At 37.5% G+C, this 72,089-nt stretch overlaps 2 protein-coding genes across 4 annotated transcripts; one reads left to right on the top strand and one right to left on the bottom strand.

Moving 5' to 3' along the window:
• Window positions 1-23,697: 23,697 nt before the first annotated feature.
• LOC129738779 (prion-like-(Q/N-rich) domain-bearing protein 25) lies at window positions 23,698-49,430 on the top strand. Of its 3 annotated transcripts, none has more exons than XM_055730072.1 (5): window positions 23,698-23,931; window positions 25,112-25,258; window positions 43,390-43,785; window positions 43,910-44,055; window positions 45,086-49,430. In XM_055730072.1, exons 1-5 carry the CDS (start codon window positions 23,781-23,783, stop codon window positions 45,302-45,304), a joined length of 1,059 nt encoding a protein of 352 aa, XP_055586047.1. In that variant the 5' UTR covers window positions 23,698-23,780; the 3' UTR covers window positions 45,305-49,430. The 3 variants fall into 3 exon arrangements, with proteins under 3 accessions (XP_055586047.1, XP_055586046.1, XP_055586048.1); XM_055730071.1 differs by having other exon boundaries at window positions 45,083-49,430; XM_055730073.1 differs by lacking the exon at window positions 25,112-25,258 and having other exon boundaries at window positions 45,083-49,430.
• A 1,759-nt stretch (window positions 49,431-51,189) lies between these two features.
• LOC129739527 (major facilitator superfamily domain-containing protein 10) lies at window positions 51,190-71,620 on the bottom strand. The gene is made up of 6 exons (XM_055731007.1): window positions 71,458-71,620; window positions 71,301-71,393; window positions 64,082-64,572; window positions 63,423-64,014; window positions 54,417-54,584; window positions 51,190-51,589 (listed from the first exon to the last, which is right to left on the bottom strand). The coding sequence occupies exons 3-6, from the start codon at window positions 64,541-64,543 to the stop codon at window positions 51,357-51,359; spliced, it is 1,455 nt and encodes a 484-aa protein (XP_055586982.1). The 5' UTR covers window positions 64,544-64,572; window positions 71,301-71,393; window positions 71,458-71,620; the 3' UTR covers window positions 51,190-51,356.
• Between the last annotated feature and the right edge of the window lie 469 nt (window positions 71,621-72,089).

Here is a 72,089-nt window from a genome sequence, read left to right as displayed (position 1 = left end):
TAAGCACCAGTGAATAGAAATTTGTTGACATTATTTTGAGTCTTAATTTGCATATTTCTTACGAACGGATACGTGTAGGTTAGACCGCTGCAAAAAATGTCTTTTTGACTTTTTCGGTGCCGTTTGGGCCACCAAGCATCAGTGTAAAATTTGAGATGATTTGGTTGATTCCTGAGAAATTTTTGCCCATTAAATCATCCAGAAAATTCAAATAAACTTTAAATGGAGTTGGTCTTTCATTTTTGGTTTTGATTATTCTCAAGCTTCATTTTTTGCTAATATGACAAGCAGCTAAACATTTCATGAAAAAAGTTGTAACCATTTCAAAATAAAAAAAACCAGAATCAATTGAAATTAATTTAAAAATGGCAGATTTTGTTTGCTAGAGCTTTTAATAATTCCATGAAATGTGTTTTCAAAAGTTTTATAAATCAATAAGTTTAAAAGCTATGCAAAGCAATTTTTTAAGATTTTTTATTCTCATCCTACAGTTTCATAGCTTTCGAATAAGCAGTCAAAAACGCTAAAATAAAAAAAAAATTTTTTTGAAAACAAAAATTTTATATAACATCGAATATCTTTTCTGGAGTACAAGTTAGGTTTGAGCTTTGTTCACATGAAATGTACTGCAAGAATCAAGGAGTATTTTTCATCCAAAGTGATATTTTTTTTGAACTTCCAGAATATCTCTGGAGAGTTATGAATGAAAAAAATTGTTTTCCCATACAAATTTCCATACAAAATTAAAACTCGTTGCGCTAATTCAGGACTGGATGGATCCCTTCACAAATTTTAATTGCTCTTTCTGGCAGCAAAAACAATCAATAAAAGTTTTGGGAAGTGTAAAAATTAAAGAATTTGAAATTTCTATACGAAGCTTGCAGCGGTCTAGTGTAGGTATGTATAAGTAAAACAATAATTGATCCTACAAAAGGAAAAGTAATTTAGATTAAAGTTAGTCAAACATGTGAAAAGTGCTTATCAAAACACATTAATTTCAAAGTAAAAAGGCTATTTTGCAAAAATGAAAAGATTTATGATATACATTAGGGCACTTTTCTTAAAAGATAACTGAATAAGAAAATAAGAGCAATTTGGTTTCGAAATTAACAAAACTTGATTATTTTTTACCACTAAAAACGTTTTCACTGGAATATTTGCTGGCAAAATCTGACAAAAACGAAGCAAAACCATCATGAGATCGAACTTCATGTATAATCGGTTAGTTAAGATCATAGGTTGCGAAATATACATACAAGAGCACTTTTTTAAACTTTTGAAAACAGCGAAAACCAAAGTTTTTTATTTAAAAATTGTGATTTTCTTCACAGGAGCAAAATCTTGCAAAATCAGTATCTTTTTTTACAAAACAACCAACGAATTCATACTTCAATCTGCAAGAGACCTTGTCACGATCAGAAATTTTATAGGATTCAACCGCTGGAATTTGTTTTTAATAGGGTTTTTCATAAGTTTTGTCGTCCATCAGAAAACACCTGTCTCAGTGCCTTTACACAATTCACAAAGTGAAGTTATAAGGAGAGTATCGAAAATAAGTTTTAAACACATTTTTTTTATTGTATTGATTTCATTGATAATTCAAACAAAGAAACAGTTAGGAAATGTTTTAAAAAGCTTATTCTTACAGTTTATAAAGAAATACAAGTAAAAATGTAATTATTGGTAATATTATCGGACTTTCGACTTGACGCGTTTCATTAGGTTTTGTACAGCTGATTGATCACACTTCTTGGCCGCAGTATTCCAATTTTTCTTGAAAAACGGCATGGTCCTGTAAGTTGGCCTTACCATCCTTCTTGAAAACTCTCTTGACCATAGCCCAATATCGATCTATGGGGCGAAGCTGGGGCAGTTTGGTGGGTTAATATCTTTCTCAACGAAATCTACATCGTTATCCTCAAACCATCTAAGAGTGGATTTAGCGTAGTGGCACTCGTGGTCACTCACATTCTCCCCAATAGCTGCAGTGCAGTATTGTGGTCCCGGAAGAGTACTGGAATCCTCTTTTACATAAGTTTTATCGTCCATGAGAATGCGCTCATCTGGCTTCTGCAAAATCCGATGATACAGCTTCCGGGCTCTGGTTTTGGCACTTGATTTTTGTTCAGCCGTTTGAAAGTGTCCACTTCTGCTTCTTGTATGTCTTCAGGTTGTTCCGCTTCTTGATCCGCTGTACCAGTCCGATCGATGTCCCAGGTTTTTTCGCCAAATCCCGTATGGACATCGATCGATTCCTGTTGATGAGGTTGATTACCTTACGGTCCAGATTTGGGTCAGATGGTCCTGGTTTTTTGCCTCTCCCTGGCAAATCATCAAACGTATAGTGTTCCCCGAACTTATGTATGATGGATTTTACGCTCGCCGGATGAATGCCGAAACGTTTCGCCACTTCATTCATCGAGATGCTCTTCTCACGCATCCGAGTGTTCAACACACGAATTTTAACATCTTTTTTAATTCGCGGCATTTTGGAAGAAACGAATGTTTCAAACGTAAACAAAGCGCTGGTTCACTCTTGACAGATCAAGATGCAACCTTAGACTGAGTCGATTAGGGGTTATTTTTGAATTTCTCAAACCCTGGAGTCTTTAAAGTTTCGTTTCGGTCCAAAACTCATCCATGAATTTTTGCAGAATTTTCAACGCACGTTTACATAAGTAAATTTGAGCTTCGTTTTGGTCCAAAACTCATCCATGATTTTTTTTCAGAATTTTTAACGCATGTTTACATGAGTAAATTTGAACTTGTAGGTTTGTATGGGAAAATCGAATATTTTGTACTGAAAAATCAACATAATTTTTGTTTCTTCTGTGGAATCAAGCCTGCTTATAGTTTTCGTGCCAATTAATAAATTCTTTAAAGGAAATTTTCCGCTGAAAAACTTTGTCGAATCTCATAACTTTGTATCTTTTTATACAAAAAAGTTATTAGGTATTTAACATGTGTAAAAAGATACGAAGTTATGATATTCGATAAAATTGTTCAGCGAAAAATTTCCTTTAAAGAATTTATAAATTGGCACGAAAACTATAAGCAGGCTTGATTCCACAGAAGAAACAAAAATGATGTTGATTTTTCAGTACAAAATATTCGATTTTCCCATACAAACCTACAAGTTCAAATTTACTCATGTAAACATGCGTTAAAAATTCTGAAAAAAATCATGGATGAGTTTTGGACCAAAACGAAGCTTTTAAGACCCCAGGGTTTGAGAAATTCAAAAATGACCCCAAATCGACTCAGTCTAATGCTACATACAGGTGAGTACAGTTGTGCGCGTTCAGGCGTTAGTAAGTAGAAGGCCCAAATATGTTTATAGTTGATTTTCGATCCGCTCCTTAGACGTAACAATGAACAAAACACAATTAAAAAAGGCATTTCAAAATAACTTCATACAATAAAAAAAACAATAGCTTACATTAGTTTTAACCCTTTAATGCATAGTGTTGTTTTAAAATAACACTAATCAAAATCCAAATATCTCCAAAACGCATGAATGATGAAATCACAAAAATATTCTAGAGATTAAAAGAAATTGCATAAATCAAATTTATTTATATTTTTTTAAAAGTAGTTTTTTGGAAAATCGCTGTTATCTCTTCAGATTGGCAAATTCGAACAAATTTTTCAATACAATCAATCACAAACACCTTCCTGCACCAAATGATCAAAGGTTTTGAAGAAATTAGAAGAACCGTATTGAAATGAACTAAGAATTTCAAAAATTATTTTTCAACTTTGATGTGCCATTACTTTTATAATACTCAAAATAACGACTTCAAACCTGTTGAGTTTTGTTATTCGACTTAAAATGTTATTATTTCATTGAATCAATAAACAATTATCATTTGAAAAAAAGTCATGCATTAAAGTGTTAAGTAGTTTTTAGAATTGTAGTCGTCTAAGTTTGACTTAATAAATGAATAAATATACAGCTATACAGGCTATACAGCTTACGAGCTCTGGAACTGGCAAAAAAATTGTTGTTTGGGGTTAGGTTTTAATGCTGTCATAATTTTGAATGTCCGATAACTAGTAAATGAGTTATTAGCAAAAGAAGTGTCGCATTTCTAAATGAACTTAGCTTTACAATATTATAAAGAATCATATTTTAATCGATAAAAATAAAGAAATTATACTATTATATTTCTTTTGTGTTGATAACATATTAAAAAGGATGTTAATGCAGAAAAAAAAATGTCTGACTTAAACATTTTGTTAAAATCTGACACTGACCAAATTCAAATTTTCTCAGAAAAGTGCCAATAATTTGAAGGCATTTATTCACAATAGTTGTGCTTGAGATTGAAAGGCTTTGGTTTTGCTTATGGGTTTTTGTACAACTGTTATAAACATGATAATTGTAAAAAAATTTAGAAAATTACAAAAATTTGGAAATCTTTTTTTTCTAAAAAAAAAAAAAAGTTTTTGGAACATCGCTGTTTTATATATAATTTGAGGATTCTAACAAAAATTTGCCTCAAATATCAAATCGATTTTATCCCAATTTTTTTTTTCAAGATAACACCAGATCTTAACACATGCATTTATGCATTTTTAAGTCATTCGGCATGGAAATTAAAATTTCGATTTAGATGATTTTTGAGACTCAAATAATCAAAACTTTGAGCTCCCTGAGGCCCCTCTAAATCAAGTCCGATTGAACTAAAATTTGCAATAGGTCAATAATTTGATGCTGTCTACAAAGTGTGTACTCCGTTTTCGAAATTCGGTGGTGAAATTTTTCCTATATGTACGCACATCCATTTCCAACTAATCCATCCAAAAACGCCTTCAAGTAGGCAACGAATTAGAAGCGAAATAAATTTATACCTACGATAGTTTCTTTGGTACCGTCAACTGGGGCATCATGCAACACTTTTCAACTTCAATGGCTTCTAAAAACTAATGTCCACATATACCGCTTGTACATCACAAGTTTTAAGGCTGATGGGACATCAAATTGACGTAGTAAGAAAAATTTAGGTTTCATCAGTTATTTTTTAAAATTTACAAAAACATGTGATTTTCATCCTACTGAGAAAAAAGGGTAAGTTACAACAAACTTTGTATTTGTATTATATGAAAAAGTTTGAAATCATATAGTTTTTTTAATATGTGTGTGATGTAAAATTGTAGTATTTTTTTCATTTGTTCGAATAAACTTTACATTTTTTCTGTCAAAAATGTTTTTAAAGAAAAAGCATAAAGGTACTGCTTACATTAAGGGGTAAAAAATCTACAAATAATGCTACTAGCTGAAATCATAAAAATCAATGCTTGAATTGATGAAATTTTGAGGTTAACCATCATATTCCAGCATATGGAAACGAGATTTAAAAGGAGAATCTTTGATTTGTAATTTAATGCTTTTTAGCCCAGCCCTGGTAAATAAATTATAAAAATAGTCCGAGAAAAAAAATAATTTACGCCAACAGTGTTGGTATGGGATAATAAAAGCAATATAAGGTTTGTAGATGATGTCATCAAGCCAACCTATTACATTTAGTTGGATAAGACTCTTTTTACCGCATCTAACACCAGCTATTTACTAAAAGTCTAGTATTCGGCCGATTGAAAGGTATGCGACTCTTTGACTTTGAACGGAATAACAGTTATCAAAGGAAAAGAAGCTCCGATCCGATGTGCTGCCGTTCAACGTACTTCACTGGGGTGTATTTTGTTTGAATGATACCAATCGGAAAGTAATTCATCACCAATTCATCACCCATCAATCGGGTAATACAGACTTGTTTGCAAAGTAATCTAGGCCTGACAAGTGAGCAGAATAGGTCGCTATGATGATAAGATCCAGTCCCATATTCATACAAACAGTGCACCGATCCATCCATCCATCCATCGTACCTGGGACAGGTTGTCCCGTGAAATCTCCCAGGGAACCGGTCAATTTGGAATTCGAATCTATTCCCAATCAAACTTTAGCGAATGAAAAGATAGAAGACCACCATTATACGTTGAAAAACGTTCCGACATGCGCTATCGATCGGTTGGTCTATATATTTAGCAATTTATCAATCAACTTGGGCAACGAAGTTTCTAAGATAGAAATGATAGTTTCTTTTATATCTGTGTAAGTTTAAAATTGCGATATCTGATTTGCTTTAAGTTAAGCTGGTTACTAAAAAATTAAATCAAGCAATTGAATTTAAATATATTGTACACTCATACATCGTCATACGACCGAAAGACGTTCCAAAAAAAACATGGCCGAAACGCTGTATAACGAATCACTAATTTTCTTACAAATCCATATAAATGCCATAGGATCGGTTCCAAATTCGTACAGTTAGTAATCAGTAGTTTTTCATATTACGTCGTTTTTTTGCAGTTAAATCGAATATATAATCATACCAATTACATTTGTTTGTACATAAAATAATAAAAGACTTCGAAGAAAATAAAACACTCCAAAATCAAAAGTATCCCTAAAATCCTTACTTACTTACTTACTTAATGATCCCGCGCCGATCCACCGGTGCATAGGGCCGTGGTAAAAGACCTCCACTGTTGACGATCCGGAGCCAGCGTCTTCACCTGGTCCCAGTCAAGATTCTCGTCGACAGTTCGGATTTCAGCGGCTAGGCTTCGCCGCCACGAGTTTCTGGGCCTGCCTCTTCTTCGATGACCTTCTGGATTCCAGTCAAGCGCCTCTCTGCAAATCTCGTTTTCATCTTTTCGCAGCGTGTGCCCAATCCATCTCCACTTACGTTCCCGAATCTCGATTTCTAGCGCCCTTTGATGACACCGGCGATGTAGTTCCTCATTCGAGATCCAGTTGCCAGGCCACCAAGCGCGGATGATGTTCCGCAGGCAGCGGTTTACAAATACTTGTAGTTTTCGCGTCATCACCGCATATGTGCACCAAGTTTCACACCCGTACAGCAATACGGATTTGACGTTTGAGTTAAAGATTCGGATTTTTGTTCGTAGAGAGATCTGGCGTGACCGCCAGATGTTTCGGAGACTCGCAAACGCAAATCGGGCCTTTTTGATCCGGGTTTCGATGTCTTTCCTGGTACCACCATCAGGCGTTATCTGGCTACCAAGATACTGGAAGCACTCCACTTTCTCAACTTGTTGCCCAGCTACCATGAAACTGGAGGGATTTCCTGTGTTGATCTCCATCGACTTGGTCTTTCCGACATTGAGTTTGAGACCTGCTGCCTTGGAACTTTCGGTGAGGTCGTCGAGTTTGCTCTGCATGTCCGGTTGTGTTTGGGCGAGCAAAACAATATCGTCAGCCAGGTCAAGGTCGTTCAGTTGCTCCATTGTTAAAGGATTCCACGGCAATCCTCGGTTCGGTGCACAGTCGATCGATCCAGTCAGAATCTCATCCATTACGATGAGGAAAAGTAGCGGTGATAAGATACATCCTTGTCTCACTCCAGCAGTTACCGGGATTGGTTCGGACAAGACACCATCGTGCAAGACCTTGCACGAAAATGCCTCGTATTGTGCTTCGATGAGATGGACTAGTTTCTCTGGGACCCCTCGTCGCCTTAGAGCCGCCCAGATGTTTTCATGATTAAGTCGGTCGAATGCTTTTTCGAAATCAACGAACACCAGCAGAAGAGAGTCCTGGAATTCGTCGATTTGTTCCAGTATGATTCGTAGCGTTGTGATGTGGTCCACACATGATCGTCCGGATCGGAATCCAGCTTGTTGCCGTCGGAGTGTAGCGTCGATTTTCTCCTGGATCCTGTTCAGGATCACTTTGCAGAGTACTTTGAGGGTTGTACAGATCAACGTTATGCCTCGCCAGTTACCGCACTCTGTCAGGTCTCCTTTCTTCGGGACCTTTACGAGGATACCCTGCATCCAGTCGGCCGGGAATGTTGCAGTATCCCAGATGTCAGCGAAAAGACGGTGCAACATTTGTGCTGACAGGGCAGGGTCGGCTTTCAGCATTTCAGCAGGGATGCAATCGATCCCAGGTGCTTAAAGGTAAAATCCTTACTTCATTCCTTATTGACTACAACGATAAAACAAGTCGAACAAAGCTAGTCTTAAGAATTTTTTAATTTGTAGCGTTAATCCTTTGTAAATTTTAGTTAAGATGTAGAATGTTTTAAAATTTTTTTTGTATAATTGAAAGTGAATCTCTTAAAAGGAAATCTCTTTCCATTGAGATTTATAGTTGTAAGTTAGTTAAATTAGTATCGTCACATTTCCTCGCACTAGATTATTACCATTTTGAGTTCTCAGCATGAGTAAAATTTTGCTCGCGATTTTAGTTTAATATTTATTTGTCCAATTGCTGCCAGACGTGCTGAGAACAGTAGCGTCCATTACCAGGGGGCTCAATCGAGCCCCCACCACTCGAGGAGTGTGGTGGGTCGCTACAAAAAAAATTAAAAAAAAGGACGTGGCTGGGGCCGTTATTGACTCTTTTCAAAGGGAGAGCATGAGCTTTGTACATTGTGAATGAACTGCTGTCCCAAGCACCATCCTTTTGGCCCTTGCTCAAAACTGATGGCCTCGATCAATCACGGAGTACCAACCATTGCATGGCGCGGTCCTAGAGTTGGCTCTTGAGGTGGGTGATTTTCCAAATTTTCAAAAATCAGTCAATATAAAGGAACGTTAATATCTGAATCTATAATATTCAATGCAAAAAAAAAATGTTGACAAAATGAAAATTGTCGTAATTTGTATACCTGGTAGGTAGTTCAGAGTTGTCACTTGAAAAGCTCTTTAAAAAATTTCTCGTTAAAAATGTCATTTGCCACACTTTGTTGAAAGGTGAAAATGTAGATTAAATTCCAAGATAAGTGTTAGTAAATTATTGCTATGAATTTCAAACTGATTAACGGTAATTCAATTTTTCATTGGAATACTTTACTGAATCGTGATTTGGAGTTTTCGTATATTATTTTCAATTTTGAAATACAATTCTCGTTCTAAATGATGGTTTTGATTTTTCAAATTCTAATCATAATGCTAAATCAGCTGTCGGAGAACCTTTTTAATCATTATCCCAAAATATTTTTGTGTAGGTTGATTTTACCCATAGCGTAGAGCAAAAACAAATATTTAAAACCTTCTTCCTGGAGGTTATTGGACGAATGATGTTGTTGCATTTTCTGTAGAATTGCTTCAAAATTGGGACTTTTTTTTATGATGGAGCGAATTTGATACAGTCTTTGGCGTTAAATCGAGTTCTGTTCTTCGTTTTTATGTGCATTGAACGCAAAAGCCTTGTTGCACAAATATGCTGTTCAATGGCAGCAATTTTCAAACCGTCTCTTCATGTGTAATTTTGAAAGCCTCTGCAGCTTTGGAAATCGAAAATTACGACAGATTTGGTTCACTCTCGAACCGAATACGTGTTTCCATTTTATTTTATTTACATATTATTATATCTCATGACATAACATGACGAACATAATTCCTAAAATTCACTCGGTCCATGGCAACCGTTCTCAAATTTTTTCGGACACCCCACGTTCGCCAGATCACGCTCCACTTGGTCTAACCACCTCGCTCGTTGCGCCCCCGCTCGTCTTGTTCCTACCGGATTCGTAGCGAACATACGCGAACAATACGTGTTTCCAGAAACAAGGAAAAGAACCGCCTCAAGGGGTTTTGATGATTCAATTTTTTTTAATAAAGTGGTTAGCAAAATACATGTGTATTTCCTTAAGAACACTGCTTAAAGTGTCTGCTTTACATTTTTTCTTAAGTGTTTAGATTTCTTAGATGAAAATATTGGTTGAGTTGAGTTGAGGGCATAAAAGTTTAATTTTGATAGAATTTGTAACGTTTTGGAGTGGCTAAAAGAAAGAAGATTTACATGGTCCTATAAAATGTTGACTTTAGCGCCAAACTTCCTAAGAAATTTGCCAACACTCATGTTAGTTTTGCCCGGAAGCTAGCGGGAATTCGTGAATCCGTAGCTTGTCTGAAGGACGCAAGTTCAAATCACATTTAGGCACCTTTTAGAAAGAAAGTATAACCTACTGGTCCAACACTCCCGGAAAACTAGCTCAGCAGCAGGAGACCCCTGAACTTTGTCTCAGGGTCGGACTACAACTGGGTACCCGGAGGGAACGCGGAACAAAATTTAAGGAGCTTACTGTGGTGTTTCTTGCTAAATCAATAAAAGTTTAATTTGAATTGAAACTGAGAGATTTTATTCTTTAGAAAATTCTGAGGTTTTATTTTTCTTTTCGAGAAGTGTGGGTGTGGGTGTGTGGTGTGGTTCAGGGGTACTTCACGAGATTTTATGGGGTTCAATAGTACCTACCGTCGACGGTTTTCTACGTTGGCGCGCTTACCGGATTCTGGCTGTAGCTCTGCTCTCGATGATTTTCGGGTTCTGGATGGGTGGGAACGTGGCTGATTTGAGCACAACTTGGAGGATGTTGTGCTCTGAGGATGGTTGGCAATGGCGTCTTCCCTCTTTGATGCAATCGGCGGACCACAGCAAGGCCGTATTGGTCGCGCCGAGAGGGGTCTCCTTAGGAATTAAGGCAATTGTGCCTGAGACAACTCTCCTTTGCGTTGATGGTTCCTCGGAACCAGAGAGTGCGAGTCTTTTACGGTTTAGGCGTAACCAGTACAAGACTGATTAGGCCGACTCGTGTGTAGTGTGAGGGTTCTCGGGTGAAACTTGATCCAAGATCAAAAAGTCCTGAATGATCCAAAAGATCGACACTAAAGGCCACATACAAAAAAAACGAACTTATTTTTGAACACTCACAACATTAACACACGAACGCCAAGATGGAAATGACTCATAACGGAAGCTGAGCCATTTTCCCCTTCTTTCTTCTTATGCCAACCTCCGATTATGCCACCCAAGATGGAGAACCACCTCTCCCTGTTCGTGGTACTATGAACGCCTTATTTTGAAGCCCGCCTGCTTAAATCTAACAAATTCTGTTTTTGTATATTTTGTTTTTAAATTTTAAAACTAACTAATACAATCAAAAATCCCTATTTCCCTAAACAATTAACAAAATACACTACAGTTTACATCAAACATTAAGCAACACTGAAAAAACATCTAAAAAACATCAAAATACACTACAGTTTACATCAAACATTAAGCAACACTGAAAAAACATGTAACAACGGTTACACTATCCCTCCACCACGAAAAAATAAGCAATCGGGATAAATTGCTTATTTTATCTACAAAAAGTATTCACAAATAAACTAAGACTATTATACATTTGCAGTGTATATGATTTCATAGCAACTTCTTTCAAAGTTGGATAAAATTCAATAAAAGTATCAAAAAATGAAATAGGGGAGAGTGGGGTATCGTGGGCCATGGGGAAACGTGGGCCGCTTTCAAAAATCTCAAACCAACTGTCATCGTCGTCGCTTTGCGTGAGCATGTATTCCTACATGTTGTTGACTGAAATACGCTTCATATGCTTCTTTTATTTATCAATCTAAAAAAAGTCAGAAAAATTTACTTACATAATTAAAAAAACACCCGCTAATTTCATCGATGGGGAACCTAAAGTGCATAACAAAAATATGCTTATACGCTTATAATCTTAGTTTTGTCATGATCTTTCACGTGGAAAAGGAATTTTTGATGAAACATCAATAAGTCACACAAACGCAACCAATTTGCAAATCATAGCGTGGGCCACACATCTTGAACCACCTATATTTTCATGTTTTTATACACATTCAGAACTTAAAATACGTTTTTCCTATCTGTAAAGTTTTCTTATGCCAAATAAGAGTTATGATAAATATTTTGTCAATCCTATATAAGAAATTTTGCCAAAACGTTCGCGAGTCAGATTTTGGAATGTATGCGATCCTACACAGCTCTCTTTTTTATTTCATCATCTGAAATTGCTTTAAAATAACGAAATAAATTATTAAATCACAGTTTTGGGTCAACTCATAAACTTTGCATGTTATTTGGTCAATTTGGATTTGGTGGCCCACGATTCCCCACCATTTTTTAAAATCCAAAAAATATTGCTTTTTTTCAAACAGTCAGAATTTGGGGAAAATAACTTATTAAAAAAATTTAAAAAATACCTTATGATAGCTTGAAAATGTAGAAAACCATACCATTTTTTATTTTCATTTTATCTTTTATAACAAAGAAGTTATAGAACAACGAAAAAAAGTGGCCCATGATTCCCCACTCTCCCATACCATTTAAAATCTTGTGGCAACTATTGGTCAATTTACCCTAAAGGAAAATTGCCATAATCCAACAGATTTGATCTAATTCCTGTTGATATACCTTTTTGATTATACGAGCATTGGTGATCGTTATTAGTACTCATCTCACTACTTCATTTGACTGTTGATGGTGATAAGAAACTACAAAACATGATCTTCCGGTAGTGATCACCACGCGGACAAACATTTACGACGTGCTACTTGTGTTTTTTTATATATTTAACTGCCAACGATACAAAACGACGGGTTAAAAACGGTTTTACTAATGGTTAAAATGAATATATTTCGTGCCTACTTAGGCTGATCGACGGTTATTTTCAGCATAATTCCCTCAGGCGGTCGTCCTGAGTTGATAGGAAGGATGCTGAAAACGAGCGGTTTTCAACATGGCTGTTTCCTTATGTGCAAAAATGTGCTCAGGTACCAAGTGTTGTTTCTGATTTTTACTTTTGAGCTTTTTGAATATTTTCCTAGATAAATACCTATCACAAACAAATTAAAAGATATTAAGACAAATTACGAAATAAAATAAATAAATTAACAAATTGAAAATTTCTAACTAATCTAGTATCCTACTGACTATCTATCCTAGCATGCAATTTTGTTTGGCGCCAACACGAAAATTTAACTTTTCTTTTAAATTTACTAATTTGCATGCAAAAGTAACCCTACTAACTATCACCGGCATCAAACAATTTTAATAATGCATTTCGGTGCATTCTATTTTTTTTCCTTTGAGCGACGTCACCGGCGATCCAGCAAGGCACTCAATGCAAGCTGACGGTGGTTGGGATCCTATAATGATGATGGTTGGCTGGCACTCACTCGCCATTACCCGGTAAATTTGAATCGGCAGAGAGGTAACTCAAATCGCCAGAGGGATCGTAACGATCTCTCTGGCGATTTTGCATCATTACATCGGCAGAGAGGAACACACCATACGCGTGCCTTGGGTGAGTGCCTCGAATTAAGCTAAGACACGCCCTCCAGAGAAACACACGAACACAATCCGAATCGTGTTTGTATGTTTCCCTACGAGACGCGTGTTCGCCTGCCTGAGAAGTCGACAGCTACGATTGAAAGCACACACGGGACACGGGGACAAAATGCGACCACACCGTGCGAGTGTACGATTCAAACTGATTTCGTATGTACGCATTCGTATTTGTTGCCTCTAGGTATCTCGGCAGGACAAACCGAATGAAAATATTTGCGTTCTTGGAGTGTCGCCAAGTTAACCGTTTTATTCTAAGTTCGGTGACTCAACTCTCAATTTTTTGCATGCTCTGTCGATTTCTGAGAGGACGCGCTTACTGGGTACACGCGATTGGCTACTTTGGTGAGAACTCATCGATGTCCCACGCGATCTCCGAGCCTCTGCCTCTCACGCGCAACGATAGCATATGATGACTACTACGCATTGATCAACACGTGCCCAGTAAACATGAATCGGCAGAGAGGTAACTCAAATCGCCAGAGGGATCGTAACGATCTCTCTGGCGATTTTGCATCATCACATCGGCAGAGAGGAACACACCATACGCGTGCCTTGGGTGAGTGCCACGATATAATCTATTACACGCCCTCCAGAGAAACACACGAACACAATCCGAATCGTGTTTGTATGTTCCCCTTCGAGACGCGCGTTTGCCTGCCTGAGAAGTCGACTGCTACGATTGAAAGCACACGTATAAAAAACACGGGGATAAAATGCGTGCGCACCGTACGAGCGTACGATTCAAACTGATTTCGCATGTACGCATCAGCGTTGCCACATTTAAATCTGTATTTTTGAGCCAAAAAATATTGATTCATGTGTCGCAAGTTAAAATCTGATCATTTTGATTTTTCTGACTCCGGAACCGGTCAGATTGGCCGTGGCCAAGACCAGATGGCCCCGAACCACTTTTCCTATCAATGCCCATCATTTGCAGGGCAAAAGCTTTCAATTGATGTGTCGCAAGTGAAAATCTGATTTTGATTTTTCGGATTCCGGAACTGGCCAGATTGGCCGTGGCCAGGACCAGATAGCCCCGAACTACTTTTTCTATCAATTCCCATCATGTACAGGTCAAGAGCTTTCAATTGATGTGTCGCAAGTTAAAATGTGATGATTTTAATTTTTCGGATTCCGGAACCGGCCAGATTGGCCGTGACCAGGACTAGATGGCCCCGAACCACTTTTCCTATCAATTCCCATCATGTACAGGTCAAGAGCTTTCAATTGATGTGTCGCAAGTTAAAATGTGATTATTTTGATTTTTCGGATTCCGGAACCGGCCAGATTGGCCGTGGCCAGGACCAGATGGCCCCGAACCACTTTTCCTATCAATTCCCATCATGTACAGGTCAAGAGCTTTCTATTCATGTGTCGCATCATGACATTTTTTAAAATTTTCCATGACAGTCACGGAATCAAAAATTCAAAAATGTCATTCCGACAGTCAGAGGACCAACAGAATCTTCGACTGTCACAAGTCAAAAATGTTATCGACACTTATTCTCCGTGCAGCATTTCAGCTTGCGATTTGAGCACACATCGAGCAAAGAAAGTTACTCACTTGTCAGAGCTATATGTTGTCTAACAATGTATTCGTTATCTCCGAGTGACAACCGTACCAACATTTTGTTATGGATTGAGAGGAACCAAGTTTGTTCGCTACTTGTACAGATCGCTAAGTGTACAGTTCAGGATAAAACCTTTATCGCATCATATTCATTTCATTTCCATCGCTGGTCAATGCGAACCTTTTTATAATGCGTAGTGCACTCATTTGGACTAAACTGCTCATTACCGCAGGCTCCTTCCCAGTAAGCGCGTCCTCTCAGAAATCGACAGAGCATGCAAAAAATTGAGAGTTGAGTCACCGAACTTAGAATAAAACGGTTAACTTCGGCGAAACTCCAAGAACGCAAATATTTTCATTCGGTTTGTCCTGCCGAGATACCTAGAGGCAACAAATACGAATGCGTACATGCGAAATCAGTTTGAATCGTACACTCGTACGGTGTGGTCGCATTTTGTCCCCGTGTCCCGTGTGTGCTTTCAATCATAGCTGTCGACTTCTCAGGCAGGCGAACACGCGTCTCGGAGGGAAACATACAAACACGATTCGGATTGTGTTCGTGTGTTTCTCTGGAGGGCGTGTCTTAGCTTAATTCGTGGCACTCACCCAAGGCACGCGTATGTTGTGTTCCTCTCTAACGATGTGATGATGCAAAATCGCCAGAGAGATCGTTACGATCCCTCTGGCGATTTGAGTTACCTCTCTGCCGATTCAAATTTACCGGGTTTTTGTGGGACATGTCAAACCAGTGTTAAACCTGACATTTTGTATACGTAAACCGTTCTTGGTTTAACTTTGTAACGGACAAAATACATGTCCGTTACGTGTGAAAAATAAGGTCATGCAAAGTTTAAGGTTGATATATTCGTTAAATATAACGATCAGTGTCCATCTCGGGTTTAACAATTAGTTGGGATTTGAACATTGTGTCGATAGTCTTTATCCTTTAAAAGTTACATTTTCGATAATACAATGACCAATGTTGGTAAAGGATTGTTGAACACAGGTTTTAAAAATTTCTTCAACCCTTTGCTTGTTGTATTGCATTGTAACGGTTTCGAACTCTAATCTGGAAGTTTATTTGCGTGATAAATGATGGATGATTCAGTCATCAAAGTAGATGATTATTGATTGACTCGAAGTATAATCAAAATATCTTGGGAAATCTCTGAATTTCTGAAAATCTGTATGAAATCTGTATATATTTCCTATTATCTGTAATCTGTATATACAGATTCTGTGTTTAAAAATTTCCAAAAAATCTGTATACTTACAGAAAAATCTATATATGTGGTAACGCTGGTACGCATTCGTATTCGTTGCCTCTAGGCAGGGTTGGTCGGCTCTTCTCAAACAACAAAGAGCCGGGAGAAACCAACACTGTTTTCAGTTCGGCTTCCGAGTGTAATCCTCTTTCACTGATCGTGCTCCACTCATTACCCGAGTTTACACGAGCTGTAAGTGACTCGGACGGCAAGTGTGAGAGCATTTGCATTCGAGTGGGAGAAAGCGAATTCCAAACAAAGAGCGCCCTGTGTTTCAGTCATACACCTCAGAGAAAAGAAGGAAAAAATTATTTAGACTCCCACACAACGTAGAAAAAATATAAACAATTTCTATTCCGCTACCATGCCCACTGCTGTTAGCTGTTTTGAATTTTTTTTTGCAAAAGGTAGCGAAGAACAAAAACCAGGATTTTTCAGGACCCCAGTAGATTGGTGGAAATGAAATGCAGCTCTTCTTAGATTGCATAAATTAAGGCGAAATAGCGGTGCAGTATACGCCTTAATTTATGCAGCAGAAGAGATATGAAGTTAGGTGGCTTTTAGTTTATACCGAAAAACACCGTTCAAATATCTTCTGAACCGAAGATTACCATTGGTTTAAGAGGTTAAACTGTTTTTATTACAAAATCAATTGCAATTAAGATCAGGACGGCTTCTAGAAAATCAGGACACCGTTGGGAGCTTTGATTCGGAAAGTAGCATATTTTCTCGTGAACGTACCAAGAATAAACTGAGTTAGCTCTCGAATTCTCCTCAGCACATTGCGCAACAGATTTTTCCGGAGAAGGGAATTCTCTTCATCTACGGATGTGAATGCTCTCGCTCACTCTTATGTGTTGACAATCTCACTCTTCATTTCAGTGCGATTTATCTCTTCCTGCACCGATTGGGGGAGCAGACGAAAAAAAATTACACTCTCTTTCACTGGACTAGCCGATCTGAGGAGTTTTGCCACCCATGCCTCTAGGTATCTCGGCAGGACAAACCGAGAGAGATAATTTGCGTTCTTGGAGTGTTACCGAAATTAACCGTTTTATTCTAAGTGCGGTGACTCAAATCTAATTTTTTTGTATGCTCTGTCGATTTCTGAGAGGACGCGCTTACTGGGTGCTTGCTATGCTGAACGAGTACCACGTAAATACTCATGAGAGCTATTCCGCTTGGCGAAAGAGTGGGCAATGATTTTTGTTTTTGCATTTTAGGTTTATTGTTCCGACTCATCTTCTCCAGGGCGAAGGTCTGCAGCTGAAAAAACACCGAGGATCTTTCCTGCATCATCTGCTAGCTCGTACGAGCTACCGCCTATCTTCGCTACCACCGTCCACGGTGTGTACAAAAGGCCATACTTCGCATTATAGCGATCTGCTGCTGACGATAGCTGAAAGTTGGGCTTGTAGACCTTCTGCCCCACACGGTAAGCTGGACAAAACTTTTTATGCCTTAAGTTGTAGCTATTTTGACATTTTTCTGAATCCCATACGCGTTGGTCCGGTTGCATGTACGACCTCAAGCATACATTGATGGTCCGATTGACACGTTCCACGGGATTCGCCTGACTGTGGTGACGTGCGTTGGGCCAGTGACGGATTCCTCTTCTGGATAGCAAGGCTTGGAACTCCTTCCCCTGGAACGTTGTGGCGTTGTCGCTGATGATTACCTCTGGGGTTCCAAATCGTCTCATCCAGCAATCCTCAACAATTTGACAAACTTGTTTACCATCAATCCTTCTTACCGGAACAAGAAGCGACCATTTTGAAAATATGCCCATCAGAACTAACAAATGGCAGTTCCCGCTGCGGCTTCGCGGTAGATTTTGTATAAAATCAAGCGCCAAGATTTGAAAAGGTTTGCTGGTGAGACGTTGGTTCCCCATTGGTGGTGCGGATCCGATGTTGGACGGCTTGCATTGCTTGCAGGTGCTGCATTGCTTGATGTGTTTCCTCGCATCTGCTGCCATGCTGGGCCAAAAATACCGAAGTTTCAAGCGATGGATGGTTTTCTCGAACCCTGGGTGGAGTAGCTGGTCGTGTTCTCTCTCGAGAATCTCTTTTCTTAGCCCGGATGGAACACACAGTTTCCACTCGTATCGATAATCCATCGTTTCTATTTTAGCTACAACATACTTAAACAATTTTCCATTTTCTATTTTGAAATCTAAATAATCATCCAGAGAGTTTTTCACTTTCAAGAATAGTTTGGAATACCAATCGTCATTATGAGCATTGATGGCCTCTACAGCTCTCGATAGTGCATCGGGAACCACGTTTTCCGAGCCCTTGCGGTGTTTTATGCTCATATCGAATTGCTGTAGAAGCATGCTCAAACGACTCAATTTTGACGATGGTTTCCATTTACTATTCATAGTAAATGACAAGGCTGACGAGTCGGTGATAAGCGTAAAGTGAGTTCCTTCCACGTACGGCCTAAATTTTTCAATCGCCTCTAACGCTGCTGCTCCTCCACTGCTTTCCATGCCCTTTGTGACATGGTAAGTTTACGCGAGAAGTAAGCAATCACGTGCTCCCCTGCTTCTGCTTCTTGAGTTAAAACTCCTGCCACAGCTGTGTCACTCGCATCAGTTTGGATCGTGAAAGGTTTCTGGAAATCTGGACAAGCTGAAATCGGGGCGGTTATCAACTTTTCTTTAAGACAATTGAACGCATCTTCTGCCTGCGCGTTCCGCTGGATGGTTTTCGGTTTCCCTAAGCAGATTAGTCAATGGCGCTGTACTTTCACTAAACTCGCTTATAAACCTCCGATAATAGTTTGTCATTCCCAGAAACCTTCTCAGCGATCTAACTGATGTGGGACGTTCGAAATTCACTATTGCCTCAATTTTATCCGGATTAGGTCGCACGCCGTTGCCGGATAAAATGAATCCTAAATAGGGTAGCTCAGGAACACAGTATTGAAACTTTTCCATGTTTATCGTAAGGTCTGCCTTCACCAATCTTCTTGCTACTTCCTTCAGGCTACGAATATGGTCGTAAAACGTGTTGCTAGCAATGACGATATCGTCAAGGTAGACGAACACGTTTGGTTCCAGTTCTCCATAGATTAAGGTTTCGTCCATGACCTTCGATAAAACAGCACTGGAGTTGACAAGACCAAATGGAAGCCGACGATACTGAAATAATCCTCTTCTAAACACTCGGAACGCCGTATACTTCCTGGATTGAGGGTCCAAAGGTACTTGCCAGAAAGCCTTAGACAAGTCAAACGTGGAAAAATACTTTGACGCCCCCAACCTGCTCAAGATACGGTCCTGGTGCGGAAGAGGATATGCATCACGACGAGTTCTCGCGTTCAATTTCCTTCATTCGCTCGGTTCCATCTTTCAGGGTTTCCTTCTTCATGACAGGTACTATAAGCAAGGCCTCGAACGCTCGACTACTCCTGACTCGATCGATTTATCTAGCTCTTCATTGACACTTTTTTGGACTTCCAGTTACCATGGGTAGGGGTTTAATCGAATAGGTGCCTCGATCTTAAACTCCTCCAAAAACTCAATTTTTGCTGTGTATAATGGGATTGCTTCTATCTTTTCTCCTTCTACGAAAACCTTAAACTGCTTCTCAACTTCTTCAATTTGTTTTATTTGTTCTGATGTTAAGTTTTCTCCTTCTTTTTCTTCTCCTTGTAACTCTTTTACCGAAAATTCCTCTATCTTCTTGATCGTGGGTTCAATGTTGAAAATCTTCCAAAAGTTCATCCCTAAGATAAAACGACGTTTCAATCCAGGGGCTACTAAAGTTGAAACTATTCGTGTCTGACCGTCGAAAGTTACTGGCATGTCTACGGATCCCTGCACTCCGATGTTGGTTCCATCTGCTGCTGACAGTTTAACCGAAGTGGGCTGCATTTTGAGTTTGAGGTCTCTCAACAACTTCCTACTTCCGGTTCCAATCACTGTTAGCTGCGCTCCGCAGTCCAACAAACCTAGCATGCTGATCCCCATCACGTTGATCCTGGTAAATGGCCGATTGTCTCCCTCGACGCTCAAAACGAATTCAGCAACATCCGCCTCATGTGAAACAAATTTAGTTTGAGGATTTTTACTTTTTTGTCGACGACCTCCTACGACTTCCTGTCGTTTTTTGCACATACTGGGCACGATTCCTTCACGAAATCATGAAAACCACAGACTGTACAAAAAACTTCCCTCTCCTTCAGGCACGCGCTATAGTGATGATAATTGCCTCGACAATCGGTGGGATCTGGCTACCGGTATTCCGATACTCTCCTGTCTAATGTCCCTCTGCTACTTCCTGGTTCTAGTACGTCTCTTCGCCTCTCCTGGTTGGTGTTCTGGAAAGTCGTACGATTTTTCTCCGCCTCGTAATATTACTTGCCGAAACCGTTGGTGGATGGATCCTTCGCCGACCTGGTGTAATTCGAGTTCCTCCATTCCAGTTTCCTCTGAGCTCCATGATTGTTCCAGGTGTTCTCAGTTGACCTCTGACCCCTTGACGCTGAATGCTCAAAAACCTCGTTCACCTGAGCCCTAAGATTCGGTTCGTTCAATGTGCTACTCCGATACAAAGACCAATTCGCCGCATCTAACTTTCTTCCCCAAATCTTTAAACTACGCAACGATTTGACTCCTTTGACCAACAACGAGTTTTTGTAGTCAGATCTCAAATTACGAAACACTATTTGAAACATCCGATCTTCTGAAGGTGGATCGACCATCCTGCTGAAAATCTCCATTATCGAGGCGTAGAATTCCTGAAACTTCTCGGATCTTCTTTGCCTCCGCTGAGACGCTTGTTGTTCATAATGGAAATCCATATCCGGTGGCTGATATTCCATTTTGAGGTCAGAAACAAGTTCGGTCCAGTTCCTGAAATCCCCACTTTTTTCCCTCAATATACCAAGCTCTAGCATCCCCTGCAAACAAACGGATCGCCTCATTAAAAAGAGATTCTTTATCAATCCTTTCTGCTTCCGCCATGAACTCCACTTCCGTTATGAATCTATTCAAATTCCTTCCTTCGTCATGGCCATCGTACTTGAGCTTCCATTCCGCTACAGATCTGAGTCGACGCTTTAAAACCTTTCTTGTTTCGATCCCTTCACCTGTGCTCGAATCCGATAACTCGTATTCGGTTTCCGCTTTTTCCGGACGCATACGAAACTCATGCCTACGCGGCTCTCGTGAGACTTTCCTTACTTCTTCACGAACCTTAACTTTTTCTACTTCTGAGTACGAAGCAATCAAAGATTCTACCTTACCACTTTCGCTATCCTGTTTCAATTCATCAAACTTCTTCGTGACAACATCTTCGACAAATACCATTAGCTTTTCAAACATGTCCGCAGAATGTTGAACTTCAGAATCAGGTTCTCTGACAGGATACGGAGTGCTAGCTTTCGCTCGCGGTTCTGTGTCGAATCCCCCATCGCTGTGCTCGTCGATGTTATTCAGCTCTGAATCTAAATCTGTTTCTTGCCTATACAAATCTACTTCCTTCAAACGGTTTATTTCTTCTACTATTCTTTGAGAAGTTTCTAGAGCTGCCTCGGGATCAGACGACAACATGTGAAAATGATCGTTGAGAAGCATGATCGCTAAATCTTCTAAATTTTGAGTTTCAAATACTTCTTTCAGCCTAATCACCCGAAAATAGATATGAAGTAAACGCGTTTTCAATTCTGGTAACATCGACTTTCTAGCTTTGTGATTTTCCAACGCATCACGAATTTTCGTTTTTCCTCAACTACTTGAAATTCTGTTTCCCTTTCACTTTCTTTTACGCGGCGTGTTTCAAAGTTTCCTGTTTCCCACTGTTCTTTTAGTACGTTTCGAAATTTTCTTCTTTTTGCATCTCTTTAGCTTAAGGTTTGATATTCTGAATTTGAAAGCTTGGCTATTTCAATTGCAAATGATTGAGACTGTTCCCTAAAGAATAGTATTAACTTTCAGAATTAATTAAAATATTTTCAAAAGGTGAATGAATATTAAAATGTTTAAATCAGAATCTTAAAATGGCATTCCTTTCCAGTTTAAGTTTAAACAATAAGTAGCTACTTAAAAGCAAGTGATAAATATGATAATCAAGAAATTTAAAATATTAATTTTTTTTTATATCAGGAAATTATTATTCGGTTTTACAAATCAGCCATTTATATAACAAAAAGGAAAAAAGTGGTGTTTTCTAACTGTCAAATTATAGGTATTTAAAATAAAAAATTTTTCAAATGTGTCCACGTGGAAATCCGGGGAGGGGGGTAGGGGTTAGCCAAATGTCCACGCTTGTCCACGGAGGGGATCAAAAATCTCATTTCCACGTGGTCCACGTGGTATCTGAACGGCCCCTTGTTCCGTACTGTTTTGGCCGGATTTGGCATTTTGCCATTACGGTAAAAAGGCCATGGAGTGGTACGCCGCCAACAACGTACAGGTGGTTCCCAAGGACAAGAACCCTCCCGGCTCCGCCCAATTAAGAAATACTGGGCTATTGTCAAGCGGAACCTGAAGAAGACAAAAAACTGCTAAGGGCGAGCAGCAGTTCAAGGCAAACTGGCTTTCTGCGGCGAAGAAGGTGGACAAGGTGGCTGTACAAAATCGGATGGCAGGGGTTAAGCGTAAGGCCCGGCAATTCTGATTTGGAAAAGCGGAAGCCTAACTGAATATTTTTCCTGAATTTTATACTAATTCAACTTGAAAAAGAAATTTAATTTGATTTTTTGAATAAACGATTTCACCGAGATACACGCGTTTTCCCTTGACCAAATTTTGACCGATCACGATCACCCTTTATAAAGGCAATTTAACACTTGAAACATGGTAGAAATTTCTAAAAATGAAATAAAATTTAAAGTCACATTATTCCGCACGTTTTTGGTTTAATGATTTTTTTATTGTTTTCTGCTAAATCTGAGCAAATAAAAAAAAAGTATATTGAAGGAAATAAACGTATGACGACCTTCTCCCCCATAGGACCGCGCCTGATTTCAGGACAATTGTTCGAGCACCCGGCTGTCGTGTAAATTTCCTCCGGCATTTCACGAATTATGAAGCGTCTACAGGTGAATCATCCCAGAGGATGAAAATCCCGTACATAAAAAAAAATTAATAAGCGTCCGAAATTCAGATGAGTTCCCACTTGAACTTCGAATGAACTGAAAAGATTTCCTGTGATACGGACAATCATGGTTCCGAGCGGGATACATGCAACCTTAGTGTGTACAACTATTTTTTATTGTATAAATTTACTTCCCGCTTTAATTATGGTAATTGAAAACACATACACCTCTACCAAAGCAGAGTTGCATTTTCACTACCTCTTTTTGATAATCTTACATTCCTTGGTCGGTGAGAACATCGCAACAATTGCAAGCTACTTTGCACGAAAGCTTTTCCATACAAGTGTTTGCGTGCAAGCTCGCACAACATTCTTTCTTGCAAGTCTTATAATATATCTTCACCACACGTGTCAAAAAGTTTTAACTAACGAAGTTTTCACATCGCGTAGTGTGGACTGTTGACTAGGCCTAAGAAAGTAGTACTTCCCCATCGTAATCACCTTTTAATTCGGTCTACATGCAAGCCCTCTCTCGCTACTGTGGGATCGTAAGTCACTCTGATGATGTACCAACAAATTTGCAACAAAGAGCTCAGTTTGTTTTGAGATCTAGACCGGTGTAGATGTGATGTTGGTCAACTGGCAGCGTTTCGCGCATCGCGTGTACATTGTAGTGTTTTGAGGCGCTCGGAATAATGTTTAGTAGTGACAACCGACACCTGTGGTCATCGTTGCCGAAATATTATTCAAAACCATTGATACTCTGGTCTTCGGCATTGGCCCTACTGGTCATTGTCATCAGTGTTTTGCCCGGTGTCGCATGGGGCCAGCAATCCTTTGTTAGACGTGAGTGTCCAAGCATGAAAACGGAAATGAGTAACAGTTCCAATACAAAAAATTCAAATATATGCCGCTGAGTGATAGTCAATTATCTGAATGCTAATTTTATGCGTATCACCGTAGTAACCGGCATTAACAAACAAACAAATTTGCCTCAACGGGTTATAAAATATACGATGGTATAGTGAGCTTTCGATTGTGAAACAGGAGGACTTTCAAGTTTTTGCCCCACGAACAAGAGTTTTTGTTAGTTATTTCTTTAACGACTACTAGTGAGTACGATATAAATAAAAAAAAAAGCCGATGAAGATGAACTTCAAATAAAAGCGTAGAAAGGCTCCTCACTTGCTTATTGGTGTTTAGCATGGGAAAGAAGAAATCAAAACCAATTTAAGGTGACCTACTTTTGTAGGCTCATCTTTTGAATTGTTTCTGAATCAGTTGCCTGGCATTAAACCGAGAAGGTTTATGGTCGCAGTTTGGTGAGGAAAGATCACTCGAACGTTCTTTAACAAATGGAGAAGCTAACCAAAGCAGCCAAAAATCGATACATTGGCAAAAATATTCTCGAATTACAGAGGATAATTTGTCTGTGTTTCCAGCCACATGGTGCATAGGTCAAAAGCAAAGCATAAAGTACATAGCGATGATGAGCACCGAAATTAGTTTTGTGGTTGTTTTGGGGCTTAATTAGTGCGCTCCTATTGAGGCGTGAGAACCTCCATGTGTCTGTCTGTATTTATGAAGGCAATCCGTATTTACAATCACATCGAATGTGAACATTTGAATGAAGATTTGATCTCAGCACAGCGTCGTTTACAGCTATAAAAGCTGAATTTACATTCCCATTCAATTGAATCATTGTGTATCATTCTCCGGTAAAGGGCTTGGCAAAAATAGGTACTCAATAAGTCTGTTACGCAATGTGAGACAGAACACAAGCGCTGTGTTATCGGAAGTGAATCACACGCCTATTTGTCATGAGCACATGGCCTTCATAGCGTGTTCTATATTGAATGGCAATAAAAGGGAGAAGCTAGCGTGTGGAACCAATTGTAGTGAGCAAAGAAATCTTGAAACTGCTTAGTTAGATATGGTTGTTGCTTTAATTAATACCGACTGATTACACTCGGATAAGCCAAATGCGTTACTGAATTAAAATGTGTTTATTGATGCAAACATCCAGGAACAACGAGCGTGTGCCGAGTGGAATCGGAGTGTCCCAATAACGCCTACTGTGAGTACTACAGCCCGTCAAACGGATACGGAATTTGTATCTGCCGCCAGGGATACTTTGTGTTGACACAGAATTCAACACGTGAGTGCATACGATGTGAGTAGATCTGAATATAACGATTTTCAAAAATAAAAGTGTATTTATCCATAAGAATTAAAAAACTGTTTAGAAAAACCTATGTTTGACGTCTAAAAGGACCTGACAGCTTTACATTATCTATTGAAATTAAAAAAACACACACAAACTTCATTAACAACAATGGTTTTTTGAATGACACCGCTATTGAATAGATAAATTCATTTTTTAACAAGCTCTGTTTGACTAAAAAGGAAACGAAGAAATATATCTTCATAATTACGCTGTTTTGAGTCTCAAATGATGATGTTTATATACGGTAATATTTCTCTACAAGATGTTTTATAGAAAGTTTGTACTGTTAACATTGATAAAATTTAGAAACATTAGCCGTTTTTAATTTTTTTTACATAACTACAAAACTAACTAAGCAAATGCAACCAAATTTGGCATGGGAGTGTATTTGGGTACAAAACATGTTCTAATGATTATTTGAGACCCCTCCTTTATACCAATGGGAAAAACGGAGAGGGAGAAGGGGACTTCCATACAATTTGTTGTAGAGTAGAAGCACTAACTATAGAACACGTACCAGATATTGAAGACTAGTACTTCAGTAAAAAAAAAAATGAATTCAAATTGTTGTGCCACTGTTGAAACAATATACTCGACAAACAGCCATATGGATCTAGATCAGGTTTGAGCACTCCAAGTGCCATCTCAGAATTAGCTGACTCCATCGTATGTAGAAAAGAGTCAAAAAATATTTTTTTTTTTTTTGTTTCGATTATAGTCGTTTTACCATCTTTTTGGCATTCGCGACTTTATCAACGTTACAGTTGGCGAAGAGCTATTGAAAAACTTATCCGGTACAACTGTGTTCGATGTTTACTCTTGGGCTCGAACTCACGGACATCGGCTCAGGAAGCAACTGACTTGCCAACTGAGCTATATCTCAAGCCCACAAAAAATATTGTTGGGGCATTGGAGTTCAAAAAAAAGCCTTCGACACACTAAATCATGACGTATTATTGTCCTAATTGTATAAATACGGGATTAGAGGAACAGCAAATAATATCCTTCGTAGCTACTAAGAAGGTCGCAAACTGTTCTAATCAATATATTCTTAACAGGCGAGAAGTACTTTTTTTAATCCGAAATGTAGGCTCAACGTTTATGCCAATAAGCTTGTGCTTGTGCCTGCTACGAACAGTAGAAGAAAAAACTCGTCAAAATTTCCGCTTTCAAATTTTTATTGATAAGCAGATAAGAAAAACGATTAGATTTATCTATGTAAAAAATAAACCTTGCAACTACGTGTATTCTAGAGTAGCCATCGCCCGGAAGAAGCTGCCGGGGCTGCCTCGTCCTCCAAATGTTTATTTTCTGATTGTACCGAAACATTTTGGCCATTTGTTTCGGTTTTGAGACAGTCATCCCCAAGTATTCGTTTTGCGGTAAGACGGCTGGATCTTCCACTTGGTGGCAATTTCTGCAGGTAACATTTTTGTCCCATCCGGATTTCCAATATACCGTCAAACGGGGCATCATGCAACAGCAGGGTTAGATGCAACATTTGTATACCACAACATTCATTCAATTTTTTATTTCTCATAAAAAAAATTAAAAAATCGAGCAATAGATGTGCAAATTTTTACATTTTTCGATGCCGTAAAAAACTTTGACGGATTGGCTTGATGATATCACCTAGGGCATAGGTCGGCAAACTGCGGCTCGCGAGCCGCATGCGGCTCTTTGGATATCAAGCTGCGGCTCTTTAGCTCACTTCGTATCTTTGAATTAATATTTATAAAGTCGTGCTGAACCGATATTTCAGTCTTGTGACCAAGCACACGGATTTTAATAGGTCCAGAAAAAAAATTAAAAATTTTATCATAATTTTACAATTTTTTGTTTTCACTGTTCGTGAAGCATAAGCATACAGATCATGATTTACTGTATCATTTACCGTTAATGCAAAGAATATCAAAAACTTAAATCGAATTATTCATTTCAAAATGTGTGTATATTTTTGAATCAATCAGCCTCTGCTTTGATATCAATTTACGTAAGCCTCTTTTTGCCCTCTATGAAAATCGATCAGTTGCAATTTACAAAATCGTATAAGAATTAATGAACCATTTCAAAAAATATTTACAACTATGACGCGTAGTAACATAAAAATATTGGAAAATCCTCCTCATCCTATCCTAATGATTTGAATTTAAAGCGATCGTTTTAATGTTTCTGAATATAGATAACTCATTAGCATTCCAGATGGCTCGGTTTTAACCTAGCTTGCCCATTTTTTTCAAAGAAAAAAAAATGGGAAATGCCCGATCTGGTCCAATTGCCCGGATATCGAAGAACAAAAAACCAGGCTTTTCCCGGTTTCTTCACAATTTCTACGAATTTCCATATTTTCAACTTGTTTTAGCGAAAGAAATTCGTATAAATTTTTGGAATTGTGAGATAAAATTTGAATGCCGTTAATGTTCCTTGGTAAAAATCATTTTGTGTGTGTTTATTCTTCGGCTTTTCTCTTGGTTTTTTTATCGGAAAAACTTAGATTTAACCTGAATTTTCCCAAATATTACACGGTTTTTAGTTTAAAATGTAGAAACCCAATGCCCGGATTATCTCAGCCTGCATACGTAAAGAAAAAAAATCTGGAAGAATTATTCAATAAACAACGGGTTAAAAAGGGAAAAAAACATGAAATTCAAATAAAAAAAATTCCGAAACTAAGAAGAGAGCATTACAAATTAAAGTTTGGCAGCTTTTTAAACTCGAATTAAAAAATATCATTTCTAAAAATCTTTTTTAAAAACTAATCACAGGATAAATACTTGTAATCAATAATTAAATTGACCTTCACACCCCAGTTAATTTTTCAGTTAAATTGTATTTAAAAAAAAGTCAACCTTTGAATCTTTGAGCGCACTTAAAATTTCAAGTGTGAAGCAAGCAACCAATATTCACTAACAAGACACAAATTTTGAACAAAGTTTGAATGACCAACTTTTTTTTGTCATTTTGAATTTTAGCTAATCACCGTTGATTTATTTTTGTGAATATTTAGATCGAAACTTTAAAAGTAACATTGTCAGTTAAAACGTACCTACTGTTCCTCAATTATTTATACCAAATTTCCAAAGAAGATTACAAAATCACATTACTAAAGATTTATACTGCTGAAACCATGTATGATGTTTTCCAGTAATCTTAACTTTAGCAAGCATTCGTTCATAATCCAAGATGACATACAATGAGATTTATGAATTTTTCAGAGGTATAAAATTTTTAAGACACGTTTGCTTGATGTCATGAATTTCGAAAATTCTACCAGTGTACAGGAGAGTTAGTTTTGCAGATTATTATTTTAGGATACATAAATTTCTGTTGAATTTTACTTAACTTCTTCATTTTTGAAAGGATTCGCTCAATCTGGGGAATTTTATAAAAAGATTGATAATTAAAAAAAATATCTTTTACTCTATTATTTTATAAGCTCTTCTTTGCCAAAGAAATAATGAATTTTCTGCTTATCCTTCCAAAGCCGTTCGCTAAATATCCGTTTCGGGGAAATATGAGTTGTAATTGGATTTCGTTCTCCTAGCTGTAAATGTTAACCGATTTTGATGATATTATATTCATTGTGTAGGTAATTTATTCTAATTACTCAACATTTCAAAATAAAGTCGATATGTATTACCAGGTTTTCAGAAACTGGTTCAGAAAGTTAAAAGTCCGAAAAATCAATTTTATTTTTAAAATACTCATAACTTCTGACAGCTTTTCTGTATTTAATTATTTCATTGATGTTTGAAATTGTCAAGAATCCATCTATCCGACAATGTTTAGATATGTTGGGGTCCAATGGAAGTTTTTACCGCTATGACAGATCTTCCGGTAGAAAAAAGTGTTACTTAAAAAAAACGACATCCAGTTTTGGCTTTGCTTAGCTGTATTTCATTTCTCAATGAACCGATTTTAAAAACTCAAATTTTAGTTTTTTGGCGTTAATTTGATCATTATTTTAATAGAACATACTTGGTCTGTCAAAACTACCAGTTCATCAGTATATTGGAATGATGATAAAGATGTTTGAAATGTGCGCTTCGGGTCATATTGACCCGAACGGCTTTGGAGGGTTATGTTAATATTTTCAAATCTTACATTTGAACATCATGCAATGTATTCATTTAAGTGTCGCATTAAAATTTATATTAAATTAAAACATTTTGGAAGAGTTGACAATCCAGAAGAGAATCTATGTACTAAATGATAATTAGAAACAGATTTAATAGAAATATCATTGAGAGAAAACACTGTTATGGTTTTCAAGGTAATTTTTCGTAAAACCTTTGTTCATTTATATATTTTTTAATTAAAAAAAAAATCAATAAATCTTCAGTGTGGCTCTTCCAAACTATAAATTTTTTAAAATTTGAGGTTTTTGGCTCTTCCGACTTAAAAGGTTGCCGACCTATGACCTAGGGGAAAGTCAGGTAAGACAGACACCCTAAGGTAGAATCGCAACAGAAAATCAATCATTGTCTTTTTCATCGCAGTCTTCGGTCAGATGAGTAGTTTAGGTTGTTTGCTATCACATTAACCATTGGCATTAATAAATTTCATTCACCAAGACTGTTTTTATAGCAATCTAAAACAAGCTTGCAAATTAAAGTTTTTTTTAAATAGTCGGGTAAAACGGATACTGCCTAGAAAAGGTAGATATTGCCGAAAAAAGTGCTGCACTAGTAGATATTTTTGTGAAATGGGCATTTGAGAATGTTTATAAACCAAAATGGAATCAACTGGTCCGGATCCGGTTGCGGAACAGTGTGGTTTTCGTAATTTCGTTTTCAATAGGACTGTTTTCAACCAGTTTTTATGGCCTGTTTGAGATACTGAGTACTTTTTGACAGACAATTGCACTTGCCAAGGTCTTCTAAAAGCATATGTAGGATCACACCGTAAAAAAAGACTAAATATCTGGAGAAACTCATGTGTCCGTTTTACCCAACCTAACAATTTTTTCTTTCAAGACGTTCATTGGTCAAGCCCGTCGATCAAAATTCGATGGTTTTCCTCCAGATGGATAATGAGAAGCCTTATGAAGATTCCAGATGAGTTATGGACTATTTTCTGAGTAGAGAAAATTACATAAAATGGTGCAGTCGGAAAGTTTTTTTTTATAAGACCTTTCTTGTAGTAAATCAAAAAAGGGTCTCCAAAGTGTTAATACACGAAGGAAAACATATTTTCATCATTAGATTTTTTCCAAACATTGTAATTTCCGAAATACTGAAATGGTTTTTTTACCCGCTGTGTCCGTCTTACCCGGTGATACGGTCAAAATTTGGTCAATATCAACTTGACGTATTTCTTTCATCGGGGGAAAATCGAAAACCGGAAGCTGCTGAGACGACAAAGAGAGTTGCCGGAAAGTTTCAAGCGAAATCCTAACCTCTCTCTCCGAGATGCCGCAAATAAGCTGGGTGTATCGTCTACAACCGTGCATCGAGCCAAAAAACGAGCCGGACTATCGACTTTCAAGAAGGTAGTGACTCCAAATCGCGATGATAAACAAAATACGACGGCCAAAGGACGATCCCGGAGGCTGTACACGACGATGCTGACGAAGTTTGACTGCGTGGTAATGGACGACGAAACCTACGTCAAAGCCGACTACAAGCAGCTGACAGGAGTTTTCTACGGCAAAAGGAAGGGGAAAGGTAGCAGATATTTTCAAGCACATGAAACTGTCAAAGTTCGCGAAGAAATATCAGCCATCTGTACCTGTGGCTTGAAAAGCAGCATTTTCATAGCTTCCGGGACTGTCAACCAAGAAATTTACGTGAAAGAGTGTTTCAATAAACGTCTGATGCCTTTCCTGAAGAAACACGGTTGTTCCGTACTGTTTTGGCCGGATTTGGCATTTTGCCATTACGGTAAGCAGGCCATGGAGTAGGACGCTGCCAACAATGTGCAGGTGGTTCCCAAGGACAAGAACCCTCCCAACACGCCAGAGCTCCGCCCAATTGAGAAATACTGGGCTATTGTCCTGAACCTGAAGAAGAACAAAAAACTGCTAAGGACGAGCACTGCCGCTATTCGCAAGACTGTCCCATATGAATTTTTGTTATTTTTCAGTTTTTCTCAAAACTCGTTCAAATACAGTTAGTTCTTCACTTTAGACTAAAAACTTTCATAACTTTGTTCTCAACATACATTAAAAAAATACCAAGTCATGTCTGTTCCATAGAAATATACCCGCAAAGCTGTCCCATATGTCTATTTTTACAGAATGCTTTAAAATTGCTCCTCTAATTTACGTTAATTCTACAAATATTCATACGATGTGTGCGACAAAATAAGCATTCATTGAAATTACGAAAGTTAGACTAGATAAAACAGTACAGTAAAGTCAAAAATAACAATTTCCATAATTTTTACAAGCCAAGTTTAGCCTAATGGGTAAATTCCACCAAATTGTTTTTTTTTTCAATTTCGCATGAGGCTTATTTAATTGTTCGTTGTAAAACATGGAAAACAGTCGGCTACAAAGCCTTTTTTAGGTTTTCGCGACAAATTGGACTGTGAGAACTACCGAGCGATCACTGTCCTCAATGCCGCCTACAAAGTGTTGTCCCGAATCCTACTCCGCCGCCTAACGCCACAAGCAAACAGATTCGTGGGAAGTCATCAGGCCGGCTTCATCGAGGGACGGTCTACGACGGACCAGATATTCACATTGCGGCAAATCCTCCAAAAATGCCGTGAACACCAAGTCCCTACGCATCATCTATTCATCGACTTCAAAGCCGCATACGACACGATCGACCGTAACGAGCTATGGAAAATCATGGACGAGAACGGCTTTTCCGGGAAGCTGATCAGACTGATCAAGGCGACGATGGATGGAACGCAGTGCTGTGTGCGGATTTCGGGAGAATTGTCGAGTTCATTCGAATCGCGCAGGGGGCTTCGACAAGGTGATGGTCTATCCTGCATGATGTTCAACGTGGCGCTAGAAGGTGTTATTCGACGAGCGGTGGGCGAAATGCGGGGCACGATTTTCAACAGATCCAGTCAACTTATCTGCTTTGCCGATGACATTGATATAGTCGGCAGATCATCTGCGGCGGTGGAGGAGATCTACCGCAAACTGAAACGCGAAGCAGGAAGGATTGGGTTGATGATTAATACGTCCAAAACGAAGTACATGCTGGCGTGCGGATCCGAGACCGACCGAACCCGCTTGTCCAGTAATAACAAGGTCACGATCGACGGCGACGAGTTGGAGATAGTCGAAGACTTTGTCTATCTCGGCTCACTGGTGACCGCAGACAATGACACCAGCCGTGAGATCCGGAGGCGAATTATCAGCGGAAGTCGTGCCTACTATGGACTCCACAAGCAACTGCGGTCGAGAAGACTTAGCCCTCGCACGAAGTGTAACCTGTATATGACGCTCATTAGACCGGTTGTTCTCTACGGGCACGAGACATGGATATTGCTCGAGGAGGACACTGCGTACACTCGGAGTATTCGAGCGACGAGTGTTAAGAACCATCTTTGGCGGCGTACAGGAGAACGGAGTGTGGAGGCGAAGGATGAACCACGAGCTCGCGCGCCTCTACGGCGAACCCATGTTACCATTGGGGTATTTCGCCCAATCATACCCATGAAGAGCAAGCAGTTTGGAGTACTCAATCTGAGTGCTCAGAGGTAGTTATCATAATCGATTAAATATCGATAATTCTTCCCGCCAATATTCAAATTTACATCAGAACACAATTTTTAATAAAATTTATTAATAAAGCCTACTCTTTGATAAAAAAAACAATAAATAAATAAATTAAGTTAGGAGATTAAAAATAACGATCACTCCAAATTCAAAACAGAAGCTAGCGCATGCAAACACTTATGACACAACACAAAACACTTGCCCGATGAGAAGCAAAAGAGCAATGGAAAAACGTCAGGTGGAAAATGGAACGGAAATGTGGGTTGCGATGGGTCAGCTAATCCTTTACTAAGATTCGCATATCCTTTCCACCTTCGACCAGCACACGGTTCACATCGAGCTACAAAGTGACCATAGTTGCCAAAACAATCGTGCACGTATATTAATTTAAAGTGTCGAATAAAGTTAATATAAGTGGAAAAGATACTCAGAGCTAACGAATAAAGCGAATCAAGTAAGTCCACTAAGTGGTTGCTGTAAACCCCATCCTAACCCCATATTGATTCCACCAGGACCCAGTTATTTTGGTCTAGAGATTTGACCCAGTAGTTTTGGTCGAGAGATTGGACCCAGCGGTTTCGGTCAAGCAGTAGTTTTGTTCAAGAGATTCGACCCAGCAATTTTGATCAGGATAATTGACTCGACAAAGCTCCAGTTTGTCCAAGTCAAACGGGCCAGTGAGCAAAGATCTGCTTCCGTTTCTCCACTGAGGAACCTGCGCACGGACTCGAATTACAAGTCCGGCGGGCATCGAGAGAACGAACAAAAGTTGGTCCCCCACGCGACCAGCCACAACAGCCACCCAAAATCAACAACATCGTCGTCAACATCCGGTCCTAGAGGGCACGTTCGACCCCTTCAAACGGGTTAGTGAAAGTTCGAACGTGTCCCTCCGGGCTCGAGGCTCTGTTGAGGAGCACGCGGTGTTTTACACCTGCGTGCACCATCCAGGGCAACCACAACGAAGGTTGGCTCCACCACGAGGGCGATCTAACCTCCATTGCCAACCAGCACTGTGGTCAGTAGATTGGTGACCCACCAAGCCAGGATTTTCCGTCGGACAATCATCGCAGCATCAGCCGGCCGGCCCTCCAGCAGCAGCAGCAGCAACACACTACACACCTACACACAAGACACACGTAAGTTATAAATAAACAGGAAATGAAAACTTTAAGATAGCGTTTGTGTTTCCTTCCGAACTACCGACCGGTGCACCATTGCGAGAAGCCGACCCGAGGTTCTCCGAAACCTCTGCTCTAGCTTAGCCAAGCAAAAGAGGCCGCATGTGAGCCCACCCTCACTAGAATTCCCGTGGCTTGACCAGGAATTCGAGGGCAGTTGTAGCTGGTCCCTCTGGCCAGCTAAGTAATACCCAGTATCCAAAAGGTGGTGAAGGCTGGCCGGATACGCTGGGCGGGACATGTTGCGAGAATGCCGGACGACTGTCCTGCAAAACAGGTGTTCGCTACGAATCCGGTAGGAACAAGACGAGCGGGGGCGCAACGAGCGAGGTGGTTAGACCAAGTGGAGCGTGATCTGGCGAACGTGGGGTGCCCGAGAAATTGGAGAACGGTTGCTATGAACCGAGTGAATTTTAGGAATTATGTTCGTCAAGTTATGTCGTGAGACGGAATACTATGTAAATAAAATAAATAAGGTTTTCGTCATGCTGTTACTTGCTGCTTGGACTTTCATAAAATCTATGAACCAAAATACGCATACCTGGTAGCACACGCGTAAGTCATATTGTATTGATTTATCTCATTAAATATTTGGAGCCAAGATGCTTTGCTGTTTCTGATTAAGCAATTTAATTTGTAGGTATTTATTGTCTTGCTAAAAAGATAATCGACCGAAAAACTTTCCAAAATATAAAGGTACAGGTTGTTTTATTAGTGGAAAGTTGTTATTCATTTTATTTTAGACCTACGGTAAACTCGTTATTTTTATCTAAATATGTCATAAACATCATTTCAAACTTATTTTCATCAGTAAACAACCAGTTAAGTGAATAATACAGCGTAGAAAGAGAGAATCAAATGATCGACTGACAACAGAAAAGCCAAATATGAGACAGCTTTGCTGGTATATTTAATACGCATGCGAAATATACTCGCAAGGCTGTCCCATCATTCTTTTCTCCTCTGCATCAACAAATTCCAAAGCAAAAAAACATTGAACGAAATTCTACAACAATTATCTTAATATCTGTGAAGAAAAAAATAGAAATTCGTTGTTCGTTGTTTTTGCATATGGGACAGACTTGCCGGCAGCGGCAGAGCAGCAGTTCAAAGCAAACTGGCTTTCTGTGGCGAAGAAGGTGGACAAGGTGGCTGTACGAATTCTGATGGCAGGGGTTAAGCGTAAGGCCCGGCAATTCGGATTTGGAAAAGCGGAAGCCTAACTGAATATTTTTTCTGAATTTGATACTAATTAAACTTGAAAAAGAAATTTAATTTGATTTTATAAATAAACGATTTCACCGATTTACACGCGTTTTCCCATGACCAAATTTTGACAGATCACCCTTTACAAACTTTATATTGATTTCGTTATTCAATACCAATTCAATTTCATCAATTTTTTTAAATATTTTTTTTTATAATTCAGCTGCTTGTATGAGGCAAAATCCAACAAAATACAAATGACATAAAGCTCAAATATATCAAAAACTATAAGTTTTCAAATGTTCGTTCGATTTTTCATTAATATCTAAGTTTGTTGCAACTTACCTATTTTTCTTAATAGGGTGAAAATCGCATGTTTTGGTAAATTTAAAAATAACTGGTGAAACCAATAACTTTTCTGACTACATCAATTTGGTGTCTCATCAACCTTATAATTTCTGATGTTTAAGAGGTATGATTTTCTGTGGACATTATGTTTTTAGAAGCCATTGAAGTTGAAAAGTGTTGCATGTTGCCCAAGTCCAAGTTGACGGTATTACTTTCACTCGGTTTATGCGATTAAAGTATGTACCGTAGAAAAGAATCAAACATTATTTTAGAAGAGTCACATGATATATTTTCTCACATGTAATTTTTTTTTAGTAATTCTTTATTTGAAACGGCTCATACAATTAAGTTTTAAGGAGCCAAACTCGCTTTCTTGTTTTTACAACCGTTTTCTTAGCTTAGCACTTTTTTAGAAGAAAAAGAAGATAGAAAGTGAAATATGAAAATAAAATAGAGTTATAGGCGAAGATCGATAGCTTTTAGAAAAAGGTAGATTTCAAACATGTAGTCCAAATCTAGCACAGCTAGTACATCTCTCACTGGAACGTTAGGTGGTTTTCCTCGGGCCCTAAGGGAGTCTATAAAATTCGTTCTGGCGACAAGATGGACCTCACACGACCAAACAATATGCTCAATGTCGTGGTAACCTTTGCCACAACCACACAAATTGCTACCAGCAATATCAAAACGATAGAGTACCGCGTCTAAGGAATAATGATTGGACATGAGACGGGAAAATATACGAATAAAATCCCGACTCAGGTCCAACCTATTAAACCAGGGTTTAAGGCTTACCTTTGGGATAATCGAGTGGAGCCACCGACCCGACCCAATTCATCCTCGTCCCATTTGCGCTGCCAGTTGACAAGAGAGTTTCGTCGGACCAAAAAGTAAAATTCGTCAAAGATAATTTCGCGATGATATGTGTCGCCTTCCAACGCACCCACCTTTGCCAGAGAGTCTGCCTTCTCATTGCCTACAATCGAGCAATGTGAAGGGACCCAGACAAAGGTGATGGAAAAGCCACGTCTTGATAAAGCACACAAAGAAACCCGTATCTGCTCGAGAAAATACGGTGAGTGCTTTCCCGGTTTTATTGAACGAATTGCTTCAACAGAGCTGAGACTATCCGTTACTATATAGTATTGTTCAACCGGTTGTGAGGCTACACTGTCAAGGGCACAATGGATAGCTGCCAACTCAGCGATGTAAACTGAGCATGGAGGTTGCAGACTGTAGGAGGCACTACAACGTTGGTTAAATACTCCAAACCCGGTACATTCATCGATAAGAGAACCATCAGTGAAGAAAATTTTATCAGCATTGACGTGTCTATATTTCGCATAAAAAATCCGAGGAATAATAAAAGGACGATGTTGTTCCGGGATTCCACGAGTTTCCTGATGCATAGACAAATCAAACTGGACAGAAGAATTGTCGTAGTCTGGGCTGCAAACACGAGTTGGGCAGTACGAAGAAGGGTTAACCTGCATTGACATGAAAATATGGTATATAGACATAAATCTTGTTTGAAGATTTTGCTCAAGTAGCCTTTCAAAATTTACAATTACCAATGGGTTCATGACCTCACACCTGATGAGGAACCGGAGTGATAATAAATTGAATCGATCTTTCAGTGGGAGTATGCCTGCCAAAACTTCAAGACTCATGTTATGAGTTGAGGCCATACAACCCAAAGCGATACGGAGACAACGGTATTGAATACGCTCGAGTTTAATGAGATGAGTTTTGGCAGCCGATTGGAAACAGAAGCTGCCATACTCCATAACTGAAAGAATAGTTGTTCGATAAAGCTTAATTAAATCCTCTGGGTGGGCTCCCCACCAGGTGCCAGTGATTGATCGGAGAAAATTGATTCTTTGTTGGCATTTTCCTTTCAGATACTCAATATGGGCTCTCCAGGTACACTTGGAATCAAACCAAACCCCAAGATACTTGAAACACCTCGATTGAGTGATCGTTCTGCCTAGGAGTTGAAGCTTAGGTTGAGCAGGTCTACGTTTCTTAGAGAAAACAACCATCTCCGTTTTCTGTGGAGAAAACTCAATCCCAAGCCCCAAAGCCCAGGTTGATAATCTGTCTAAAGTATCTTGTAAAGGTTTGTGCAGATGATACTCAGTAGATCCTATGACAGACACTACGCTATCATCTGCAAGTTGTCTTAGAGTGCAGCCTTCAGAGAGACAACTGTCGATATCACTTACGTAAAAGTTATACAATAGTGGACTCAAACATGAACCCTGCGGAAGGCCCATGTAAGAAATTCTTCTTACTGCAATATCTCCGTGAGCAAAGTTCAGATGTTTCTCACAAAGCAAGCTGTATAAGATGTTGTTCGAGAGAGGAGGCAGACCCCGGGAGTGCAACTTGTCTGACAAAACCTCTATTGAGACTGCATCAAAAGCTCCCTTTATGTCTAGAAACACTGATGCCATTTGCTCACGTTTTGCATACGCCATTTGTATCTCTGAAGACAGCAAAGCAAGACAATCGTTTGTCCCTTTGCCCCTGCGAAACCCAAATTGAGTATTTGAAAGGAGACCATTTGTTTCTACCCATTTATCCAATCGAAACAAAATCATTTTCTCCATCAATTTCCGAATACAAGACAACATCGCTATCGGACGGTACGAATTAAAATCAGACGCAGGTTTTCCAGGCTTTTGGATAGCAATAACTCTCACTTGTCTCCAATCTTCGGGAACAATGTTAAGCTCCAAGAATTGATTGAATAAATTTAACAAGCGAAATTTGGCGGCATCAGGAAGGTTTTTCAACAGGTTAAATTTTATTTTATCAACTCCTGGAAATGAATTGTTACAAGATAGGAGAGCAAGTGAGAATTCTACCATCGAAAAGCCGTAATCCAGATCGCATCTATTCGGAGGCACACTTCGGATGATTTTTTGCACAGGTGTGGAATCTGGACAGATTTTCCGCGCGAAATTGAAAATCCATTTATGCGAATGTTCCTCACTTTCGTTCGTGGAAGAACGATTACGCATGCTACGTGCCACATTCCACAAAGTGCTTAAGGATGTTTCCCGCGATAAACCTCCCACAAAATTACGCCAATGCGCACGTTTTTTCCCCATGATCAGGTTTTTGAATTGCTTCTCAAGAGAAAAATACGTGTTGAAGTTATCCAGGGTTCCGTGATTTCGAAAAACTTTAAAAGCGTTCGATTTTGCCACGTTCAGTTTTGTACACTGACTGTCCCACCATGGATTGGGAGGCCTTCGACGAACAGATGGATCTGGGATGGGTTTCGTTTGAGATTTAACAGCACTATCATAAATCAATCGAGCAAGAAAGCTGTATTCCTCTAAAGGAGGTAAAACATCCACAGAATTAATGGCTGAAACGACTATGTCTGAGTATTTTTTTCCAGTCGATGTGTCTTGTGAGGTCATATGCCATATTTGTTGAATTTGAAGTGTTGACCCCATTGGTGATTGTGATTTTGATAGGCAAGTGGTCACTACCATTGGGATCAGGGATTACCTTCCACTGGCAATCAAATGATAGTGAATTTGAGCAGAGTGAGAGGTCAATTGCACTTGGTCTTGCAGGGGGTTTAGGTACTCGTGTTTTTTCACCCGTGTTCAAAATTGTTAAATTGAAACTGTCACAAATGTCATAAATACGAGTAGAACGACTATCGTCAATTTGTTCTCCCCAGACAGTTCCATGTGAATTGAAGTCACCCAGGATCAACCTTGGCTCAGGTAGCACTGAGCACAGGTCCTCTAGGTGGCTTTGGTTCACTGCAACTCTCTGAGGCCAGTACAAACTGACAACACATAAGTCCTTACCCCTTATAGTTGTATGACAAGCAACAGCTTCAATTCCTCCTGACAAAGGGAGGTGGATTCTATAGAAAGAGTGGCGCTTATTGATCCCTAAAAGCACCCCACCATAAGAATCATTGCGATCCAAACGAATGATGTTAAAATCGTGGAATGAGATGTTTGATTGAGAAGAAAGCCATGTTTCAGAAAGGGCAAAAATATCGCAACTAGTTTCATGAAGAAGAATTTGAATTTGAAAGTTTAGGGATAATACTACGACAATTCCACTGTAAAACAGTGATATCTCCGACCTCTCTGCGTAAATTAGCCATCAAGAGAGATAAACACTGAAAGAAGAGGCCAAGTTTGCATCAATTGCTTTAAAAATGTCTTCACTACAGGTAGCATTGAAGTCACAATGTCCCTGATTGATTCCGATGCTTTGAAAAAAGTAAAAATTCCATTTAAGATATCAGACAACTTGAACAGTCCCGATTGAGCAGATGGGTCTGATGAGGCTACATTGGATTTTGGAGTTTTAGAAGTCTCCGCTACTTCAGGTTTGTTCGGGGATGGAAAATTCATGGAAAATCCAGGAGGAACAAGATTTTCTGTTACAGATGTTATAGGTTTTTGTCTAACGTCAATTTGGGAGCTAAATGTAGGAACTTTTTTCGGAATTATAGGGGTCTTGGGAGCAGGTTTTGTTCGTTTACGGGAGTTAGCAACAAAAAGTATAGGGTGTTCTTGATCAGTGGAGTCAGTGTCGTCGGTGTCAACTGGCAGCACTGAAAAAATGTTGGTGGACTGAGATTGGATCGGAGACGCCGCGCCCTTTAATATGGCGGCATAAGAACGTTTTGACCGTTCTTTTAAAGAGCGCTTTTGACTATCCCAGCGACTCTTATATACCTCACACAAGGAGATATCATGGGGAGAGCCCCCGCAATAGACACATTTTTGTTCTATTGCTGAGCACGCTCCTTCCCCATGAGTCTTCCCGCAGTTGGAACAACGCGTCTTGTTGCAGCAGTGGGACGCTGTGTGTCCCAATTTTATGCAATTTTTACATTGCATCGGTCGAGGCACAAAGAGCCGCACAGGCAACCTTAAAATTCCGTCAATCAAGACGTAATTAGGGAGGGCGGTACCCGCAAAGGTAACGCGAAATGAGTCTGAAGGTGAGTACACTTTGTTTCCATTCACGACGGTGGAAGTACTGAGTTGGCGGCAATCCAAGATTTCGACCGAAGCCGAATCAAGGCTCTTAAACTTACCAACGCCGTTGGATTTCACGTAATCAGCTTTCAGACTCATTTCCGTGATTACACCCTCGATCTCTACGTCTCGAGACGGAATGTAAACATGGTATTCCAAATTTATGAAATTGCTGGTAGCAATTTCATTAGCAGCTTTCCGGTTGGCCACTACAACGCGCAATTTATTTGGTCGCACCTTTGTAATACTGGTCACGGAGGTCCACCTCGCCAGATCTTTGGTGATCTGTACCACATTAAGCTGTTTAGCGTTTTTTTTTGGGCCGGATAAAAACCACCCAAGGCCCAGTAAAAGTTGAACCATCTGTGTAGGTTCGGAGACGGGTTGCTCTACTCTCAACTGTGGAAGATGCAGAATCATCATCCATCCGAGAAAGATTGATACCTGAAGGACCAGCATCAGCCGAATCCTCCAGATGCTCTTCATTCTCTTTGATGACCTTCGCATCATCAACAGTTGGCGGGTTTAGCCCCCCGCCTTCCCTCATATTTTTGAACGGGGCACAAATGCCTTCCGTGTCAAAAATATGAGCGAAGCAATCAATATTCAAAAAATAAATTAAACAGTGAATAAATAAGAAGACAGTGAAAAAAGAATAAATAAGAGATTACTTGCAAGCACTTCTTAGCGAGTTAATATGTTTAGTGTCCGGCACCGACTCCACCACTTAGTCGTCCTTCGTTGATTGATGATGGCAACGTCTGGCAAAATGCTGGGTCCTCCTTGTATCCCGATCACGGCAATCAGAACCAGAATCCTCGGAACGCCCTCCTCGGTACGCAAACCCGTATGTAGAGCGAACAAGTGAGCACCCTTTTGATGGCCTTGGTGGTGTTGACGACAACGGCATCCAATCTGCTGCTGTTGACAAGCTGGTGACTGCCTCGCACCAGGTTTTGGCTTGTGAGGGACGGCAATTGTTAACCGAACCAGCAGGAAAAATCACGATATGTGATAAAACTGCACTTTGTACTTCAAAAATCAGCCAATTTTCGATTTTTCGGAAGAAATTTTACTTGAAAACGGAAGTGAAAAACTGACATCCGCACTATCCGAGCTACTTAGATCGAGTGTCACATGTAATTTATGTGTGAAGATATTATTAATTATTTCTAATAAAATAAATACCGTCAAACGGGGCATCATGCAACAGCGGGGTTCGATGCAACATTTATATAACACTACATTGAATCAATTTTTAATTTAATGTATTGTAATAAAGTTATCTTTTAATGATAACAAAATGATGATGACACAATTTTTCGCATCTTAAGCTAGTTTTCTCAAGTTTTTTATTTTTATGTAAAATTTGAAAAATCGAGCGATAAATGTACAAATTTTAACATGTTTTGAAACCGAAAAAAACTTTACCCAGTATGACGGATCGGCTTGATAAAATTACCTACAAACTTTTTACTGGTTTCCTCATGTTATACCAACATTGTTGGTGTAAAAATATTTTTCGAACAATCACCCAATTTTTTTAAATGAATATTTTTAAAATTCAGTTAGGTGTCTGGGGTTAAATGCAACAAAATGCAAATCAAAGAAATACCTTGTAAATCTCGTTTCCATGTGTTGGAATATGAATTTTTTGCATCACGCGTTTGTAAACATTTAAATTTCATTCATCCAAACATTTTTTTTATGATTTCAGCTTGTAGATTTTTTCGTAGTATTATTTAACCCCTAAATGTATGCAGCATCCTTATTTTCAGAAAAAATGTCAAAATTTGTTTTTACACACCCAAAAACTACTGCAATTGGTGTTGTCATGCGTAATGCTCTTTAAAGCATCGCAAATATATTAAAAACTATGAATTTTCGTACGTGTTCATAAGATTTTTCATTAAAAACAAAGTTTGTTGCAAGTTACCCCATTTTCTAAGGAGGGTGAAAATCGCATGTTTTTAGAAAATTAAAAATAACTGAAGAAACCAATAATTTTTTTAACTACGCCAATTTGATGCCCCAGCATCCTTAAAACGTTTGATGCATAAAGGATACGATTAACTGTGAACATAAGTTTTTTAGAAGCCATTGAAGTTGAAAATTGTTGCATGTTGCCCCAGTTGACGGTATGTTGAACAATTTTGGAAATGTATGTGTGGTGAAACATACCCTTTAAATGTGATTTTTTTTGCAGTGTAACTATAGCCATACCTTAACTATACTTCAGTTTTAAAAATCTGCTTCAAGGTATCTTTTAAATAACTCTACTCTCTTAGTATTGATGTTTTCAACAAAGTTTCATATTTTTACGTATACTGTTTATTGAACTCTATCTATTGAAACAAACAAGTTAGAATTTTCAATTTTTTTAAAGTGGACTTTGACTGATTTTTTATGCGTTATGGAACATGTTTAAATAAGCAAATGATCTAAAAAAAACTTAAGAGTTGAAATGAAAGACTAAGGCGCTAGGAGGAAAGTTCCACCTTTCACCTTTTTGGACCATTGTGCTGTGCTGGTGATCAAAGTAACCCGGTTTACATTACATTACATATTTTACTGAACCATACAAAAAGATGTACATCTTACAATATTTTACCTCTCCTATTTGAATTTCAGTCGCCACAGCCATAGGTGATTACTGCCAGTTGGATGATCAATGCCAGTATCTTCTCAGCACCGATTCCGAGTGTCGTGATAACTCCTGTCAGTGCCGCGAGGGAACCCATTACGTTGAGCGGGAGCGCCGTTGCTACAAAACCAGCTACCTCGGCCAGTATTGCCGGTTGACTAACAATTGTATCGGCGACGACACATATTGTCGCGATGGAATTTGCGTGTGTGCGGTCGGTAAACATCCCAACATGGGACGCAATCTGTGCCTGCCGGATGTTTACCTGGGAGAAAAATGCTTCCGAGACGAGGAGTGCATAAACGATTATTCCAGATGTAACGACGTATGTCGCTGTCGAGTTAGCCATCTTTTGAATCGGGATCAGAACCAGTGTCTTCCGAGTAAAGTATCGTTCTTGTGTCAAAGTAGGGCAACCGTTCGAGAATGGGCTCGATTCTTCTGAGCAATGATGCACGACGGCAGTAAATAATCGGCTCGTTTTCGGTTTCTTTGATTCTCTTGCAGTTGCCCGGAGGTTGTATGATTTGTGTGAAGAAGATCTGCAGTGCCTCTACAACATTCCGTATTCCCGATGCCAGATTTCAACAACGGCCAATGGAGAGAGCATTGGTAATTGTACTTGCGCCAACGGTTACCACGAAGTCGATTATGTAAGTTCAGAAGATTAATGTTTGATGAATGTATCTGCAACTTATTTTTTAAAATGGGAAAAAAAATTTCCTATAGCAAAGCCATTCGATAACAATAACTTTCGCTGTAATAAACTATGTGAGTGCTCTCGTAATTCTAGGATCAGTCGATTATGCATCTTTCCAACCCAAATTTTATTTTTTTGGATCCATTCTTAGGCCCTCAAAAAATTGATTAGACCGGTTTTACTTTCAAATTCGATCGTTTCCATTTTTGAAAACAAAATTTCTGTGTTTCGAAGTTTTAAGATCCAATGATTAGCAGATCTATCACTTCTGTACCATACGAAAAACTGCTTTCCAGCAATTATGCCACCAATAAAAATGGTTACCGTGTTAATCCATGAAATTTTTCTTTGCTGATTTCTGGTTATTTAAACTACTTTATTATGTTTTTTTTACTTTAATCAATACTCAAAGTACAGGAGTGAAACTCATTACCCTGGGATTTAAATATGACTTTAAAGTATGAATTCAATCTTAGTTTTGAAGTTCCTTAACATTTCTTCCGAATGTTGTAATAAAGGAGGATAAAAAACTGTACCTTGATTTTTAGAAATAAGTTGACTGGCAAGAAAATGTTATGATTCGAGATTCCAAATTAGATTTTAAAAACAGTTTTCAATTTCAGTTCACATATGATGGATTTTGCGAATTTAAGCCTGAAATGTAAAATTTGAATTGATTTGTTCTAAAAGCCCACAAATAAAATTTCAATCTAGAATTCACTAAGATATACCAATTTCTATGTTTTTCAGTATCCAAGAAGGAACTAAAATTTTTAAATTTCAATAAAGTTTAAAATCCTTATTTAGGAAAAGTCGGAGGAAATATAATATTTTTTTCTTATATCTAATTTAGTAATAAGGTATCAAAATTTTTCGTATAAAAGGCAATGGACTTAAAAATCAGATTCATTAAAACTATAGTGCATTGATTTAACGCTTTAAAGAAGTATCATTAAGTTAATTTTTCTTCATATTTTCAGAAGTGTCACACTACGGTGTACTTGAACGGCATCTGCGAGGTCAACGAAAACTGTGCCCTCAGTCCGGACACAGTCTGCATCAATGGACGCTGTCGTTGTGCCGATCACATGATCAATGTCGATGGTCAGTGTTCCGGAGTCGATCGATTATCAGCAAAAAGGATTTGCGTGATTTTAATCACCGTATTATTGAATAATTTAAAGAAAATTCTGTTGTTGTAAAAAACCAGCTGTAAGAATATTCGAACTAGTTAGAAGAAAACAATCACAGCTACAATTTGTTATATAAGAGCGTAGTCAAAATTACTTGCGATCGGTGGATGTATTTTTTTCTCACACAGAGGGCATTGTCCTTTATGCTTCGCCAAAATGAATCAGCTGACAACTGTTTTCAATAAGTTTTCGTCATATTTCCAAAATAAGAACTGGGCTCAAATGAAAATGACGCATGAAAAGAATCGACCCTGCAATAAGAAGCTTATCCGCTAGATTCATAAAATTTGGAGGTCATTTTCAAAGGAATATGAACAAAATCTTGTCCAAAGTATGCCGCAAAGATGTCAAGCTATAATTAATGCTGAGGGTGATAAGACCTGCTATTAATGTATTTGCATTGAAGTTTTTGACAAAATAACTCATTAGTAAAAAGAATTTTCATTATACCTAAGTCTTTTAATTTTCTCACAACAAGGACTACGCTCTTATGTAACATAATGTATAACTAAAACACTGTTGATCCAAGAGCACACGAGGATGATTTCTTATCTATCAAACTAATTTAACCCTAATCCGCTCTTGAGTGTCAACATGACACTATTGGAAGTTTGGCGGCTTGTATTTTTATTCCGGCGCATCCGAATACAAAAAATCTTCTGAAACCCTGAATGAATTAATGAAATCTATAATTTTGCATAATTAATTTTTTATGGACGCTCCCTGAAAGCCCAGACAATACACCCTTGAGTGTCAATTTGCACTCTTCGCTTAAAATTGCTATATCGCTCTTGTTTCTCTATCGATTTTTACTAAATTTATCGTTTCGGACACTTCTTAATGTAACTCAAATTTGTTTTTCAAACAAAATCCTGCTACAACTATTCATTTTTACGTTATTCGAATCAAATCAACGTCTAAGAAAAAAACAATTCGAAAAAACATGCTTCGGAAAAAAGACCATCTACCGAATGCCAAAGAAAATTTCACTTAGTGCCCAAGCCCAAGCTAAAGCAAGAAGCTATACGTTGCGCACAATGATAAACTTTTTAAAAATTTTCAAGATAATGACCACAAAAATGTGAAAAAGGTGTGTAAAAACCGTACTTTTCAATCAATTAACCGCCAAATTTATTTCAGTACAGTTAAAAAAATTAAAAAGTGGTTTGGAAAGTAGACGTAATTTGATACATTTTGGCATCTTTAGATTCTCAAAAAACGAAAAACAAAATTTTTGACGAATTTTCAAAGGTAGCTACCTTTTTCGAACTTTTTATCAATTTGCAATTTCTCAGATTTTCTAACACTGAAATTCAACTTTGCAATGCATTTTGAGCTTATATAAACGCAAGAATTTCGCAATAAAACTATATTCACTAAAATTTCATACCGATTCTAGTGGTGTTATTACAATAACACGCTGCAATACCTAACAAAAATATGATAAATATAAATAATAAAAGTAAATCCAGAAAATTTACGCGTTTGTCCGTTTTCGTTCACCCGGTCGGTATCGAAATGTTTAAGACTTCGTTAGGTAGGGACAGCGTGTTTGGCGCAGATAGAAATGAATGTAGTCAACGTTCAACGTCAAAATACTCAACTGATACGACACATTCTATGATTCGGTCATTTTACCGGCCCGGTTCCACCCCTTTTGAAAACATACAAGCAGCTCCTAGCGGTAGTTTGCGCTGACTAATGAATGTTCAGAAAGTATTTCACATTTTTATTTATAATTTTTTTGTAAAGTATCACAATGCTAATGAAAATATTTCACTAGAATCGAGTGGTAGAGATGTACCAAATATTCGGCGCCGAATACTGCCAAAAAACGTTAGGCCGATTATTCGACTAACCGAATTGATGAGCTAAGTTTCGGATTTAAGTATAGTTTTTTTTTTTAAATATTTATTCAATAACAAACTAGTCAAATTTTCATCTGATGTTGAATGATTTAGAAAATACCCAGAAGAAAAGCTGAAAAAGATACAAAATCATCAAAAACTTATGGTTTCAGTAAAACACCTAAGGCGTATTCGTGTAAATTTCACTGTAGATGCTTTATACTTTGATTATCGTTTATTCCAGATTTTCTTGATATATCCAGGCTTGCCTATAAATCCAATAAAGAATTCGAGAAAAGTCAAACCTGACCAGGATGGCCAGGTATTGTTTAAAACTTTTCAAATTTACTAAATCATATAAAAATCTCAAGCTGCTCTTTGAAAATTTCTATATTTTGAGTTCAAATTAAAAATGAACATCAATTTTTGTTTGATTCTTTTTAACCCTCATCCGCATTATAGTGTCATTTTGCCACTATTGCAAATTTGAAGGCTTGTAACTTTTTTCAGAAGCTTCAAAAAACAAAAATTTCTTCGGGGACCAAATGATTTCAAAAGTTCTTGAATATTGTATCTTTACTTTTTTTTTATGGACAAACCCTGGAAGCCTGGACAAAAAAAGCTCCCTTTTCCGACTTAGAGTGTCAATTTGACACTCCAAATGTAAAATCTATATTTTTAAGAAGAGAGATCACCGTGAATTTGTTTTATGAAATTGATTTGCGGCTTTATCGGTGAAGGTTAAATAGTTGAAATGAAAGACGGATAGAAGATCAGAAGAAAATTCTGAGGTGGTGAAAAGAGCGAAGAGCATTTGAAATAGAAGCTTGACCACATACTAAATTCTTTGTCCCGCACCAATTAACTGTATTGAAGAAGTAGTACCCAATAGAGGAGGCACTACGTTTTTCGATACAGTTAATTATGGATGGATCGACCGCCATGTGAATGCACATGTGTGGAACGGACTGTGCATTTGTATGGTCATGATCTTAAAAAGATTCAAAATCATATATTATTGTGTGTAACGCATAGATTCTAACTTCAGCTTTCTTGGACACAAGATTAATTTTTTTGAGCGTTTCCTAGCTGATCTACAGTCTTTCTTCCGAAGCATGTTTTTCGGGGTTTTATTTCTTTACTTTTAATAACGGAAAATGAAAAAGTTGTATATTATCCGAGAAACATATTTGAGTTACTAGGTTTCTAAAACTCTACACCTTGTAAAAAATGGTTGAGTAACAAGAGAGCTATAACGGTTTTAAACAGGAGTGTAAAATTGACACTCCAGGAATTCTAAAGGGTACACATTTCTGGGACGGATGAGGGTTATCATGGAAAATACCTCCAAAGAAACAAGTTAAGTATCTTTGTAAACTGTCGATTTATATTAACGATTAACCATTACAACGCTGCAAAGTGGCTAGGGGAATATGTATACGTAATAACACTGGAAATATAACAACCTGTGTCAATGGATCAATAAATGAAGCTATTTTCCAAAGAGATGTCACCCACCACTAGCATGTAGAGCGATCAGAAAATCTACTCGGGTAAAATTTCATGAGGGTGAGACAAGCAGTTGGCTCGAATCGAAAGTAATGTGTTTGAAATACATCTAATCAAAACCTATTTAAAAATCAAACACTTTTTGATTGAAAAATAATGCTGAATACTCACTTATTGATCATTGGTTTTCAAAAATACTGCAGTTTTTCAGTTAACTTCTGGTTTTGCAATACTTCGTTTGGTCCTACTCGAAAAACTAATTTTGCAGTTTGATCGTGAGATGATGTAGAGGGTAAAAAAAGATAACAAATCTTTTGTGTTTGTGTTATAAATGGATTGATTAAGAATTAAAGAAGTACCTGTGTATATAAAATCAAATTTACTAGCTTTTTATGACTATAGCGACTCAACTTATCATTCAAGATTTCTTATATTTTGTTACTCTCTATAATTCCAATACGACCAACCCAAAAATATGTCTCGCTACTGTACCACCATAAGTTAGCACTGCAGCAATCAGTTTGTTTGAAGATGCGACAGATGGCATAGTTTTTCCCCTCTATCGGAAAAATAATGCAGAAGGTCCTTAAATTAATGCATTGGCATGTGACAAAACTCCAAAGTAAAGCCGAATATTCCTCAGTTAAATTGCTAACAAGTGTTATCACATAGTTTTATCAAGCTTGTTGAAAAGGACATGTGATTTATGCCTTAATATTCTCATTTTAATACAAATCACACTGTAAATAATTTATAAATATATATTTGTTGTTATAGTAGCCCTTGATAATTAATAATATCACCTCCCAGTATTTAATAACTTATAACATTTAGTCTGGGGAGAAGTTTGAGCAGCTAGTTTTGGAGCGCGAGAGACTAAGTATTTGTTAAATGATGGTGTTTTTTAAACCGGGATTTTAAATACATGGATATTTGTTAAAACAGATTACTGATAACTAAAACGAACTTCTCGAGTATTTCGCCCAGTCATACCCATAAAGAGCAAGCAGTTTGGAGTACTCAATCTGAGTGCTCAAAGGTAGTAACCATATTCGATCAAATATCGATAATTATTCCCGCCAATATTTGAATTTAAATAAGAACAAAATTTGTAAGAGAATTTATTAATAAAACCTACTCTATGATTAAAAACAATAAATAAATAAATAAAGTTAGGAGATTAAAAATAACGATCACTCCAAATTCCAAAACAGAAGCTAGCACATGCAAACACTTATGACACAACACAAAACACTTGCCCGATGAGAAGCAAATGAGCAATGGGAAAACGTCAGGTGGAAAATGAAACGGAAATGTGGGTTGAGATGGCCCGATGGGTCGGCTAATCACTAACTAAAGCTTGCTAATTCTTTCCGCCTTCGACCATCACACGGTTCACATCGCTACAAAGTGACCACAAGTCTTTGGTTAATGAGCGAATCAAGACCCAGCGGTTCCAGTAGTTTTGATCAAGAGATTTGACCCAGCGGTTTCGATCAAGTAAATAGTTTTGACCCAGCAGTTTTGGTCACGAGAGTTAACTCGACAAAGCTCCAGTTTGTCCAAGTCAAACGGGCCAGTGAGCAAAGATCTGCTTCCGTTTCTACGTCGAGGAGCCTGCGCACGGACTCGAATTGCAAGTCCGGCGGGCATTCCGAAAAGCAACCATGCAGAAGTTGGTCCCCTACACAACCAGCCGCAACTGCTACCCAAGTACAATTCGTCGTCAACATCCGGTCCTAGAGGGCACTGTTCAATCCTTTCAAACGGGTTAGTGAAAGTTCGAACGTGTCCCTCTGGGCTCGAGGCTCTGTTGAGGAGCACGCGGTGTTTTACACCTGCGTGTACCATCCAGGGCAACCACATCGAAGGTTGGCTCCACCACGAGGGCGATGTTACCTCCACTGCCAACCAACACTGTGGACAGTAGACTGTTGATCCACCAACCCAAGATTCTCCATCGGACAACCATCTCAGCATCAGCCAGCCGGCCCACCAGCAGCAGCAGCAAAACACTACACACCCACATCTAACACGTAAGTTTATAATAAACAGGACATGAAAACTTTAAGATAGCGTTTGTGTTTCCTTCCGAACTACCGACCGGTGCATCATTGCGAGAAGCCAACCCGAGGTTCTCCGAAGCCTCTGCTCTAGCTTAGTCAAGCAAAAGAGGCCGCATGTGAGCCCACCCTCACTAGAATTCCCGTGGCTTGACCAGGAATCGAGGGCAGTTGTAGCTGGTCCTTCTGGCCAGCTAAGTAATAAGTATCAAAACTTGTTCTCCGGATAGCTGCGACTCAGTAGTCTGAGTCGATTTGGGGTCATTTTTGAATATCTTAAACCCTGGGGCCTAAAAAGCTTCGTTTTCGTTCAAAACTCATCCACAATTTTTTGAAGAACTTTTAGCCAACAAAGATCTATTTCATCCATTTGAAGAGGTATATAAAATGCTCCTTTCAATAAAATACGGTCAAATGTTGTTATCGCGTTCTTTTAAAATCATAACGAAATAGAAATATGCAAAACCACATATTTATTTAACAAAAAATAATATCAAAATGCTTTAAATACTGTGACAAATTGGAATAGAAGAGATGAAAAATACTCTACGAACTTTATCATGATTTTGAATCACGGTCGAACGATTCGTTGTTTCATTTTTATACCTTAAGTAACGAATAATGTGATTAGCTTCTAATTTCTCACGATAACTTAAAGCGCTGCAACATGACACTGGGGATGAAAAGTAGCAATCCGCCTACAATGTAAGTCACCCGTGATCCAATGCACCAAAAGGCTACCGAAGCTACGATTGGTCCCAAAGCACGAGCCAGCGCCCCTAGCGATCTAAACACTCCTAACACGGTTCCTTTCTGGTTGAAGTCCCCATACTTGGAGGTAAGTGTCGTCATGCACGTCACTACAAAAGCCGTTGCTGAAAGGAGAAAAAGATGTATGATTGTTAGTAGGTAATAGCACGAGGAATTAATTATGAATTTAGATTTTCGCTCAATTTATTTAAAAGAAAACAAAATCTCAATTCTTTAACACTCAATGGCCTAAGCTAATATAAATACGTCCCAAAAATACAAACTTCTACAACTGGCCAAGCACTGAACCAATTGCACATATTTGGTTCAATTGAGTAAGTGTCTTGTTTGAAATTTGATTTAAGTCAAATTCCAATGAACAGAGGCAACTTTTTTTTTACAGAATTTACCATTACTTTGCCCTTGTTTTTTCAATGCTTTAACTCGTCGTGGAAAAATATGTTAAAAAAATGATTATCCTTCGGTTTTCAACTGAAATAGATGAAAGTACTCATCTGGTAAATCATGGTAAAGATTGAACTAGATTCAACTGAACGTAACAATCCAGCAGTTTTTAGAGATCTTTTGGTGAAGAAATATTTCTAGGAATGAGGGGGCACCCATTAAACGTAACGCACTAAGCGGGGTTGAGAGAGTAAGCTCAATCGTTGAGCTGAGACATAGGGGAGAGGGGAGGTATGCCCAGCGTTACGTAACGATTTTTGTTACTTAATAAAATATTCAACAACTTTTTTACGGTTTTTCTTCTCTATTTTTGCCAGATTCCAATAAGCAAACCGCTGGCTTTGGTTTGGGTAGAGTTGAATCTGATTGAAATTATTAAATATTTGTCACTTTTTCGAAGACTAAGGGAGTTATTTCTTTACGATTTGTACTATACATTAATATGAAATAATTGTTGGAAAACCGAATATAATAAAATAAGCTACGAAGACCATCAATTAACAAGCATAGATTGACTTCCTCTAAGGGCCATCAATAAGTGTGAACAGAAATTAATCGTAATTGACTAGTTAGAAAAAATCTAGATTGATGGGGACACCGATAGTGATGATATGAAAACATTGCGATGTATAGGGGAGAATGGGGATACTTGATCCCCTTTTCTTATTTTCATCATACCTTTTTGGAAAAATTTAGCAACTCGCCGTCTTTTGCATTTCTGACAGCGTGTAATTTCAAGTTTATATGCTCCAAAAGTTGTCACGATACATGAACTCGTAGATGAACTAGAAGTCTTTTCGTGAGACTAAAAAAATTGTGATATTTTTTGAGATACAGGAGATTTGATCCTTTACTAAAGGAGGCTTGATCCTTTATTCATGGTGCCCTGACCCTTGGCAAAAATCTAGCAAAATCCGAAGATAAGTGCTCATTTCACAGTTTGGAAGTATCTGACAAAGAGAATTCTAAAAGTTTGTCTACTACCTTAAAGTCATTGCATACTTCAAGGCGCCATTTTCTAGTTTTTAGATAAATTTTGTATTTTTAGTTCTTTTTATACGATTATTATTGATTCAACATTAGTTATTAGACAGATCATTGTAACTTCATGATAACCAATAATCACGATCCATTCAGAAGAAAAATGTATATTTTTGGACTAAAGGGATCAACTATACCCATAACATACATTTTAGAAAAAATCTTCTTCAAAAAAAATGAGAGTTTACTATTGCTTTGAAAATATGACATTATAAGGTTCATATTATTCTCTATCGATTGGCATATTGGAACAAATACTTTTAATATAACTTTTTCATGTGAGAAACATTTCAAAGTGATAAAAAAAATCTTCAAATCACATTTTGTTTAGTTTTTCAAACAAAGTTCAATAACTCGGAACGTATTTTTTTTTATTTATTGAGAGAACAACATTGGTGTTTTGCTCTCTTTAGCACATTTTTCTAGAACACTTGATATTTTAAGACATTCTTGTTTCGAGGTATAGAAAAGGAATCAAATATCCCCAGGGATCATTCTCATTCTCCCCTACATAGTTTGACATAGGACGTTTGATTGTTCTGCTAAAGTACCGTTGTAAAATTTTACGTAAATTTTTTTTTACCATTTTTTGCGCTACGTAATTTATGAATGCCGCCTAAATGAACAAGAATATATATGGAAAAAATGTGTGGCTATTCCAAGGACGTTGTCATGATAATTTTACCATTTCTGCGTTATAGTATTTTCAACCACGCAAAATATAACATCAATTTTGTAAAAGTGCGCATGAAACATTGTTGCAATTACTATGTAGGGAAGATAAGGGCATAATGGCCACCTTAAGGAAAACGCTTATTTAACCATAGAGAACAGCTATAATATTTTTAAATCTAGCTACTCGTGCATACTAATCTTTATCATAACACATAGGTACTAGTTTCATCACGAAAAATATCAATTTTACTAGGCACGAAATAAAGCAATGCATCATTTCATTGACAGTTTTATAAAAACGCAGTCGAATTTACTATGGGAAGCCAAATTGAGCACATGATAAAATAGCTATGCGTAAGGTATTTTAAACAACAAAACATATTAGACTCAAAAATATGGTTGCCTGTTGTTCAAATCACGGATTTAGTAGTTTTACAATGCTTTTTTGGTGACCAATCCCTGTTTGTCTGAATATCGCAAACCGAAGAATAAACAGTTGCACTTTAAACCGTTTTAAGCGGTAGGTCAAAAAATCATTTGAAAAAAAGCATTCAACGAAAAAAGTTGCTTCTACATATTCCGCTCAAAACATTAAAGTTGACCAAAAACATGTGTATGATAAAAAAATATCAAATCGATTACCAGTGATTCAACGGTGTAAAGTTTATAAAAATCTTTAGCAACTGAAATGTAAGGTTTGAGATCTGACATTTCTACTTTTCCCTTTACTTGAGGTTATATACTATTCAAAATAATGATATCTATACTTACAGACAGCGAATAAAATCATTCCCAGGTATAACATGCGAGTGGATTCTGCCATTCCGACAAGTACGAAAGCCGGAATAATCAAAAACAGGCCAGCAACAGCCGAAGTTTGCATCAAATTATCCGGTAACCTTCGTACGACAGAACCTTGTAGCAGCGCCATTACGATTCCTGAAATTGGAGATAGAGTTCACTATTTGTATTACTAATCCCAATTATTTCGTTATGTATCCTATAAATGCTTGGTTATCAATTCATTGGGATCATGAAAAAATAAGAGGTTAGGGGCCGTTCACTATGGAGTGTATTCGATAAAAATGCAACACTATCCCGCTTAATAAAAAGCATAGTAGGACCACTAGAAAGATTAGTAGGAATCCTACTTGCCGCCTACTAGCCATCCCATTGTTTTCTAGTGAAAAATGGCCCAACCTATACAGTAGAAATGACATTCCCGGTTCAGAATGACAGCTCTCGTTGACGTCTGTCATGGTTTGGTCGTATTGGTGAGATAGGAGAATTTGCTTATGTATTAGTGCGAACAAAAGTGTGAATGTATGTGTACCTGGGCTTGCTACAACCAAAATAATTTTGAAATTAAACATACGGGATTTTTCACGTAAACTAAGCCTTTGATCCATCACATCGATCCTACGTGTGCTTTGGAGTAGCTAATGTAATTCCATATAACTGACACATGAATTTCACGTTAAGTCCAAGTGGATGGATTAGAATTCTTTTTCCCGTTTTCTCAAGCGTGTGGTAGTAAATTCTTGTTGGAAAAGGGAACTGATGTCAGTTATCTAACTTTGTTTTTTCATGCTGTGAAAATGTTGATGGATGCTGCAGCTCGAGAACATCCGTCGGAGGACGAGCAAAAGATCACTCTGGACTTTCTACGGGACCCAGGCACATGAAACACCAATCCGAACGTCGAGAGCATGGAGGTAAGTGTACCTATTTCCCCCTCAAAATTTAATTTCACTTAAGCTGTGAATTGTGTGGTTTCCAGCTTCGGAGAAAGTTCATAGAAGTTCCGCCGATTCTCAAGGTGAGCGAGTCAACGGAAAAAAATCGGATATGGCGTCTTCGTAGCATACCCCGGTAAATTTAATTGTCTAAAATTAAAAAGGGTGAATCTAAAGTCAATGTTATTTTTCTTTCTAGCAAAGCGGCACAATAATTAAAAAATGCTCCAGCTCCTAGTAAATTCTCGGAACCCGTTCAGTTTTTTATCCTAACGCAGCCTGCTGATGATGTTTTCTGCGAATATGACTAACAGTTGTGAAAATTGTGGAAATAAACGTTATTCACAATTAATTTTGTTTAATTTTTATCTTTATTAATAAATATCAACAAAAATAAAAAGGAAAACAAACAACAAAATTGACCTAAATTTCATTTCGATACCAAAAAAACATTTCCGGTAGCTTTCATAAACACATCGCGTTGAATTCACTATAAATGAGAGTGTTTACTTATTTATTTCATAGCATCTTGTGTAGTTTTTCACGTAGCCGCTACGTAAAAATTATTTGGGTGTAGTCCAAATAGAATTTCAAATTTTGAACGTTAAAATATTTAATTTTTTTCAACTCATTTTCATTTTTATTTCAACTTTCAATATCTTTAGGACATTTTGTCCCTAAATCAAACTTCAAGAAAATATACTAAAAACAAATAACTGCCATATTTTTACATAGACCATTCTAAAAAAATAGTTGATTGCCGGGTCATTGTCATTTTGGCTCCGGACGCACCGTAACGATCCGGAATCAATCCGTTGTGTCCATTGCAGACCTCTAGATAGCTATCTTCTCCGTTAAGCCCCAGTTTTCTCGACAAAAATGTTCGACGATGTTCTGGCAGTAAAGACAACGGGCATCAGACCACCGGTTGCAACATAAAATTTCATTTTCGTTTATCTGGAATGGGGTCCATTCGATGTTATTAAATATTAAAACAAAATGAAAGAAAACTCACCATTCCGACTCCAAAGCTTGACAGTTATTAGCAGAATGAGAGATCTCGAAAAATTTTCAGGCTTGTTGGATCACGAATACATTGACAAGCGAAAAGCCGTTAAAATTATCCAGTCAGTGTTGCTCAGGCAGAAAATTTATAGTATAATAGCGCCAGCACTAAATTTTACTTCGGATTTCCGACTTCCGACAAGGAAAAGTGAAGTTCTAGATTTTCGGAAGTCTGTGTTTTGTTACCAGTTCACCAGCGACGTTTATAAAAATTTTATTTAAATTTACAATATGATCATCATTGAATTTGTATATGTGCATTCGGTGCAATCAGCTGATTTGACAGATGCACGTTAAACGTATAAGACCTATTTTTTATATTGAACGCAACCCTACGCGCGAAATTTCGCGCTCAACAATAATCCGCATTTATTGGGATGTTTTGTGAATAACTTTTGAATGCATGGATGGTAATTGAAGTTTTCAGTAAAGCTTCCTAGTAAAGCAATATGTACATACGTATACAAAATTTGGTGGCAATCTACCAAGTAGTTTTTAAAAGAGTGTCCAATACAGTCGCTGCCGCCTTATCGACATCGACACGCTGCAGGCCCGCCGGACCCAACACGGGCCTCTTTTGTTGCCGATCTGCTTTCGTCGAGAACTGACTGCCCTACACTGCTAGAAGCACTCCAACTCAGCGTACCTACGAACCCGAGGCTTGAGGAATCGTAATCTTCAGCTCTTTGCTCCTCTCCGACAGAATAACTACGGAGCTAATACAGCGCTAATTGGTGCAATAAGGACGTTTAACCGCTTCTCCGATCATTTGGATTTTGACGTTTCGAGGGAATTATTCCGAAGAAGAATCCTTAGTGCTTTAAGTATAGTATAGGGTAAATTCCGTGTAATTGTAGTTTGTCTTTAATTTTTAACCTATCATTTGGAACAATATAACAAAAATTAATTTGTGGAAAAATGATTTTTGAAAATTTAACATAACATTTAGCATAACATAAAAAAATTAATAGAGAAAATGGAAATTCTTTCTAGTTTTGGTTCTATTTGTTTCAAACTTCGATAAAAACAATAAGAACAGAATACTTAAAATACAGCTGACGCGAATCAATTTATTTTTATTTTTTCAAAAACAGAGCGTCGACGTTGGAGAACGCTGCTGTTTAGAACAAGTTTTGCGTTTTAGTATAAATTGTTCTTTGACGCGACCCATAATTGTGGTGGCTCAAACGGAAAATGATATCCTTAAAATTAAATGTCAACGCGACGCTGACGCGACGCACGACGGGCTATTGTGCGCCCACCTAAAAGAATAGGCCTGACTTTATTTCTCAAAAGTAGAAAAACTGCCCACCGGTAAAATAAACAAAATACGGTGGTCAAATCGTGCGAAAAATATTTGGACCGCTAGTTTGGAGATATTTTGAAAAATTTCGTAATGGACAGCAAAATGATCTGAGTATGCCATTGTTTCTTCTATTTAACTCTTCATTGAAATCAGGTGTTTTTCCTCAAGTATGGAAAGAATCATTTCTTGTACCCATATTTAAGCCAGGAAAAAATCTGACATAAAAATTACAGGGGCATAGCCATTTTATCGTGCATACCAAAACTTTTCGAAGCTATAGTGAATGGAAAAATATATAATCAAATTGAAACAATCATTACTGAAATGCAACATGGATTTGTTAAAGGAAGATCTACAGCCACTAATTTACTCGAGTTTGTTACCTATAATATTAGCTGTATGGATCGCGGTAATTCTGTACCGGCTTATACACGGACTTCAGTAAAGCTTTTGACAGAATTGACATCCCCATGTTAATTTTTAAATTAAATAAACAGGGTTTCGGTTCACACCTACTGATATGGATAAGGTTCTATTTTACGAACCGCTCACAAGTTGTTAGATTTAATGGTTCACTTTCTAAATGTATCTCCGTTACTTCTGGTGTGCCTCAAGGCTCCCATCTCGGCCCCTTATTATTTATTTTATACGTAAATGATATAACTTGTCTTCTCAAGCAGTCAAATGTGCTAATTTATGCTGATGATATGAAACTTTATATGAAAGTAAATAGCGAAGAAGACTTTAGAATCTTTCAAAACGAAGTTAATGTATTTAACAAATGGTGCATTAAAAGTCTGCTCAAACTTAACGTGGCAAAATGTTCAAATATTGTATTTACCAGAAGAAAATGTCAGTCATATGAAATTGTCAAATTGGGAGATGATCCTGTCGAGAGAGTCAACAAGATTAGAGACCTTGGAGTTATATTGGACTCAAAACCTTTGTAGATCACTATAACTCAATAATTCAGAAATCAAACGGTATGTTAGCATTTATAAAACGTTTCAGTTATAATTTTAAAGAGTGGACCCATACACAATAAAAACATTGTACACAGCTTATGTTAGATCTATTCTTGAGTATTGTAGCGTTGTGTGGTCGCCTTTTCAAATTTTACATAAAACCCGTTTGGAATCAGTCCAGAAACCATTTGTTCTATTCGCTTTACGAAATTTAGGATGGTCTCAGAACCAATTACCTAGCTATGAATCACGTTGCCTGCTTATAAACATGGAAACATAAAGTGTAAGAAGAGAGTTTGCTGCAATCTGTTTCGTAAACGACATAATCAGCGCGTTCAGTCTGCTTATCTAATAAATCAATTAAACTTTTATTGTCCTTGCCGTCATTTAAGAACAAGAAATCTTTTCATTATAACTTCTACTCGAACTGATTATGGTAAATTTAGTCCTGTTAATTGTTTAATGTATAGTTATAATAAATATTATGAGAACATAGACTTAACTATGTCAAAACAGCAGCTGAAAAAAGGTTTCTACGGTAACAGGCACCGAAGAACCTGACTTTGTAAATGTAAAGAAAAATCATTACTATTAAGCTTATTTGAAAATTGTAATCTCTAGGCTTAAGTTTTTATATATATATATATGTAGCCTACACTGTTTGGCGGAGTAAATAAATAAAACGAACTGTTTAGCGATAACCTGTCAGGCCAGAAACTGTTGGTTGACAAGTCTCGCATGTAGTTCCCGAAAAAAAACAAAAAGAAAAATTTAATGTCTAGTACTTGAGGAGACCATCTGTGGAAACTGCAAATTACTCAGTCTAATATAACGGTTGACAAGATGAACGGATAAAAACACAAAGAAGACTGCCTCCAAATGCGACTGTTTTCTCTGGAAAGCACTTTAAAAGGTCCCACAAAGTTTATACTCTGTTCAAGTTGGATCTAGAATTTGCTTACGAAATTTATTTATAATATTCAATTTAACATTTCCATTTCGATTGTTAATTTTTCAGGGCTTGTGATATAGCTCAGTTGGCAAGTCTGTTGTCTCCTGAGCCGATGTCCGCGAGTTCGAGCCCAAGAGTAAACATCGAACACAGTTGTACCGGATAAGTTCTTCAATAACGATCCGCCAACTGCAACGTTGATAAAGTCGCGAATGCCATAAAAATGGTAAAACGACTATAATCGAAACAAAAAAAAAAAAAAAGATTGTTAATTTACAGATTTTTTTTTCCTCACAAATATTGACTCGTCTAATGAAGTAAAGTATTTCACATTCTCCGCAATTTTTTACGCAAATTACATTTGCTTTCTATACTTTGGAAATTTTAGGAAAAAAGTTAAATTTTCAAAAACTTAATGGCTATACACACGTCATATATTTATATATCTGTGTTTTAAAATTTGATAGTATCTTAGAAATAGAAAATGGTAAGATCTTATCAATGAGGGAGGTAGGCTTTAAAAAATCTGCACGGAAAAAAATTGCATGGGTTTTTCAAATACAGGATCATGATAATTTTACTATGTCCACGATCTAGTATTTTCGACCACGATTTAGTATTTTCTACCAGAAATCTGGGCTAAAGTACTACGACATAGTATTTTTACTATGCGAACTTTGACAGCTTATAGTAATTTTCTCGTGTTTAAATTACCATGCGCATAATTTTTAGATATTGCACGATTCGTGTTTTTGAATTAAGCATGCGCATGGTAACGTTTACACACCGTTATTTGTGTGGTCGAAAATACTATTCGCGTCATAATTTAACCATTGCTTCTCTTAAAAATAGGCACCAGCATACTTATTTCGACATTTTACCCTCGAATGCATAGTAATAATACTATGATCTACGTTTGAGTGTATTTTGTTTTGTTTTCTGATCAGCCGGTCGCGACTTCGGAACGCGAAAAAAATGTAACTCGGGTATATCGCTGAGGTGGCCGTTTGGAAATCGTCCAGGGCAGGTGAAATTTTGAGTGTTTCGGTGAACAATCGATTTGTGGCTTTTACTAATGGGCAATGCCCATGTCTTATTTACCAAGAGGTTGGACCTGGTCATCGAGTTCCACTGGGGGATGACGCACCGGGCGATTCTCGGTGGTACCATTGAATCCGTTCATTTTTCTTCTGGTCATCATGATGACGATTCGGACAAACTTCTGGTGGATGAAGAATTTTTCGCGATCAAACATCCATGGGTTCATCAGTAAGTTTTGTTTTTTTTTTTCAATTTTTATACTAAATTTTTTCAATAGTTGCAATTCTTACTCTACAGACCATCGGCATCCAGCTGTTCTGCCAAAATAAGGACATCGCCTGTTTGGCCAAGATCAACAATCGGGACATTCGTTGGACTTCAACGAAAAGTACGGTCATATTCTCCCCCCAGGAGCTTATCAAGATTATTTCCTGGAGGAAAACAGAATGGCCCTTATTCTGCGCCGCGCATGAGGTGACGATTGTCACCTCACCTCGAGTCACCGTGAGATTTGTCACCTTATTCCCGGAGTCGTTGTGGGTAAAGTGACAGAGGTTCACTCTAGGTGAGTGACCGAATGAACACATCTGTCAAAATGGTAGAATTTTGCTGGTGTTGTTTGGATTTTGCTCTCGCTTCGGATTTTCCGAAGTAAGTTTTTAGAATTTCGAGTTAGAATTTCGGTTCGAAAATGGCCATCATCGGATGGTACGGTTACAGAAAGCTGCTTCAGGAAGAAAAACGGACGATTTGTGCGACGTAAGTGGAAATTTCGTTCATCAAAGCTAAGTTCGGATCTGGGTCATATTGCCGGGGAAAAAAAATCAGATGCCGACGGCTGCTGCTCCAAAAACCCAGCGCACAAAAAGGCGGTGTTTGTTAAACATTTCCAAAGGTTTATCAGGTATGTAAAATAATTTGTGTTTTGTACCTGAAACTGTTCGATCATCCAAGAGAAGTTAAGTTTTTTTTTTCGTTTTCAGTAATGGCGAATGCTGCCGGTTTATATATTTTCCTCAACTGAAGTTACCCCCGTGGCATGCCGGAAGTTGTTTCGCCTGCCAGATAGGAGATCCTGGAATGCCGAGCATTTATCGAAACCAACGAAATAGCAGCAGCAGTATCAGATTCAAACGACAAATTTCGGTCACATAAACCTAAATCCGGTTTCTTTGCATAGCATATTATTGAAAAGTGAAAATAAAATTAAAAGTACTATAATATTTGAATTCCAAAGTTTTCGTCATTTCATCGTTTTAACGGTTCGAAAAACAAACTTCAATTAAATCTGAATTTTAGATTTCATTAGAAGATCATACTTTCCATTCAGTATTCCAATCCAAATTACATATTTGAGATAGCAATGAAAAAGTTTCAATATATTTAAAAATCATATTTGCTAATAAATTTGCTTAATTTTATTTCCAAAACTATCATTCATTAGTATAATTAACCATTTAGTTAGAGCCTAACATTGTGATTTACATAAATTCTCGATTAAATTTTTATCTCGTCACCACCTGAAAAGGTACCGACAATTGTCACCTAAAATCGTCACCCGAATGCGACGATTCTCACCCACGGTGACTACGAGAATAGGGTAAGAACTCACAAAGTTCATCCGAAGTGACGTTCCTCACCTAAACCGATTGCTGGAATAGAGTGACTTGGGTGACTCTACTATCGTCACGTCACTCGAGGCGCAGAATAAGGGCCAATTACACACAGAAATCTTTGTCAAAGCTGTTGCTGTTGACTATTCAGAAAAAGGCTAGCTCTGAACAGTTGTTGACTGCAGCCGGGCAGGTTATTCCCAACTTTTTGAAAGAAAGAGGTATGTTTGTCCCTTCATTTACAGTTTATATTTTAAATTAACTTTTCTCGGTTACGCCCTCGTCATGCCAAAGGTGCAGCAACTGGAGGACAATATGAAGGAGAAAATTGAATGTCAACACAGCAGATCCGGGGGAAAACTACGACGTACGTTTCGTGAAGTGAATTAAAGAAAAAAAGTGAACAGTGTAATTAAATTGTAGTGTAATTTATAACCAGTGATAAAATAAAGAGTCAAATTGAAAAACAGCATTTTCAATAGAAAGGGTTCGAAATATCACAATAAATTGGTGGAATCTATTATGCTACGGGATATTGATATCATGCTGCATGGTAATTTTACTATTTCATCCTGCTATCTATACTTGTTTTTATCATAATGTATACTGATTTTATAATTGAACATACTAATTTTACTATAAACGATGTAAAAGAACTCATCATTTCATTGACAACTTTACTATGAAGGTAGTTGAAATTACTATGCGCAGCCGAAATCAACACAGAGTAAAATAACCATACGCGTAGTATTTTCAAGAACAAAACATTATTGACTCAAAAATATGGTTGCGTGTTGTTCATTTAAACCACGGATTTAGTAATTTTACTATGCTTTTTTTGTGTGTGACTATTTCTTACAAGGGTGATGAGTGGGTGGCTGATAATTCCAAAATCATGCTCAATTAATGAGTAAACGGCCCCTTAGATCGAAATAATATGGATTAGGATTTATGATTCCTATGAAAGAAATACTATGAAAATATTTGGATAACATCAGAAAAAAATAGTTAGAATCCTAAATTATGAACAGCAGGGAAGGAAAAATAATAGATAAATATTCAAAGATGTAAATTCAAAACTATCATTTTAAAGCCTTACCTGTCGTGAGGAACATTTTTGCTTGGTCGATTGAAGTGTAGTTGAATTTGTGGTACATGAGGAACGTCACTGTAAACTCCAATCCAGAATATATAAACAAGTAGATAAAGTACACCAGTCCCAAACTGCGTAGAGAGCTAATGTCCCTTTTGGATAGGTTCTTAACAGCTGAGAATCTAAACAAGGCGGGAATACTGATGTGGTCCATGGCGTGTGATAAACTGTTGATAATTTTTTTAGACCGTTTTTCCTTGGGTAGCGATTCTTTGAGGTAGAATCCTACAAATAGCACATCCAACAATGCAAGACACATTGCGAACATAGCTGGTAGCCAAAACCAATGAGAGGAAGATTTGTCGGCTAGCTTCGAGAAAATGGCTCCGATCATAGGTCCAACGATGAAACCCAAGGAAAAGGCTATTCCTACCAATGCCATCGCTTTGCCTCGATTCTGATGGTTAGAGACGTCGGTTATCACGGCCATACATATAGAGATGTTGCCTTTACTGAGGCCTCCCACAAAACGCGCAATAACAAAGAGCATAAAGTTATGCGAATATGCCCACAACCCGTATGAGGCTGCTATTCCTACCTGTCAAAAAGAAAATCTCATATAATAAAATTACAATTAAAAAAATATTCGAATACTTTTAACTAACCGCGCACACAACCATAACCGGTTTTCGGCCATAATGATCCGAAAGGCCCCCGGCAATCGGGCTGGCAATAAATTGCAGCAAGCTGAACATGGAACCTAAAGCACCGCCGAACAGGACCGAATTAAACCTATCCGGTGCTCCGACCCACTCCTGAAAACTTCTGATACTCCGGGATAAAGAACCATACAATCCGCCGGCATCATTCTGTTTGTAAAATTCTAACATAGATGGTAACAGCGGCAAGATCATCGTGAAGGCTAACAGATCCAGTAGCAGTGAGAAAAATATCAGGTATGCCGTCGGATGAGTCCGGGTGATAGCATTGATTGTCTTCGAAGACTGAACCACCTTTTCGACATTTTTCTGGTTCTCGGAAGATTTGGCTAAGTTGTTGTTTTCGGTTGTCGAACCTATCAAGGATGATCGTTTTTTGATGGCTGAACCCATTGTTGTATAAGTCATATTGATGAGGTGGGAGGTTTCCAATGGGTCTGTGAAAGAAACAAATAAAATCATTGAGGCGAAATGCGAGTTTGTGCTGAAAATGTCTTCAGTTTGCAACTTGCATCAATTCTATATTCGCAAAGCAGAGAAATACTCATAAGTATCCGTAGCAACAACTTCAACATTTGGCTACGACGAAACATACCTTTCAAAGTTTATTTATTTATTTATTTCCTCATTCATATGTAGACACATGGAAAGTTATTTTTTTCGCAAATTAAACATTCACAGTAAATTTTTGCCTCGGTTTCCAGCAAAAAAAAATACTGGAAACGTGCAGCAATCCAAATGTTTGCTGGAAACCAGCAACCGGTTTTCGTGTTCTTGTCATTTTTGCTGAAAAATCACCAATCGGTTTTCAAATAACTGGACTTTCTAGCAATTGATCCAGTTTGCTGGAAAATCAGAAATCGAGTTGTCATATTGGAGTTTGTTTGTTTTCGTACGCTGAAGCAAGGTGAGACTCTATTTTACGAATTTTGGTTAGATTAATATACTTAATTATTTTTATTTTCCTCTATATTCTAGCAACCAGACATAAGTCAAGGGTGAGTTTTTATTGGACAATTTCATAAAAGATACTAATCAGGACTCTGCTGGCTTCCAGCAATCTGGATTGCTGATTTTCCAGCAATTTGAATTGCTGGAAACCAGCATTAACGTTTGCTGTTTTTTCAGCAATTTAAATTGCTGGAAATTTTGCTGGAAAACCAGCGGGACAAAAACCAGCCAAATTTTGCTGGTTTCCAGCAAAAAAAAAAAAATTTGCTGTGTAGACAGTCATTTTTCCTCGATTTCCAGCAAAAAATATTGCTGGAAAAGTCCAGCAATCCATTTTTTGCTGGAAAACCCGCAAACATTCATCGTCTTGCTGATTTTCCCAGCACTTGATCTGCGTTGCTGAAAAACCAGCAATCGGTCTGTCAAACTCGAATTTGATTTTGTTTTTGCTATTTATTTTAAGTTGCGCGCGAAAAGTGTTAGTTTGTTTTTCGTTTCTGCAACGGTCACCAAATTGTAACTCCTTCCATATTCCAGTGATCAACCATTTTTTAAAGCGATTAAGTAATAATTTTTATTTCAGATGATGTCTAAGATTTGGCGAAAAGCGGCCGACCAATTGGCAGATATTATTTTATTTTGTTTTTAAAATTTTAATAAATGTCGCTCAAGAAAAATGAACAACCAATTTCTATTTATTAATATGATCACCATGAGGGTATTATATTGAAATTTAAATCTAATTTAGAAACCAAAAATGTCGGCTTTTTTGTGAAAAATAAGCTGATTTCCAGCAATATAGATAGCTGGTTTCCAGCAATTAAGATTGCTAAATTTCCAGCAATTGAGTTTGTTGATCGTTTTCAGCAATTAAAATTGCTGGAAATTTTGCTGGAAAGTCAGCGTTACAAAACCAGCAAAATTTTGCTGGTATCCAGCAAAAAAAAAATTGCTGTGTACATGGTCGGGGTTCAACCAGACTGAACTGAACGCCATCAGCATACAACATAAACTTGAGTGTTTTATTGAATAAAGTTATTATCGCATGATAATATATACACACAAAACTTTCGAGGCTCCACTTAGCAAAAATACTGTGTTACTTTCGATTAGCAAAAAGAGTTGTTTTACTAACGCGATAGCAAAATAATTATTTTGCTTGGTTCTAGTAAAAAATCAGCCTACCTAGCCGCTTCGTTTAGACAGCAGCCGCCGGCTTCGAGAAAAAAATAGTTCGACGCGAATCAGTGCTTTTGAACAAATTAGATGCTGGCGGAACCTGCAAAGACTGGGCTGACAACGACGGAATGGAAGCCAGGTCGACATCGCTGCATGTGATGGACAATTGGATGAAGATTGACACCGGGAGCAGACAGGTAAGAACCGATTTCGCCAATGTAAAGTCCGGATTTGAATTTGAAAAATTCATTGGTTTTTTTTTCTACAGGTTGCTGCTGCCATCAGGATGACCGACTTAAGAAGTAAGCCGATCTGGCCTCATCAGTTTTCTGCTTGGCGGATGGTCCAGTTACTGCGGTCAAGTGCTGTTTTGTTTCTCAAGTGCAGAAAGTGTAGTGAAATTTGAAAAATAATTTGTCAAATAAAAAAGTGAAAATAACATTTGGTTTTCTTTTAAACAGATATTTCTCCCGAATTTACAACGAAAAAATAAAAAATATTGAATTTCAAATCCAATAAGATCTTTTCTACCGGTTTTTGCTAAAAAAAGTGAGCAAAAATTGCGGCGGCTAATTTTTTCTCTCGTTTGCTAAAATTTCAGCTCGAAAAATTTGCTAAAATGATTGCTAAGTTTCTAGCTGGTCAAATTTGAGCAAACTTTTGCTAATTTCCGGCCTCGAAAATTTTGTGTGTAGGGGGAAGTATTTCTAATGCCATATTCGTTTTCATCTTAGTGGTGCACCAAGTGCTGTCAAAGCGTTTTTTTTTATATGAAGTTGACAGCAGTCGGTGCACAACCATCTTTCCACCAGATGAAAACGAATATGGCATAAATGCGTATATTTGGTAATACAGCCGATTGATGATATGGCTGAAGATTCAACATATCTAATCAGTGTAGCTTAAGGGTAATACGCTTTTGAAACATGGCATGAACAAATTTCATTGTAATATAAAGTCAAAAAAATTAAAAATTCAAACAAGATTTTTGTCAGTTTTGATTAAATATATTGAACTTTAGTTATCGTGCGTACATAATTTGTGAACAAAAATGTTAATGGTATTTCATCCTTATTCATCTGGAAATCGGAAATTCAACAAATTAAAGCTTTTGGCAAAGTTGTAGATGATAAGATATTGGAATAAGAGACAGGTTTTGAATGCCCTTATCAAGGCAGGTTAAATGCCTATATCAAGATAAATAGATTAGTTTTATAAATGTTTCACTTTTTATCATAGAAACATTAAATCTACGCTCTAATCACAATCTTACAGAGAAAAAGGAAGAGCTTAATACTGATCCGATAAAAATAGTATATGAACAAAATATTTACATGAAATATGACCATATGGCATACCTTTTTTAGTTATTTTTACAAAGATGATTTTTTTTTAGTTATTTTTACAAAGTTAATACTATTATTACTATCAAAAACGTTATTTTTAGTTATTTTCCGACCATTTGTAGTCATTTTTAATTTTTTTGTCATGTTTTTGATGCATTTTGCAGTTTTCTTGTCTTGTTTATGATGTTTATTTTCATTTGTCATATTTGCTATTTTTTTCATTCTTCGTCATTATTTAGTTGTTTTTTTTTGTAATTTTCAGCCTTTTGTTTGCATTTGTTTTTAACTTTTTGATTTTTCATCTTTTTGTCATTTTTGAGTACTTTAAAAAATTTAAAAAAATAATTGTTTTTATTGTTGCATTTTATCAGCATTTCATAATATAAAACGTATTTATGGTGTTTGTTTAAATTAAATTGGTCCTGTTCTAACGGAAACTAAAAGGTAATGTTGTTTCTAAAAACCGTTCGATTTTGTGCCAAAATCGGATGTTGCCAAAATCGAACGTTGCCAAAATCGAATGTTGCCAAAAACGAACGGGGTCTGTTTATAAAACAGATATCCGCTCATGTGCATATAGTTTTCAGATTCCTATCTTCTGCAATATGGGAAAAAATGAGTACTTTTCTCAATATGCGCATATCGCCTGCCTCTCCTCTAAGCAGGTAGGGCTAGGTGGGGTAATTATGAACAAAATTCCTTCATTTGGCACACTCACAGCCACCATACGTTTATTTCTTATCAAAAATTCTGAAAACTTGCCAATATTGAATGTTTCCGTGCTCTTCATCATTCTGTAGAGCAACTTTTTTTTCTTGGTCGCAACCCACGTCCTTGAGATGTCTGTTCATAATTACCCCGTCTGTTCATATTTACCCCCCTGTCTAGGGGGTAATTATGAACACGGATTACGGACTTGGTATAAAATTTTTAAAAAGTAAACAGTATTTATACGTTACATTTACCCATAGTAAGCAGTGTATGGTGATTTTTTACTTAAAAAATTATGTTCATAATTACCCCAAACTTTGTTCATAATTACCCCGAACGCTGTTCATATTTACCCCGAGACTTGTCCTATATGATTTATATGGTGTCAGAAAATCTCAATTCAACGCCAAATAATGAAAATAATTTTCAGTCATAAGAAAATGGGTTGTTTTATGAAAACTCAATTCAATTCATGTATAAAACTTATAAAATAAACAAATGTAATCAAAATTTAAAGGTAAAACAACGCCAAAATTGCTATTTAGTGTTATTTTGTATTGATTTTTCTATATTTTGTTTCGGTAGTTAAATTTTTTGTTGCATCTTTTACGTTTTGGTTGGTTTCTTTTTCTTTCGTATCTTTATGTCGTTGTAGATCATTTTTATTTGATAAGACCTCTCCATACGTGTGAAATTTTAGGCGAGTTAGGCTACTCGATAGTTTTTACATCCGTTTTAAATGTGATGCGCAGCAAACATCAAGCTTTCACCTAAATGTCGTAGGTTAGGCTTTTCACGTACGTGCGAGATATCATGAAATTGAAGCCTATACGTATACAGAAAATTCTTAATTTTTTTTAAAGATGGTTGTTTCACAAAAACGCCCATTAAAATCTCCTTGGATCAGTGAACAGCCATATTTTGCTAAGCTTGTCAATTCTGTATGATCGACTGTTTTGAAAAATATTTACACTAATTAATTTTTTTATATCCTGTACGAAATTTCACATTAGTAGCTCTATTTTCTCAAAAAAAATTATTACTGCAGAAGTTTTCATCACTAAACTGAAAGAGAAAATCTTCAATCAAATGGTTTTCATTTTATACTAAATTTTGAAAAATGTATTTGAACGAATAAAGATTGAAAAAAGTAACTAAGTATAAAAATAAGACTGCAAGAAAATAGATTTTGGATCTTCGTTATCCGAATGTAACTCATAAACAATTATTCTTTGCTGTTATTCTAATGCTCTCAATAGCAGCACGTTGTCCAAACATACAAGAAAATTTATCTTTTTGATCTTTGTTTTGTGGACTTAATCATCTATTAAATTTATCATGGTTTTTCATATATTTTACTGTTGACCATAGAAATTTAAGGTTTATAATAATGTTAAATTTCACGCGGTAATGAATAAAAACTCGAGCAGTAAACCTTTTGTTAAAAAATGGCGAATTATATTATTAGTAAAATAAAAAATTTCTTCAAGTCTTGTTTATAACCTTGTTATTGATCAATACAAAAAAAAACTGGTTTTGGAAGGACGTAAAATCTTTATGCGGTGTTAGAAAACTATTCCTGGGGTACAGGTTTTCGGTTTCGGTATTACCGGTAAAACTATCCGTACGCACCACTCACTAAACCTGAGAAAACATTAGACTGCATTTTTTTTTCTATCAACAAAAAGCAAGTTCTTATCACAATTTTTTTTATACAAAATTAAGACTCATTTGAATGCTGATTTAGCTTTTTTCAAAATTTCTGTTTCATAAACTTTTTTCACTCTTGAAGTTTTATTAAGTTTAGATAAAATTGTGATCAAAACTTTTTTTCAAAGACTGAAAAGAACTGGCATAGCTTTTTTTCCAAATCCGAATCTTATGTTTGGAAGAAAAACAATCAATTTCTCAAAAATTCAAAACTTAACATATTGCGGACTTAATTTAATTATGAAATTTATAAAAATTGGTCCAGTAAGTTCCTTGAATATAGAATGCCGAGTGTTGATGTTTCCTGGCTAAGATTCCTTCACGGTCCTGTGTTAAGATCATACAGAAGGGGGGGGGGGGGTAGTTTTGTGAGAAATTTCTTACAAGGGGAGGAGGGGGAAGGGGGTCTGGAAATGCTTGGGTAATAAATTGATGGCCCCCTAAGTAGATGAATAAAACATTTGACCATCAAAAAGCCAAAGAAATGTCAGGAAATGTGTGTTCATAATTACCCCATAGGACGAAAACTATGGGGTAAATATGAACACTCATCTGTGAATCAGTGCGAATAATTTTTTTCAAAATTTCTTCAAAATCTAGACAGAGCATCATAAACTGGATGTAAAACATGTGATAACAACATTCCAGCTGGATTTCCTATGATCAGATATTCAAAACAATAAACATTGTCCGAAACGATTTCCGTTTCACGAGGTAATAGTTTTTTAAAATATCTGAAATGATATCATTAGGATTTCAAAACAGATCGGAAACAGCTTAATGCTATCAATCGGATGTTAAACTACCACTTTTGGAACTTTTTGTGATCATTCATCCCCCACACCAGCGCGTATGGCACTTGTTCGGAATTACCCCGTGTTCATAATTACCCCACTTGACCCTACGTGCTCAAATGTTCGCGCTACTAAATCAATCGTGCAGATATTGAACCTGCTCTTAGCACTTTCACGTATCTACTTGCTGTTGGATTACATAAATTGGACGAATCGCTCGATCAAAGCAGATAACAGGTACAAACCTTGCTTGGGTGTGATCGGCGTTTGATTACGAGGACATGAATCATTCGGTCTAGTAACAAAAATGTGTTGTCTTTATTTTGAATAGAATTTCATTTCATCTCGCACATGCATGGACGACACTTTTTTCATGTATGTATATACTGTTATGCAAAAACATCTGTTCTGTTCTTCATACATCGCACAAAGTCAATAACTTCATATGAAACCTTATTATTTCTCATTACTTACCGGAGACGATGAAACTCTTCGATTACAGTCTTGTTCTTGTTTGACGTATGGTGTATCACAGAGTATTCTGTCTACATTCGAGCGACGTTTACCCTAAAACAAGAAACAAAAAATTATTGCTACTGTAGCCTAGAGATCACTTTCACTTTTTGCGTACCTTAAGAAATGTTGTTACCCGCTCCCATTTGTCTGTAAACCGAAAAAGGCACGACCCAGTTCTTCGAAAAACACAAAAATAAACGCACAAAACGGACAAGCTCAATGCAGTGTAGACAGTAGGTACCTCCGTCTTGTCGGCGAGCGAGCAACTAAACTTCACAAACACCTTTCAGGCTGGAGAAAACCAACCAGCAAGCAGCTGGCAAAATAAACTGTGTAGCGGAGGCCGTTATCAAGCTCAATGGGACGTAATTTTTTAAATTCGAATAAAAATTAGTTGAGAATTTTGAATGTTTAATTAAATAAAGGTTTCATCATTCGTAAATACCAAATTCCATTATTTTCATGTTTAATTGTTCAATTGCGTTTACGACCAAATAAACCTTTATGCCGTGAGAAGCACATCAGAATCAAAACAGAGAAGTGAGAGAATTGGAAAAATTCTCGAAGTTTATCAAATTTACCGTCGAGAAATCAATCTTGGACAAATTTTATTAATCACGGTTTGGTGCCGTTCGCATATACAGACCCCGCTCGTTTTTGGCAGCATCCACAATTTGCCAAAATCGAACGGTTTTTTTGGAACGACATTGCATACCTTGTTATTTTCGCTATTTATAACAGGACCAA

Source organism: Uranotaenia lowii, chromosome 1, assembly GCF_029784155.1.
Source record: "Uranotaenia lowii strain MFRU-FL chromosome 1, ASM2978415v1, whole genome shotgun sequence".
NCBI lineage: Eukaryota > Metazoa > Arthropoda > Insecta > Diptera > Culicidae > Uranotaenia > Uranotaenia lowii.
The sequence above is the reverse complement of the archived record's forward strand: the minus strand, read 5'-3'. Positions and strand labels throughout refer to the sequence as shown.

Excerpts from the sequence above, each read along its gene's own strand:
- LOC129738779 (XM_055730071.1), top strand. The coding sequence starts at position 23,781 with ATGTTTAGTAGTGACAACCGACACCTGTGGTCATCGTTGCCGAAATAT. Across the intron at positions 25,259-43,389 it reads AACACGTGAGTGCATACGAT|TCGCCACAGCCATAGGTGAT; the intron begins GTGAGTAGATCT and ends TTTGAATTTCAG. Across the intron at positions 44,056-45,082 it reads GTTACCACGAAGTCGATTAT|AAGTGTCACACTACGGTGTA; the intron begins GTAAGTTCAGAA and ends TCATATTTTCAG.
- LOC129739527 (XM_055731007.1), bottom strand. The coding sequence starts at position 64,543 with ATGACTTATACAACAATGGGTTCAGCCATCAAAAAACGATCATCCTTG. Across the intron at positions 64,015-64,081 it reads CGGTTATGGTTGTGTGCGCG|GTAGGAATAGCAGCCTCATA; the intron begins GTTAGTTAAAAG and ends TCTTTTTGACAG. Across the intron at positions 51,590-54,416 it reads AATGATTTTATTCGCTGTCT|CAACGGCTTTTGTAGTGACG; the intron begins GTAAGTATAGAT and ends TTCTCCTTTCAG.